This window comes from Caretta caretta, chromosome 8 (assembly GCF_965140235.1).
Source record: "Caretta caretta isolate rCarCar2 chromosome 8, rCarCar1.hap1, whole genome shotgun sequence".
NCBI lineage: Eukaryota > Metazoa > Chordata > Testudines > Cheloniidae > Caretta > Caretta caretta.
The window spans coordinates 41,014,459-41,086,547 of record NC_134213.1 but is presented as its reverse complement, the minus strand read 5'-3'; the positions used below and the strand labels follow the sequence as shown (position 1 = coordinate 41,086,547).

The window sequence follows — 72,089 nt, the reverse complement described above, 5'->3', positions numbered from 1 at the left end:
TGCAGAGGCTCAAGGCCATAGTATCCTGGTATAAATGGGGGGAGGAGAGCTGGCTGAAGAGCATTCTCAGTGAGGAGACTCCTTGGCTTTAAAAGCACTACCCCCAGTCTGCTGGAGCCTAGACATGGTGACCTTCAGGACATGCTTGAAGACCCACTTTCTCCCACAATTGGAGTTGCAGCTAGCAAGGGATGTTAAGGGTAACAAGAAGGATTTCTACAGGTATGTTAGCAACAAGAAGGTGGTCAGGGAAAGTGTGGGCCCCTTACTGAAAGAGGGAGGCAACCTAGTGACAGAGGATGTGGAAAAAGCTAATGTACTCAATGCTTTTTTTGCCTCCTTCTTCACGAACAAGGTCAGCTCCCACACTACTGCACTAGGAAGCACAGTATGGGGAGGAGGTGACCAGCCCTCTCTGGAGAAAGAAGTGGTTCAAGACTATTTAGAAAAGCTGGACAAGCACAAGTCCATGGGGCAGGATGCACTGCATCCGAGGATGCTAAAGGAGTTGGCGGATGTGATTGCAGAGCCACTGGCCATTATCTTTGAAAAATCATGGTGGTCAGGGAAGGTCCTGGATGACTGGAAAAAGGCTAATGTAGTGCCCATCTTTAAAAAAGGGAAGAAGGAGGATGCGGGGAATTACAGGCCAGTCAGCCTCACCTCATTCCCTGGAAAAATCATGGAGCCGGTCCTCAAGGAATCAATTTTGAAGCACTTTGAGGAGAGGAATCAGGAATAGTCAGCACGGATTCACCAAGGGCAAGTCATGCCTGACTAACCTAATTGCATTCTACGATGAGATAACTGGCTCTGTGGATGAGGGGAAAGCAGTGGACATTTTATTCCTTGACTTTAGCAAAGCTTTTGATATGGTCTCCCACAGTATACTTGCCAGCAAGTTAAAGAAGTATGGGCTGGATGAATGGACTATAAGGTGGACAGAAAGCTGGCTAGATCATCGGGCTCAACGGGTAGTGATCAATGGCTCCATGTCTAGTTGGCAGCCGGTATTAAGCGGAGTGCCCCAAGGGTCGGTCCTGGGGCCGGTTTTGTTCAATATCTTTATTAATGATCTGGAGGATGGCCTGGATTGCACCCTCAGCAAGTCTGCAGATGACCCTTGTCAGGGTTTCTTCCCACTCTGAACTCTAGGATACAGATGTGGGGACCCGCATGAAAGACCCCCTAAGCTTATTCTTACCAGCTTAGGTTAAAATCTTCCCCAAGGTACAAACTTTGCCTTGGCCTTGAACAGTATGCTGCCACCACCAAGCGTTTAAACAAAGAACAGGGAAAGAGACAACTTGCAGACGTCTTTCCCCAAAATATCCCCACAAACCCTACACCCCCTTTCCTGGGGAAAGCTTGATAATAATCCTCACCAATCTGTACAGGTGAACACAGACCCAAACCCTTGGATCTTAAGAACAATGAAAAATCAATCAGGTTCTTAAAAGGAGAATTTTAATGAAAGAAAAGGTAAAAGAATCACCTCTGGATGATCAGATGGAAAATACTTTACAGGGTATTCAGATTCAAAACACAAAGGATTCCCCTCTGGGCAAAACCTTAAAGTTACAGAAAACAGGAATAAACCTCCCTCTTAACACAGGGAAAATTCACATAAAAGAAAAGATAAACTAATCCGCCTTGCCTGGTTTACCTATTGCAATATTGGAGACTTGGATTAGGATGGGTTGGAGAAGATAGATTTCTGTCTGGCCTCTCTCAGTCCCAAGAGAGAACAAACACGTAAACAGAGAGCACAAACAAAAGCCTTCCCCCCCGCCCCCAAGATTTGAAAGTATCTTGTCCCCTTATTGGTCCTTTGGGTCATGTGCCCGCCAGGTTAGCTGAGCTTCTTAACCTTTTGCAGGTAACAGGATGTTGCCTCTGGCCAGGAGGGATTTTATAGCACTTTATACAGAAAGGTGGTTACCCTTCCCTTTATATTTATGATAACCCTAAACTGGATGGAGTGTTAGATACACTAAAGGGTAGGGGTAAGATACAGAAGGAACTAGACAAATTAGAGGATTACGCCAAAAAAAATCTGATGAGATTCAACAAGGACAAGTGCAGAGTCCTGCACTTAGAATGGAAGAATCCCATGCACTCATACAGACTTGGGATTGAGTGGCTAGGCAGCAGTTCTGCAGAAAAGGACATAGGGGTTACAGTGGATGAGAAGCTTGATATTAGTCAACAGTGTGCCCTTGTTGCCAAGAAGGCTAACAGCATTTTGGGCTGTATAAGTAGGAGCATTGCCAGCAGATCGAGGGACGTGATCATTCCCCTCTATTCAGCATTGGTGAGGCCTCATCTAGAGTACTGTGTCCAGTTTTGGGCCCCACACTACAAGAAGGATGTGGAAAAATTGGAAAGAGTCCAGCGGAGGGAAACAAAAATGATTAGGGGGCTGGAGCACATGATTTATGAGGAGAGGCTGAGGGAACTGGGATTATTTAGTCTGCAGAAGAGAAGAATGAGGGAGGGATTTGATAGCTACTTTCAGCTACCTGAAAGGGGGTTCCAAAGAGGATGGATCTAGACTGTTCTCAGTGGTAGCAGGGGACAGAACAAGGAGTAATGGTCTTGAGTTGCAGTGGGGGAGGTTTAGGTTGGATATTAGGAAAAACTTTTTCACTAGGAGGGTGGTGAAGCACTGGAATAGGTTACCAAGGGTGGTGGTGGAATCTCCTTCCTTAGAGGTTTTTAAGGTCAGGCTTGACAAAGCCCTGGCTGGGATGATTTAGTTGGGGATTGGTCCTGCTTTGAGTAGGAGGTTGGACCAGATGACCTCTTGAGGTCCCTTCCAACCGTGATATTCTATGGTTCCATGATTCCTGAAGAGAAGGCCAGGCTGGGGATGGAGGTTCATAAGGGGGTGGGAAGACAAGCCTGGATAGGGGGTGGGGAAACCAGGCTGGTGGTGGGAGTGGCTGAGCAGGGGTGGGGAGGCTAGGCTGGGAGGGGTGGCTTAAAGGGTAGTTGAGGGGGTGGGAAGAATAGGCTGGGGGGAGGCCAGGCTAGGGAGGTAGCTGCGGGGGAAGTGTGAGGAGCCCAGTCCAGAGGAGGCCAGGTGGGGAGTGGGAAGATATATGAGGCGGTGGAAAGGCCAGGCTGTGGGTGGGGAGGTGGGTGATGAGGGGTGGAGAGGCCAGGCTGAGGGTGAGGAGATGGTGAGAGGGTGGGGAGGCCAGGCTGGGAGGGGATGGCTTTGTGGGTGTTTGAGAGGGTGGGAAGAGTAGGCTGTGGGGGGGAGGCCAGGTTAGGGAGGTAGCTGTGGGGGAAGTGTGAGGAGGCCAGGCTGGCAGTGGGAGGTAGCTGAGTAGGGGTGGGGAGGCCAGGCTGGCAGTGGGGAGGTAGCTGAGTAGGGGTGGGGAGGCCAGGCTGTGGGTGGAGAGTTGGCTGAGAGGGTGGGGAGGCCAGGTTAGATGGCTGTTTAGGGGTTAGGAGGTCGCACCAGGAGGCATTCCTTCATAGAATCATAGAATATCAGGGTTGGATAGCTCTATGGGGTTGCTTAGAAACACAAATTATTTGTCAGACTGTGTAATACATTGGGGTACAGCGGGGCCATCACTGCATTTCAATCAATAAATAGGGCTTGATGCAGCATGAGCAATCGAAGTCACTTTGAGCTTTTAGATCAGCTTAGACTGTTTAAGCAGCTGCACTGCAAACCATTTGAGCAGTTTAAAATTAAGCGGGTCTTTAGAGCAATCTAAATAGTTTAAAATACTCTAAGGGCTTAAAGCAGTGATGTACCACCAATCATTTAACAAGGGGCTCCCACAAAAAGTGTACTCATACCCTGTGACAAAGCCTCTGTATCAGGGTATGCATGCTTACAAAGGGGGAGTGTGTCTGTCTGTTCGCTGTGGGGGTTATCCATCTATCCTTGTATGTTGTCTGTCTATGTGTATGTTTCTGCCTGGCTGTCTGGGTCTGTGTGTGTGTGTCTGTGGGGACTGGAGAAGTCCTTTTTTTACCTTGTAAACAAAAAATACTTCCTCAGAATCCAGAAAACAGGAAACAAACTGCTCCTGTGTCCTGGGCTTTGCTGGAAGCACTGGGACATTGGCCATGATAAATCCCAGAGAATACTGATGTCATAGTGGTTCATGTGGTGAACCACTATGACATAGGGGTTCAGCTTGGCTTAATGGTGAAATCCTAGCGGATCTTAAACATAAAAAAGAAGCTTACAAGAAGTGGAAGGTTGGACATATGACCAGGGAAGAGTATAAAAATATTGCTCGGGCATGTAGGAATGATATCAGGAGGGCCAAATCGCACCTGGAGCTGCAGCTAGCCAGAGATGTCAAGAGTAACAAGAAGGGTTTCTTCAGGTATGTTGGCAACAAGAAGAAAGCCAAGGAAAGTATGGGCCCCTTACTGAATGAGGGAGGCAACCTAGTGACAGAGGATGTGGAAAAAGCTAATGTACTCAATGCTTTTTTTGCCTCTGTCTTCACTAACAAGGTCAGCTCCCAGACTGCTGCGCTGGGCATCGCAAAATGGGGAAGAGATGGCCAGCCCTCTGTGGAGATAGAGGTGGTTAGGGACTATTTAGAAAAGCTGGACGTGCACAAGTCCATGGGGCCGGACGAGTTGCATCCGAGAGTGCTGAAGGAATTGGCGGCTGTGATTGCAGAGCCATTGGCCATTATCTTTGAAAACTCGTGGCGAACAGGGGAAGTCCCGGATGACTGGAAAAAGGCTAATGTAGTGCCAATCTTTAAAAAAGGGAAGAAGGAGGATCCTGGGAACTACAGGCCAGTCAGCCTCACCTCAGTCCCTGGAAAAATCATGGAGCAGGTCCTCAAAGAATCAATCCTGAAGCACTTGCATGAGAGGAAAGTGATCAGGAACACCAGCATGGATTCACCAAGGGAAGGTCATGCCTGACTAATCTAATCGCCTTTTATGATGAGATTACTGGTTCTGTGGATGAAGGGAAAGCAGTGGATGTATTGTTTCTTGACTTTAGCAAAGCTTTTGACACGGTCTCCCACAGTATTCTTGTCAGCAAGTTAAGGAAGTATGGGCTGGATGAATGCACTATAAGGTGGGTAGAAAGCTGGCTAGATTGTCGGGCTCAACGGGTAGTGATCAATGGCTCCATGTCTAGTTGGCAGCCGGTATCAAGTGGAGTGCCCCAAGGGTCGGTCCTGGGGCCGGTTTTGTTCAATATCTTCATAAATGATCTGGAGGATGGTGTGGATTGCACTCTCAGCAAATTTGCGGATGATACTCAACTGGGAGGAGTGGTAGATACGCTGGAGGGGAGGGATAGGATACAGAAGGACCTAGACAAATTGGAGGATTGGGCCAAAAGAAATCTGATGAGGTTCAATAAGGATAATTGCAGGGTCCTGCACTTAGGACGGAAGAACCCAATGCACAGCTACAGACTAGGGACCGAATGGCTAGGCAGCAGTTCTGCGGAAAAGGACCTAGGGGTGACAGTGGACGAGAAGCTGGATATGAGTCAGCAGTGTGCCCTTGTTGCCAAGAAGGCCAATGGCATTTTGGGATGTATAAGTAGGGGCATAGCGAGCAGATCGAGGGACGTGATCGTTCCCCTCTATTCGACATTGGTGAGGCCTCATCTGGAGTACTGTGTCCAGTTTTGGGCCCCACACTTCAAGAAGGATGTGGATAAATTGGAGAGAGTCCAGCGAAGGGCAACAAAAATGATTAGGGGTCTGGAACACATGACTTATGAGGAGAGGCTGAGGGAGCTGGGATTGTTTAGCCTGCAGAAGAGAAGAATGAGGGGGGATTTGATAGCTGCATTCAACTACCTGAAAGGGGGTTCTAAAGAGGATGGCTCTAGACTGTTCTCAATGGTAGCAGATGACAGAACGAGGAGTAATGGTCTCAAGTTGCAGTGGGGGAGGTTTAGATTGGATATTAGGAAAAACTTTTTCACTAAGAGGGTGGTGAAACACTGGAATGCGTTACCTAGGGAGGTGGTAGAATCTCCTTCCTTAGAGGTTTTTAAGGTCAGGCTTGACAAAGCCCTGGCTGGGATGATTTAACTGGGAATTGGTCCTGCTTCGAGCAGGGGGTTGGACTAGATGACCTTCTGGGGTCCCTTCCAACCCTGATATTCTATGATTCTATGATTCTATGTGGCCTCTGAGGGGGAATGGGCTGTTTCTCTCATTCCTACCATTGGTGCAATCTGAGCCAGTCCAAATGCAAAGCCTGGCCTTTGGGACCCATTGCTGTGAGCCCCAGACGGGGAAGAGGGGGCTCCCACAGGAGCAGGGGCATTGTTGCAGCTCTTCCTTCAGTTTGGTGGTAGAATTTGAGCAAGAGGTGCCTGGGAGCCCCTGCGGCTCCCCTCCAGCACAGCACAGGCTACAAGAAGCTTAAGACACCTTAACTGAGCCTCATACTGTGCTAGGGCCTTAAGGCAGTTTAAGTCCTAATGCTACTTTCAGGACTTAAAACCTTATACAGCTTTAAGGTGTCTGAAACACGTACATGCCTGCCTTTCACTTAGTATCTGTGCAGCCATGATGGCACTGTCTCCATAGGACCAGGGCTAGCATCTGGAAGGTTGCTGCTGGACAGGACATATAACCTGGTGTACCTTAAAACCCACTTGCTCTGACGTATTGTATTCAAAGCCCAGTGGTTAGTGAAAGCTCTGCCCTCAGGAACACTGGGTTCAATGTTTGGGCTACAGAGGAGTAAAGCTGCACTGAAGCGTGGCAGAGTCTCAAACCATGGTTTAAAGACTTCAAGGAGCAGAGAATCCTCCAGCAAGTGACCCGTGCCCCATGCTACAGAGGAAGGCAAATGACAGATGCATAAACAGGAATCTTGAGTAGGGGCAAGGAGGTTATATTATCTGTGTATTTGCACTGTATGCTTGCTATGGGAATCCTGTGTCCAGTTCTGGTGTCGACAGTTCCAGAATGATATTGATAAATCAGACAGGATTCAGAGAAGAGCCATGAGAATGTTTCAAGGATTGGAAAACCTGCCTTATAGTGATAGACTCAAGGACTCAATCTGTTTAGTTTAATGTAACCCTTCTGCCAGTCAGAGTTGGCAACAACAAGGTCTGGGTTCAGTATCTAGGGATTCCTTTTCAACAATGCAACACAAAACCAGCTTGAGCCCCCACCCAGTGACATGGGACAATTACATACCATCCTCTGGGTGCATCTAACAGGCAACACTTCCTCACTCATGAGCACAGAGTCTGAGTGTAGCAAAGAAACTTTTAATAAAAGGAGGGAAGTAGCCCAGCATTCATTTGGGGAAATGTTGCAAACAGGGTTCATAAAGAGTAAGTTGGGCAGTGTCCTTTTCCCATGGGTTCTTAAGTCCAGCAACCAAAAGTCCCTTTAACGTGCCGGTCCCTTCCCTGCGCCCCACTCGCAGTTGTTGTCCTTGGTCAGTGCAGGCCCAGACTTCAGAGGTGCATCTGCAGAGTTCACCTCCCACCCTAGGAGGCATCTTACTCACTCCACTATCTGGGTACTCAGTTACCACTCCTCTTTGCCAGCCACCCTGCTAGCCACTCTGCTCCTCTTCACCAGATGCCTACTCCACTCCACTGGCTGCCTTGACAGCCAATTGCTAATCTACTAGGATGTCTTCAGGTCCCACCATTTAACACAGTTCTCAATGATTTCAGCAGTTAGTGGGGGAGCCTCACTGCTGGTGCATACTGGGCAGTCTCTTGCATCAGAAACAGTCCCACTGCAGGGCTAAAACTTAGTTATTTCAGTGCTGCAGGATGTAATAAGACTCTCAATAGAGTCAACCTTAGCTCCCTTATTACTCAGGGGACAGGAAAAGTCAAATAGTCTCTTTAGCAATACAAATATTTGTCCCTATCCTCTCTTAACTCACTGGGCTTTGGAACCCATGACTCCTGCCTAGCGAGTGACATTTAGTTGAAGGGGAGTCCCTCAAACAGGGTACGCAAAGCACAGTTCTGCTGCCCTTGATTCACACAACAAGGATAACAACATTGTGTTACTCCTGCCCCAATAACAAGGAGACTGGGGATCCACTACAGCCAAAAGTTATTATTTGGGCATGGAATCCCATCATGCTGAGCACCTAGGCAAGGTGGGTGTGCCATGCAAATGAGACCAGCTCCTGAAGTCCTCTTCCACAGCTCATCACTAGATGTCAGGGGAGAGCTCATTCTGACTCTGCTTACATTAACAAAGAGAAGGTTCAGGGTTTTTGACCACAGTCTGTAAGTACCTACACGGGGAACAGAAATTTGATAATAGAGGGCTCCTTAAGCTAGTACACAAAGGTATAATGCGATCCAATGGCTGAAAGTTGAAGCAAGACAATTTCAGACTAGAAATAATATGCAATTTTTAACAGTGAGGGTAATTAACCACTGAAACAATTTATCAAGGACTGTGGTGGATTTTCCAACACTGGACACTTTTAAATCAAGACTGGATGTTTTACTAAAAGGTACACTGTAGTTCAAACAGGATTTAATTCAGGGAAGTCCTACGGCCTGTGTTATGCAGGAGGTCAGACTGGATGACCACAGTGGTCCCTTCTGGCCTTGGAATCTAGGAGTCTGTGAAAATAGAGGAAACTACACTTCCACCAAGTGGCTTGACTTCTTCTGGTTGTGTTCTGAGCTGTCTCCACCATCACATACAACAGAAACCAAATGCCTGATGCTGCTAACATTTCTTTGACACCTCATCACCCATGATTTAAGCCTTTCTTTGTGAATAAACTGGGAAAATATGGTCATTCTTTGGGCTCATCTTGGTTTATTTTCAATGGTTCCATTATTCTGATGGTAGTGACTACTTCATTTCTACTGTTGAACAGCTTTTAGGCACAAACTACTTTTTCCTAAGTATCCAGGGGAAACTTTCACAAAGTCTGGATTCTCTAATTGGAAAAAGGCTTGAGCCAACTTTGAGCTTCCTTATGTCACCACAAAACAGTTGATAGCAAAAGAATATGAAGAATGCCGGTGACATGCTACATTTTTAATCCTCTCAGAAGAGAGAAGAAAATAGGAAGATTCCAAAATAGGAAGATTGTATGTGATTCTAAGTTGCATATGTTATCTTAACACAATTAATCATTGAAAAAAATTACCAAGGGTTATGGTGGATTTTCCATCACCGGCAATTTTTAAATCAAGACTGGATGTTTTTCTAAAAGATCTGCTCTAGTTCAAACAGGAGTTATTTTGGAGAAACTTCAACAGGAAGTCAGACTAGATGAAGAGTGGTCCTTTCTGGCCTTGGAATCTATGAATCTTTCCAGACAAGGACTGTGAGACTACTGTAGCTGAAAATAAGCCCTGAAGTGGAGAGTTTGACTGCAATTTTATCCAGTTTTGTTTGCAAGCAGAATATCATAGAATCATAGAATATAAGGGTTGGAAGGGACCCCAGAAGGTCATCTAGTCCAACCCCCTGCTCAAAGCAGGACCAATTCCCAGTTAAATCATCCCAGCCAGGGCTTTGTCAAGCCTGACCTTAAAAACCTCTAAGGAAGGAGATTCTACCACCTCCCTAGGTAACGCATTCCAGTGTTTCACCACCCTCTTAGTGAAAAAGTTTTTCCTAATATCCAATCTAAACCTCCCCCACTGCAGCTTGAGACCATTACTCCTCGTTCTGTCATCTGATACCATTGAGAACAGTCTAGAGCCATCCTCTTTGGAACCCCCTTTCAGGTAGTTGAAAGCAGCTATCAAATCCCCCCTCATTCTTCTCTTCTGCAGGCTAAACAATCCCAGCTCCCTCAGCCTCTCCTCATAAGTCATGTGTTCCAGACCCCTAATCATTTTTGTTGCCCTTCGCTGGACTCTCTCCAATTTATCCACATCCTTCTTGAAGTGTGGGGCCCAAAACTGGACACAGTACTCCAGATGAGGCCTCACCAATGTCGAATAGAGGGGAACGATCACGTCCCTCGATCTGCTCGCTATGCCCCTACTTATACATCCCAAAATGCCATTGGCCTTCTTGGCAACAAGGGCACACTGCTGACTCATATCCAGCTTCTCGTCCACTGTCACCCCTAGGTCCTTTTCCGCAGAACTGCTGCCTAGCCATTCGGTCCCTAGTCTGTAGCTGTGCATTGGGTTCTTCCGTCCTAAGTGCAGGACCCTGCACTTATCCTTATTGAACCTCATCAGATTTCTTTTGGCCCAATCCTCCAATTTGTCTAGGTCCTTCTGTATCCTATCCCTCCCCTCCAGCGTATCTACCACTCCTCCCAGTTTAGTATCATCCGCAAATTTGCTGAGAGTGCAATCCACACCATCCTCCAGATCATTTATGAAGATATTGAACAAAACCGGCCCCAGGACCGACCCTTGGGGCACTCCACTTGATACCGGCTGCCAACTAGACATGGAGCCATTGATCACTACCCGTTGAGCCCGACAATCTAGCCAACTTTCTATCCACCTTATAGTCCATGATATTATATGATACTTGATACTTCAAAGTGGCTGAAAAGAGCTCAGACAAATTCACAAGTCCAGTCATTCAAAATGAGATAATGAAATCATAGCTTTTAGGGCTGAGGGATATTTCTGAGAAAATTTCTGGGAAGTGGCATACAATTATGATAGCTGAAACAACTGACTTCTCCAACAAAGAGCAAGTGGTCTTATGCCTGCAATACATGGATGATGACATGAATGTTCTTTGGTACTGAATTATATCAAAAAGTCCTAAGCATAGTAGACAATTTGTCCAAAACTCTGCAAGGGTCAGATGTTTCATCAACAGAAGGCTGGTCTCTGATGAAATTTGACACTTAATTCACTTCAGTCCATATGATCTGATTTAAAAGTACAACTTATTCCGGGAGCAAATGCACCCAAAAAGTTTAAAGTTGGAGCTAGTTGGAATGCTTAAGCTTCCAAGGAAGAAAAAAAATTCCCAAGAAAATACAAATAGAGACAGGTGAACCAAGCTACCCAAAGTCAGCAAATGAATTTTGTAAGTACCCCTGTTTTGAAGCAACAGATTTTACCATGTCCACTACTAAATCAAGATTTTAACAGAAAGGCTGCAACATTATTCAAAATCTTGAAACTCTCATAACAGCTCCACACGTAACAGAAAGGCAAGTTCAAGCCAGGCTTCAGGTGTACAGTTCCAATTTCAACCATGATCAACGAATTACTCAGCTTCTTATAGACTAACAAGTTTATCTGAGCATAAGCTTTCGTGAGCTACAGCTCACTTCATCGGATGCATTCAGTGGAAAATACAGTGGGTCTTGCTCAAATAAATTTGTTAGTCTCTAAGGTGCCACAAGTACTCCTTTTCTTTTTGCGAATACAGACTAACACGGCTGCCACTCTGAAACCTCTCAGCTTCTTATGTTACCTTCCCCCGTCTTGCCAGCTTACTGAAAGATCACTGAAGGCAGTTCAGAAATATATTTGCTGAGTTAAACTGAATGTCAGCTGTTTCTGAAGTGGTGAAGGAGATAAAAATGATTTTGGTGGTACCATAACCAATGCTATAAGTCAGTGGTTCTCAAACTTTTGTACCGGTGACCCCTTTCACATAGTAAGCCTCTGAGTGTGGCCCCCCCAATAAATTAAAAACATCTTTTTATATATTTAACACCATTATAAATACTGGAGGCAAAGCGGGGTCAGGGTTGGAGGCTGACAGCTCACAACCCGCCATGTAATAACCCCTGAGGGGTCCCGACAAGTGGTGAGCTGGAGTCGGTTTGCACCAACCGGCTGTTAAATTTTGAACCAGTTTTAGAACCGGTTGTTAAAAATTGTTATGGCTCCCTGAGCTCCCCGCTGGGGAGGCTCCCCAGGCTCCTCCACCGCCTTCCCCCGTCTTGCAGAGCCTCAGCGTGCCGCGCTGTCAGCGCTCTGGACTGCTCCTGGGCAGCTCGGCAGCTCCTGCCACTTTGAGCGGCATGGTAAGGGAGTGGGGCTGTGAGCTCCAGCAGGTCGCGCAGCATCCATATACACTGCCCTGAGCAGCATGGTAAGGGGGCTGGGCTGGGGCTGGGAGGAGGGGTTGGATAAGGGGCAGAGAGCAGTTGGAGGGGACGGAGGTTCTCGGGGGGCGGTCAGGGAACGCGGAACGGGGCAGGGTTGGGTAGGCATGGGAGTTCCAGGGGGTCTGTTGGGCAGGGCTGGTGCAACCACTAGGCGGCCGCCTAGGTCGCTAAGTGGTTAGGGGCACCAAAAAGCGGTGCCCCCCCCAATTTTTTTTAAACAGCTGAGCACAAGGCTGCCGCTGCTCCCCACCTCCTGGCTCCATAGGGGCTGCCCATGGCGCGGCCAGTCTCTCGGCCCGGGGGAGCAGCCAGTGGCGGAGCGGGGAAGGGGAGGGTCTAGCACTAGCAGTTGCGCCTTCTTCCCCACGCCGTGGGCTGAGCCGAGCTCCCAGCTGCCCCTGGGGCTCTCAGCGGCGGAAGCTGAAAGCCCCAGGGGTGGTGGGGAGCCCGCTTTGGTTGGGGGGCTAGCTGCCTGCTCCGCTGCTGAGAGCCCTAGGGAGCCCAGCTTGGGCGCGGGGGGACTGGCTGCCTGCGCCACTGTTGAGAGTTCCGGGGGCGGTGGGGAGCCCGGCTAGGCCAGCGGCGTGGGGAAGAAGGCGCAGCTGCGCTCTGCTCTTTGGGCACAGAAGCTGGGTGTCTACTCCGCCTGCAAGGTACCTAGCCGGGCCATGGAGAGCTGCACGGGCCTGCGGAGCACCAGGGGGTGGGCAGGTCCAGTCCCTGGCCTGGGGAATGGTGTATGTGGGAGCAACCCGGGAACCCCTCCCCCAGCCAGTGCCACCCACTCCAACACCCACCGACCAGCTACCTTCTCCCCTGTGCACCCACCACCCCAACAACCCACTCTGTCCTGCCACTTTTGCCTCTGAGCAACCTCTACCCGGCAACCCACCCCCAGCCAGCCACTGTTACCTTCACCCCTGCATCAACCTTGGGACCCCCCACCTGCCATCTCCCTCCTGCCCACTCCTCCCTTGTGCAAATCCCTCCCTGCCACCTTCACCCCCCTGCAACAACCCTAGGCACATACACACCCCCGCCTGCCAGCCCCTTGCAACAACCCCCTCCTGCCCACTTCTCCCTTGTGCCACTCCCTCCCTGCCACTGTACCCCCTGCAACAAGCCCCCTTTGCTTCTGTGCAATCTCTTTCCTGCCACTACATTCCCACCCCCTCCACCTCGTGGCACATCCCTTAAATCAGAACTTTTTATAGGGAACTGGTTGTTAAGATTTTGGCAGCTCATCACTGGTCCAGACCCGCAGTTTGAGAACCCCTGCTGTAAGTGAACATAGTTTCAATGCTCTATGTTGTATTAAAACGTGTCTTTGATCCACAATGGGGTAATCACAAATCAGCTGCTATATGATTTTACTTGTACACAAGGACAAAACTGATGACTTGCAGCTTATAGATGTTGCAGAAGAATTCATTTCAACTAACCCAGAATGAAGTTCATTGTTTGGAACCTTTTCAGATGAGTAAATTGTTCTTTTTACTCAGGTTTTAAAAGTAACGCTTCAATGAGTAGCTTTGTATTAGTGAAATGAGTGAGTGAAATGAGCTTCTGTTCCAAATTCAGTGTTTTCTTTATATATTAATGCAATCACTAAATGGTGTGTGAAAGCACCCCCAAGGCCCCAGATGTCTGTGCCCATGCTAATAAAAATGTGATGAATGACTATCAGCATCCCATAAAGCCCTGCAAAACTGACACAGCTGAGAGCAATGTCAGAGGAGCAAGCATTGTTCATGACCCTTTAACCGTTGCAGAGATGCCATCGACCTACTGGGAGCAGCTGGCCTGCTCCGTGCTTTGGAAAAACAGACATCACTGCATCAGTTATTCTCCAAGGATGTGTTCAAACTTTTTTGCAAACATAAGGGCTAGAAACATGCAGCCCAATTTACAAATATGCCCTCTAATTTGGGGGGGGCCTCCAATACTGGGTGCCCAGCCTCAGACCCCCAAAATGGGGCCTGACTTCCAGAAGTGCACTCACAACTCCCTTTTACTCCAATCTGCTGCATATCCAAAGCCACTTGTGGAAATGTGGCCATCGTGGTTTTGAAATGGAGGTTGAGCTGGTGGCACACAATCCTGTGGTGGTGTTAGGCAGGGAGTTACCTTGTAACCTGGGATTGGTTGTTCAAGGAATTACAATCAGTGTGGGTTAGAAGTTCTTAGAATAAAGTAGATTGGTCAGCTGTTTAGTGCTATCATTTTCTTCCTACAAACAACATAAACACGCAACACCCGCAGACAGGATCTCAGACCTTCACACACACAGAAATTCATGTCTACATAGCAACCCTGCTTAAGCACCTGCATGACAGTACAGTCTTGGCTTACCCTGTCACTTTTTTTCATGGAAGCCCCTGCCTGGTCCAGTGCACATGATGGACAGTGCTCAGCATGTCCGTGTATCCTCATCAATCTAACTGTGCCCTATGCCTCAGCCCCTGTGCACCATCCCAACCCTGCACACTGCTGCCTTGGTCCCTGAAGTGAAAGGGGCAGGGATGCACTTCACTCAAATCTCCTTCACTGCACAACTCTGCCCCATTCCCCGGCCATGCTGCCCACAGAGGGCGACACACTCTTGTGCAGAGTTAGCACAAAGCCGAAGCCCTACTCATGTCCCTGTGAATCCTACTTTGTGCTATCTCTGTCGACAGTGATAGGTGTCACCCAGAATAAGGCAGGAAACCTGAGAAAAAGCAGGATGTGGTCACATGCTTAAAACCTGCAGTCCTTATTCGCCAGTGATGTGTGACTGCTTCATGCTACTCCCACAGCACAACACAGCCCAGACCCAGTGGATTCGGCCAAGGAAGATTCCCTGTGTGCAGGGGGTCCCTGGGCACAGCAGGGCCACTGGAGCAGTTCCTGTGACAATTAGGTCTAGCCACAGAGAAGGGGGTGTGGAGGTGGTGACGCAGCTGCCATAAATGGCACTAGGGGCCTTTGGTGAGCACAGAATTCAGGCTTCTCTGATTCACACAGGGGTCTGACTGGTACCCAGGGGCCCCAGAACCCAGGATTGCAAAGGTGGTTTAAAGCTGCTATTGCATATACCCTTCGGGCCCTGCACAAGAGACTGGAGCCCACCATACTGCATATACACCTGGGGACTTCCACTGCAGATGCACGAGTCCTGCGTAATGCTGTAGCTCTCTGCTAATGACAATACACTACCAGAGTGGCTGCAGTTACACGGGATTACTCACAGACACACACACTCCTCCGCACAGAACAGAAGGCCGCATGCCACAGTCCATCCCTGTTCAGCAAGGTATATTCCAGGGACTTAAGCACCTGCCTAAAGTTAAGCATGTGCTTACCTGCTTTGCTGAATACTAGGCATATTAAATTACTTTTCTAAATAAGGGCCCAAAAAGATGAGGTTTTCATACTATTACAGTAACTCCTCAATTAAAGTTGTCCCGGTTAACGTTGTTTCGTTGTTACGTTGCTGATCAATTAGGGAACATGCTCGTTTAAAGTTGTGCAGTGCTCCCTTATAACATTGTTTAGCAGCCGCCTGCTTTGTCCACTGCTTGCAGGAAGAGCAGCCTGTTGCAGCTAGCTGGGGGAGGGGGGCTTGGAACCAGGGTGGACCGGCAGCCCGCCCATCAGCTCCCCGCTCCCCTAAGTTCCCTGTGCAGCAGCCGCCCAGCAGGCTACCAACTGCCAGCAGTTCAGCTGTCCCTCCCCCCACTGCCCTGTGCTGCTCCTGCCCTCTGCCTTGGAGCTGCTCCCGGGAGCCTCCTGCTTGCTGGCGGAAGGGGGGAGGAGAGGGGGTCTAATGTCAGGGTGTCCTCCTCCCCCTTGCTCCTGCACCCCGCTTACCCCATCCCCACAGAGTAGGGGGGACACAGGACAGGGCTCAGGTCAGAGGGAGCTTCCTGGCCGCACTCTCAACTTCCTGATTTATTTTAAAAGGCAATGTACTTAAAAGTGGCGTCAGCGTACTTAAAGGGGCAATGCACATCTCTCTCTCACACACACAGGATGTGTGTCTCTGTCTGCCATGCTCTCTCCCCTCCCTCCATTTGTGCTGCCCTGTAGAGTGTGAGGCTATATTAACAACAATGTGTTAACCCTTGCGGGCTCAGCTGAGTGCTAGTTCATGATTTATCACTAAGGCATTCCCTGAGAAATTTCCCTGGAACCTAACCCCCCTATTTACATTAATTCTTATTGGGAAATTGGATTCGCTTAACATCGTTTTGCTTAAAGTCGCATTTTTCAGGAACATAACTACAACATTAAGCAAGGAGTTTACTGTACCCCAATGTACACTGTGGGAGATTTAGGTTGGATATTAGGAAAAACTTTTTCACTAGGAGGGTGGTGAAACACTGGAATGCGTTACCTAGGGAGGTGGTGGAATCCCCTTCCTTAGAAGTTTTTAAGGTCAGGCTTGACAAAGCCCTGGTTGGGATGATTTAGTTGGGGATTGGTCCTGCTCCAGGTAGGGGGTTGGACTAGATGATCTCCTGAATTCTCTTCCAACCCTGATATTCCATGATTCTATGATTCTACCTGCCACACACACATCCAGTTACAGCCGTAGAGGCACACACACACACACACACACACACACACATGCTTTCTTGCCTATGCTTGTACAGATATGCACTTACACCTACACAAACACACACACTGCAGTGTACACTCATTCCCCCTCAGCACCCATTCATTCCTGCCTTTGCATACACAGCCACAGATGTACTTGCTAGGGTTGCCAACTCTGACAAACTATTCTGGGAGATTTTTTTCCCCAACATGATATAATGTCATTTTTTTAAAATATCCTATTAAAATCTCCTGGATTGCTTTCAATAGTCACTGGGAATTGGATGCCAATTCCGGGAGACTCCAGTCCAATCCTGGATTGTTGGCAACCCTAGTACTACTTGTTCCCCCTATACACACACGTACATTGTGCCTGTAGCTACAGGGAGGTATACGAATTGGCTCTGACGTCACTCACTCTGTATGTATTGCCTGCTGCTGCGGGGCTCATCTTGTCCCCTTTCCCACATTGCCATATGTCTCTCTGTATGTTGGTCACTGGGGCTCGTTGTGTGACCTGAGGAATTGGGGGCTGTTGTAGTGCTAAGTGCTGGGTTGGGGTTTCTAGGAAAGCTCCCTCCTGTCTGAAGCAGAGTTCAGTTGCCATGGTAATGCTTCCATGTGAGGGCCTTATAAGGCACAGTGGCTGCCAATGCCTCTCTTTAGAGGCTAGGACATTCTGTGCCTTGTAGCACAGGGAATTGAGGGCTGCTTTTGTCCCATCTGTGATGATAGGGTTGCCAACCCTCCAGGATTGGCCTGGAGTCTGCCTGAATCAGCATTGAACTCCCGGTGACTATTGAAAGCAATCCAGGAGATTTTAATAGGATATTTTAAGAAAATAACATTATGTCATATTGGAAAAAAAAAGTCCCCCAGAATAGCTTCAGTCAGAGTTGGCAACCCTAGTGACAGAAAATGCCACAAATCCCTGGCAGAGGGAGAGGCCTTGCTTGAGTTGCATCAGATGGATGCAATTCCCCTTGGTTATACAGGCTTTTGAATGGGCCCTGTCCTCCTGCTCAGGCCCTGAAAGATGCCTCTCTTCTATGCACAGACTGTCTCTGGAGAATTGTCTCCTGCGTACACTATGGAGATCCTGCCCTAACTTACCTCCAGGCAGCCCCAGCCATCCTACTGCTCAGCTCGCTCCTGAAAGTACCTGACTCTGCCCAGACACACTGGAAACTGTGGGTTTCACTTTTAGAGTTGTCAAGGTTCCTCCCCACTCTGAACTCTAGGGTACAGATGTGGGGACCTGCATGAAAACCTCCTAAGCTTACCTTCACCGGCTTAGGTTAAAACTTCCCCAAGGTACAAATTAATTTTATCCTTTGTCCCTGGATCTCCACTGCCACCACCAAACTCTAACTGGGTTTACTGGGAAACGTAGTTTGGACACGTCTTTCCCCCAAAAATCCTCCCAACCCTTGCACCCCACTTCCTGGGGAAGGTTTGGTAAAAATCCTCACCAATTTGCATAGGTGACCACAGACCCAAACCCTTGGATCTGAGAACAATGAAAAAGCATTCAGTTTTCTTACAAGAAGACTTTTAATAGAAGTAAAGAAATCACCTCTGTAAAATCAGGATGGTAGATACCTTACAGGGTAATTAGATTCAAAACATAGAGAATCCCTCTAGGCAGAACCTTAAGTTACAAAAAAGATACACAGACAGGAATAGTCATTCTATTCAGCACAGTTCTTTTCTCAGCCATTTAAAGAAATCATAATCTAACACATACCTAGCTAGATTACTTACTAAAGTTCTAAGACTCCATTCCTGGTCTATCCCCGGCAAAAGCAGCATACAGACAGACACAGACCCTTTGTTTCTCTCCCTCCTCCCAGCTTTTGAAAGTATCTTGTTTCCTCATGGGTAATTTTGGTCAGGTGCCAGCGAGGTTACCTTTAGCTTCTTAACCCTTTACAGGTGAGAGGATTTTTCCTCTGCCCAGGAGGGATTTTAAAGGGATTTACTCTTCTCTTTACATTTATGACAAGAGTGATGGGAAGAGGGAAGGAAGAATTGCAGTCAAAAATCATGGGGGTATGTAAGAGGATAGGGACATAGGGTGTGTAGCATGCCATTGAAAAGTGTACAGAGAATGACATGGTAAATACAACAGGTATAGGCAAGGAATACAGATAAGGTGCTGGAGGCAGAACCTTTTCACCTGCATGGAACAAAGTAGGGTTTAGTGGCAGATACACCAGGCTTTGCAAGACAATGAATGTGACCAAACACAAAGTACTTTCCTTTCTACACATATTTCTGCACATTTTGCCATTGCTAGAACAGCCCTTTGTTCCCAAAGCCTATGATTTTGCATCCGGACATTGGAGCTATCCCATTGGGTCAATGGTTGCAGTTAGTGAAATTCTGAATGGAGGTGAGAGATGGTCATTTTCTGTTCCTAGCAAAGCTACTGGGATATTAATTTACTACCTTGTACTTTAAAAGATTCCCAAATGATGTGTCCCAAGGTAATCCCACAGCATAGGTGTCAATGAACCCACCATGTGACTGCAATCCATCACGAGCAAAGATCAGAGTTATGATGATACCTTTAAAAAAGTTTTTGTGGAGTAAATAAGCCCCATCTAGTAACTTCCATGTATTTAAGTGATTGGTACAAAAAACCTCTCCAAATTTCAATCAAACTGCCAATATTAAAGTGAACTTTCCCCTGGGCTATAAGTAGATCATAGAATATCAGGGTTGGAAGGGACCTTAGGAGGTCATCTAGATCAACCCCCTGCTCAAAGCAGGACCAATCCCCAACTAAATCATCCCAGCCAAGGCTTTGTCAAGCCTGACCTTAAAAATCTCTAAGGAAGGAGATTCCACCACCACCCTAGGTAACCTATTCCAGTGCTTCACCACCCTCCGAGTGAAAAAGTTTTTCTTTTTATCCAACCTAAACCTCTCCCGCTGCAACTTGAGACCATTACTCCTTGTTCTATCATCTGCTACCACTGAGAACAGCCAAGATCCGTCCTCTTTTGAACCTCCTTTCAGGTATTTGAAAGCAGCTATCAAATCCCCCCTCATTCTTCTATTCTGCAGACTAAATAATCCCAGTTCCCTCAGCCTCTCCTCATAAGTCATAAGCTCCAGCCCCCTAATCATTTTGTTGCCCTCCGCTGGACTCTTTCCAATTTTTCCACATCCTTCTTGTAGTGTGGGGCCCAAAACTGGACACAGTACTCCAGAAGAGGCCTCACCAAAGCCAAATAGAGAGGAATGATCACGTCCCTCGATCTGCTGGCAATGCTTCTACTTATACAGCCCAAACTGCCTTTAGCCTTCTTGGCAACAAGGGCACACTGTTGACTCATATCCAGCTTCTTGTCAACTGCAACCCCTAGGTCCTTTTCTGTAGAACTGCTGCCTAGCCACTTGGTCCCTAGTCTGTAGGAGTGCATGGGATTTTCCGTCCTAAGTGCAGGACTCTGCACTTGTCCTTGTTGAACCTCATCAGATTTCTTTTGGCCCAATCCTCTGATTTGTCTAGTTCCTTCTGTATCTTATCCCTACCCTCCAGTGTATCTACCACTCCTCCCAGTTTAGTGTCATCTGCAAACTTGCTGCGGATGCAATCCATGCCATCCTCTAGATCATTAATGAAGATATTGAACAAAACCGGCCCCAGGACCGACCCTTGGGGTACTCCGCTTGATACCAGCTGTTAACTAGACATGGAGCTATTGATCACTACCCGTTGAGCCCGATGATCTAGCCAGCTTTCTACCCACCTTATAATCTGAACATATTTTGCAAAAAATTGGTAAACGTTTGTTGAATGAAGCCCACAAAATCTCCCTGTATTTAGGGTTACCAGACATCTGGGTTTTCCTGGACATTGCCTCTTTTTTGACGAGCTGTCCTCTGTCTCTGTGAATTTTTCAAATAACAGGCACTGTCCAGGATTTTTGCAGAACAGCCATTGCAGCTCAGAAAGAGCCCCGATTGGTCTGCTTCCTGGTTGATACTTCCCCTGCATCCACAGCTGATTAGTCCATTCCCTTGCAGTCACAGCTGCCAGATTCCTCCCACCCAGGCCCTGGCTCCCAGCCCTGGGGAGGGGGTCCCGCAAGGAGGCATTGACTGATGGCTGTCGCTGCATCCTGGGCCTAGGTCAGCCATCCTGCCACCATGACAGGGAGCGACACTGACCACCACCCCCAGTGAGTACCCCTGCCACAGGTACCCCCTCCAGCTACCCCAACTGTACCTCCTCCAGCTCCGCCTCCCCCCTCTCTCTCCTCCCCTCCAGCTTCCCTCCCTCTGACAGTGTTCTCTTTTTGGGAACTTGAAATATGGTAACCCTATCTGTATTGTCCCTCTTTTAATTGCTTCCAGCAAATAATCATACACGCAAATTGTTGTTCACCAAAATGTACACAGAAAATGTGAATTAAGTGATCCAGCACACAACATGACTCGCGAATTCCAAACAGTGAATATTCACAGCAGTTGTCATGGCAAATAGTTTGCTGGGAATTCATAGACTGAAATATCTTCCCATAAACCATAAATTGAATAATTTCATTAACAAATCTCTAACAAAATTAACACTTTGCAAATATTTCACAAACAGAATAAAGACTACATTCATTCAATGAATTGCTTGCTGTGAATAATTTGCCTGGCGCTAATTGGAATGTTAGATTTCCATTGCTCAGTATATCTTTTGAAGCCTGTTCCTTTTGCAAAATTGCCTACTTTTTAGAAATCCTAGCTGCCGATCATTTTGTGTGATACTTTTTCTCTGTTCCAGTGAACTTGTTAGTAATGGATTACTGAACCTGAAAAAATGGAGCCAAGGAAATACCTACATAGCTGAATAGCATATTTTAATTTGTCATAGGTCTTACAGGTTACACAGTTTATTCACAAGATGAACAAACTTTGCTAAATTCCGAATACTCTAGTCTTCATGTTGGGAGATGCATGGAGCCCTGGTGAAAAAATGCAGGGGGCAGTGGCAGAAGGGAATTAAGGGTGAAATATAGAGAAAGGAGCTGAAGAGTTTTGTCAATTTCAATCACAATGTTATAGTGGGTAAAATTCATCCCCTATGTAACTCCCTGACCTCAGCAGAATTACTGCAGGAGTGAATTTAGGTATCTGGGTTTATTGTTCGAATTTGTAAAGATTAGTCTGAATGGGCTTCCATAGAAGGGAGGAAATGCAGTCAAAAGCAATGTCTGACATACAGGATGGCTCCTGAGAGATCCAGTGGTATCAGAGTAATTGTTAAACCAAACAAGAACAGGCCGAAGCACAAGAGGGTATGACTGGGAGGGCAAGTTCTCCTGCTGTGATTATTTCCAAGAAATGTGCACATTTTATTTCTAGAATAAAACCTCCCAGATAAATCCTGTTGACCTTACTCCAGCAAAGCTCCCATCGATTCCAAAGTGCAGTGGTTCTCAGATGCTTAACAACCTTCACAAAACATTTTAGCAGATGGCACAGGCTACTGTACATCAATTTAATCCATAAAAGAAAGGTAGTGCCCAGCCTTATGGTTTGGAATGTAGAAAAAAGAAAATGCTATTCCACCTCAGTGAATGCCTTCTCAGCAGTCAAAGAAAGAATGACAGCTGGGGAGCCACTTAGCCTGGCCGAGTGGGTGGCTTTTAAAAGTTGCCTGACATTGTTACACCCAGGTCTCATTTTTAATAAAGCCTGCCTGGTCTCAGGGGGTAAGTGTAAGTCAGGAGCATTTGGCGTAATACACTTTTATTGTTTGCCAGGGGAATTGACCTCCATAAGGATCTATCTATCTATCTATCTATCTATCCCCATAAACCCCGTCCAGCTAGCTAGCTAGCTATCCATCAGTTTTCTCTAACTGGATCATTTGGATTAAGCCAAAACACTTTTAGAAAAAAAAATCTCACAGGTCATTTTAAAATGGTTTATTTTCATTCTGATTTGGGAGGAAAACAAATGTCAAAATATTGGAATTTCCCACCGAATGAAAGTTCTCAGTTTTGGCCAGTTCTAGTGAAAACCTTTCAGGGATCCAGTTCACACTGACTCATCTAGGCTAGAATTCCCCCAGAGAAACCCGCAGAGCCCCCCACAGTAGACTGGAAAGCCACTGTCCTGCAATGGTGGCCTTAAGCCTCCTGGCTAGGCAAGAAACATCACACTACTGAGTGTTATAGAAATGGCAGGGAACAAAGAGAAAACCTGCAGAGAATTCAGGAGCGGGAGCCCAAACTAACACTCCTTTAGGGTCTGTACTGCAGTGCTTAAGTGCACCGTGGCCTTGTGTCTTCATCTAGTTCACACATTTCCCTCCTGTCTTTCCATCCTCCTGGGAGACTACATCACAGAATCATGAGAATATCAGGGTTGGAAGAGACCTCAGGAGGTCATCTAGAACAACCCCCTACTCAAAGCAGGACCAGTCCCCAACTAAATCATCCCAGCCAGGGCTTTGTCAAGCCTGACCTTAAAAACCTCTAAGGAAGGAGATTCCACCACTTCCCTAGATAACCCATTCCGGTGCTTCACCACCATCCGAGTGAAAAAGTTTTTCCTAATATCCAACCTAAACCTCCACTGCAACTTGAGACCATTACTCCTTGTTCTGTCATCTGCTACCACTGACAACAGTCTAGATCCATCCTCTTTGGAACCCCCTTTCAGGTAGCTGAAAGCAGCTATCAAATCTCCCCTTATTCTTCTCTTCTGCAGACTACATAATCCCAGTTCCCTCAGCCTCTCCTCATAAATCATGTGCTCCAGCCCCCTAATAATTTTTGTTGCCCTCCACTGGACTCTTTCCAATTTTTCCACATCCTTTCTTGTAGTGTGGGGCCCAAAACTGGACACAGTACTCCAGATGAGGCCTCACCAATGCCGAATAGAGGGGAATGATCATGTCCCTCAATCTGCTGGCAATGCTCCTATTTATACAGCCCAAAATGTTGTTAGCCTTCTTGGCAACAAGGGCACACTGTTGACTCATATCCAACCAGAGGTGAGAGGGGATATGGGGCTAGTGGTGGGCCCCCTAGTAACTCCACACAGAGAAAAGCACTCTCTTTCACTAGTGGGAAGCTGACTTCCCACTAGGCCAGCAGAAAAACTCTGCCAGTGTATCTCTGCCATTGGGATTAGAATAAGGGGTTATCACACCTGCTAAAGTCTCTCTGAAGTTCAAAGGCCTGAGGGGTGCAATAGGTTTGACTATCTCCAAGGGTAATTATGCAAAAGAACTTTAAAAGAAAGGCCCTTTGCAATTTTAAGGAACTGCAGGGAGGGGCTTCTCGTTCCCTGCCTGGGAGGGAAATAAGTTGGAGTACAGCCCCAGGCCAGTTCTGCTGCCTAGTTGGAGCAGGGTAGTAAGGGAGATATCTGTACTAGCCATGGCCTTGACCCCTGGGAAGGCCACTGACAGAGCAGAAGCAGCTTCTGTTGCTTTTGGAGGAGTGCCCCTGGGACAATAGCTGCTCTGTCCTATGCCCTCCCCTGACCATGAGCTGATTTTACAGAGGGCTCTTGGGCTCAGGTAGAACCTGGGCAAGTGAAGGGCTGACTCGCATGGGGGAATGGCTGATGAAGTTCCACCTTGTGCCAAATACAGACTGCGGGTCATTGGTCTTAGTGGCTCTGTGCCTGCCCTGAGAACCTCACACCTGAAAAGGGGCTGGTCCTGCCCTCTGCCAGGGAAGCCGGAGGGCTGGGTTGGTCCAGACCTGGCAACAGGGTGGGTTACAGTGATTTGTGCATCTATGAAGATGAGAGGTAGAGATGAGCTGTAGATGGATGAAAGCACTCTGGAGCTCCACCACTTTGGAACTGCCAGGCTGCGTGGGATTTGGCACTGAGAGGACATACCTAAATGAAGAGCTCAGTGTGCAGAAGTCTACATAGGCCAGTAACATGTGCAGGGGGAGCCAGGTGCTCTGTGCACAGGGAGCCAGGCACTGAGCCCTCCATGGGCAGGGCTGTGCCATGTGCAGATGGAGCTGGACATTGGACCCTCTGTGACATTGCACTCCAAATGTTTTATGGAAATGTGTTTATAAGAGTGAATATGATGTAACTGGAATATGCTTCATGCAAAAGGTCTCTTGTAAGGTATCATTACAAAGCTTATGATGTACTGAGTCTGTTCAACCTATTTGTTTGCATGTATTATTTCTATGTCTGGAGTTAGGAGAATAAGATATAAACTTGTATTACTGTTAAGTGGAAACCATTAACGGTGCTTCAGAATCAATGAACTGTGAATGGGTTTGTTTACCTGCAAGCCTTCCTATGTACATGCCTTCCAGCTACTAGGTAATGAAGAAGGAGGTCTTATAGTGACATGTGATCGTGTCACCTGAACTGGAATCCAACTTAAACCTGGTGCTTTTCCATTTAGAAGGAGGGCTGGGGATCCAGAGAGACAAAAGATTCCTGCCTTGTGCCAAAGCTATAAAAGGGGGTGGAACAGAACAAAGGGGGCTGCCAGTCATGAGAAATCCCCTAGTTACCACCTGAGCTGGAACTAACAAGGACTGTTACCAGGGGAAAGGATTGGGCCCAGACCAGGAAGAAGTGTAGTCTGTGAAAGAAGCTTATTGGAGATTTACCTGTATTCAGTTTCTTAATGTATTAGGCTTAGACTTGCGTGTTTTGTTTTACTTTGCTCCGTAACTTACTTTGTTCTATCTGTTATTACTTGAAACCACTTAAATCTTACTTTTTATACTTAATAAAATCACTTTTGTTTATAAGTAAACCCAGAGTAAGTGATTAATATCTGGGGGAGCTAACAGCTGTGCATATCTCTATTAGTGTTATAGAGGGCAGACAATTTATGAGCTATAAGCTTTATACAGAGTAAAACAGATTTATTGAGGGTTTGGATCCCATTGGAAACTGGGTGTCTGGGTGCTGGAGACAGGAGCACTTGCTGAGCTGTTTTCAGTTAAGTCTGCAGCTTTGGGGGTATGGTTCATACCCTGGCTCTGTGTTGCAGCAGGCTAGCGTGTCTGGCTCAACAAGGCAGGGTTCTAGAGTCCCAAGCCATCAGAGAAAACGGGTTCAGAGGTGGTTTCAGCACATCATGTGACAGTCCCAAGGGGGACTCTGTGACCGAACCCATCACAGCCCTACCTGGGCAGGGTTATGCCATATGCAGAGGGCATTGGGCATTGGGTCCTCCCAAGGCAGGGCACTGCCATGTGCAGACAGAGATGGGCATGAAGCCCTCTCTGGGCAGGGCCATGCCATGTGCAGAGAGAGCTGGACAGTGGGTCCTCGCTGGGCAGGGCTGAGCCGTGTGCAGAGAAAGCTGAGCAATGGACCCTCACTGGGAAGGCTGTGCCCTGTGCAGACGGAGCCAGGCATTGGGCCTTCACTGGGCAGAGCCATGCCATGTGCAGAGGGAGCCGGGTATTGGGCTCTTGCTGGGCAGGGCAGGGCCGTGTCTGCAGGGGGAACCAGAGACTGGGCCCTCGCTGGGCAGGGTCATTCCATGTGAAGAGGCAGCCGGACACTGGGTCCTGGCTGGGCAGGGCTGTGCCATGTGCAGATGGAGCCAGGCATTTGGCCCTCGTTGAGCAGGGCCATGCCATGTTCAGAGGGAGCTGGTCATTGGACCCACACTGGGTAGGGTTGTACCATGTGCAGACGGAGCTGGGCATTGGGCCCTCCCTAGGCATAGCCGTGTGTAACGATGGTGCCTTTGGTAGGACACTTCTGAGAGTATCAGTTCAGGACAAATTGCTTAGAGCAGTTCAGTTACAGCCTGTCATAAACATACAGCTAAGGGTAGCATAAAATCCCTCCTTTACCTGTAAAGGGTTAAGAAGCTCAAATAACCTGGTTGGCACCTGACCAAAAGGACCAATAAGGGAAGAAGATACTTTCAGATCTGTGGGGGAAGGTGCTGTCTTTGTGCTCTCTCCAGGACAGAGAGGGACCAGGGCAGGAAAAATACATCTCCTAAATGAAGGGTTCATGTAGCATTCATGCACCTGGAAACAGTCAGGGCACACCCTGACTGTTGTGTAGGAGCAATGCACACATTGCTCTGTTCTGTCCAAGGACATGGACCATGAAAACATGGACCATCTGGGAAGTCAAAATAAGGACATCAGCCGTGGGAAGCTTCCTCGGCCGAAGCTCAAGGCCTGAGAATAAAGATTGTAGTAGATAGAGGCTAGTAAATAGGAATATTAATCAAAGTCATATTATTTCCTTTGTTGATGCCTTTTGCGGTCGGTTGGGGTATGTGATGCGCAGGGGGGAGAGAAATAAAAGAGGTGGAAAAGCTGACAGGAAAGATCCCATCAGCAGACCAGCCTGCTTGCTTGCCTAAAGCCGTGTCCTGTCTTGTATTGAACCGCCACACCTAAAGCCATATCTGAAATAAGCATCTAAGATTACAAATTGTAAGTAATAGCAAGGAAATGTGTTAGGTTATCTTTTGTTTTAGGTTGTGAATTTTCCCTATGCTAAGAAGGAGGTTTATTCCTGTTTTTTGTAACTTTAAAGTTTTGCCTAGAGGAGAATCCTCAGTATTTTAAATCTTATTACCCTGTAAAATTACCTTCCATCCTAATTTTACAGAGGTGCTTCTTTTACTTTTTTCTTTATAATAAAATCCTGTTTTTAAGAATCTGATTGGGTTTTTAGTATCCTAATAACCCAAGGGTCTGGTCTGTGCTCACCTTGGTTACTCTCAAGCCTCCCCAGGAAAGGGGGTGAAGAGGCTTGGGGGAAACAGGAACTCCAAGTGGTCCTTTTCCTAAATCTTTGTCTAACTCACTTGGTGGTGGCAGCAATACCATCCAAGGACAAGGAAGAATTTGTGCCTTGGAGAAGTTTTTAACCTAAGCTGGTAGAAATAAACTTAGGGGTCTTTCATGTGGGTCCCCATATCGGTACCCTAGAGTTCAGAGTGGGGAGAGAACCCTGACACAGCCCAAGGCTGGGGTTTCTCCACTTCTAAGGCACACCAAACCAGTCAGACAGAGAGGACTTTGGTTTTACCCCACTGGCTAACCATAAGTCACCCAAGAAATTCCTGTAGACACTCCAGTTTCCCAGTATCACCATCAGTGCCACTCGTTATGGGGATGACTGGTTACGAAAACCAATGCCCCAGTAAAAGAAGAAAGATTCTCCTGATCCCAAAGGACCAAGCCCCAGACCCAGGTCAATATACAAATCAGATTTCACCCACAAATCACTCTGTTGCCAATCCTTTAGAATCTAAAATCTAAAGGTTTATTCACAAAAGGAAAAAGATATATATGAGAGCTAGAATTGGTTAAATGGAATCAATTACATACAGTAATGGCAAAGTTCTTGGTTCAGGATTATAGCAGTGATGGAATAATCTGCACGTTCAAATCAAGTCTCTGGAATGCATCCACAGCTGGGATGAGTCATTCAGTCCTTTGTTCAGAGCTTCAGTTTGTAGCAAGGTTCCTCCAGAGGTCGGAAGCAGGATTGAAGACAAGATGGAGGAGCTGCAGCAGCCATTTATAGTCTCTTGCCATGTGGCCTCCTTTCTTTGTTCCAAAGACAAGCTATCCAGCACATGGCATGAAAAAACCTTAGAGTTCTGTCCTTAGGCATGTCCCTGCATGCCTTGCTGAGTTACAAGGTGTATCTGCCTTCTCTCAATAGGTCAGTTGCATAGCTGATGGTCCTTAATGGGCCATCAAGCAGGCTAGGCAGTGCTGATGCCAAATTGTCCGGGGTTTTCACCCAGAAGCATAGCACAAGTTTGAAAGGCTAATGTAGTGCCAATCTTTAAAAAAGGGAAGAAGGAGGATCCTGGGAACTACAGGCCAGTCAGCCTCACCTCAGTCCCCGGAAAAATCATGGAGCAGGTCCTCAAAGAATCAATCCTGAAGCACTTACATGAGAGGAAAGTGATCAGGAACAGTCAGCATGGATTCACCAAGGGAAGGTCATGCCTGACTAATCTAATCGCCTTCTATGATGAGATTACTGGTTCTGTGGATGAAGGGAAAGCAGTGGATGTATTGTTTCTTGACTTTAGCAAAGCTTTTGACATGGTCTCCCACAGTATTCTTGTCAGCAAGTTAAAGAAGTATGGGCTGGGTGAATGCACTATAAGGTGGGCAGAAAGTTGGCTAGATTGTTGGGCTCAACGGGTAGTGATCAATGGCTCCATGTCTAGTTGGCAGTCGGTGTCAAGTGGAGTGCCCCAGGGGTCAGTCCTGGGGCCGGTTTTGTTCAATATCTTCATAAATGATCTGGAGGATGGTGTGGATTGCACTCTCAGCAAATTTGCGGATGATACTAAACTGGGAGGAGTGGTAGATACGCTGGAGGGCAGGGATAGGATACAGAGGGCCCTAGACAAATTGGAGGATTGGGCCAAAAGAAATCTGATGAAGTTCAATAAGGATAAGTGCAGGGTCCTGCACTTAGGACGGAAGAACCCAATACACAGCTACAGAATAGGGACCGAATGGCTAGGCCGCAGTTCTGCAGAAAAGGACCTAGGGGTGACAGTGGACAAGAAGCTGGATATGAGTCAGCAGTGTGCCCTTGTTGCCAAGAAGGCCAATGGCATTTTGGGATGTATAAATAGGGGCATAGTGAGCAGATCGAGGGACGTGATCGTCCCCCTCTATTCGACATTGGTGAGGCCTCATCTGGAGTACTGTGTCCAGTTTTGGGCCCCACACTACAAGAAGGATGTGGATAAATTGGAGAGAGTCCAGCGAAGGGCACCAAAAATGATTAGGGGTCTGGAACACATGAGTTATGAGGAGAGGCTGAGGGAACTGGGATTGTTTAGTCTGCAGAAGAGAAGAATGAGGGGGGATTTGATAGCTGCTTTCAACTACCTGAGAGGTGGTTCCAGAGAGGATGGTTCTAGACTATTCTCAGTGGTAGAAGAAGACAGGACAAGGAATGATGGTCTCAAGTTGCAGTGGGGGAGGTTCAGGTTGGATATTAAGAAAAACTTTTTCACTAGGAGGGTGGTGAAACACTGGAATGTGTCACCTAGGGAGGTGGTAGAATCTCCTTCTTTAGAAGTTTTTAAGGTCAGGCTTGACAAAGCCCTAGCTGGGATGATTTAATTGGGGATTGGTCCTGCTTTGAGCAGGGGGTTGGACTAGATGACCTCCTGAGGTCCCTTCCAACCCTGATATTCTATGATTCTATGATTCTGTGATTCTATGAAATACAGACAGTATAGGTTTCAGAGTAGCAGATGTATTAGTCTGTATCCGCAAAAAGAACAGAAGTACTTGTGGCACCTTAGAGACTAACAAATTTATCAGAGCATAAGCTTTCATGGGCTACAGCCCACTTCATCGGATGCATAGAATGGAACATATAGTAATAAGATATACAGATATACATACAGAGAAAGTGGAAGTTATCGTACAAACTGTAAGAGGCTAATTAATTAAGATGAGCTATTATCAGCAGGAGAAAAAAACTTTTGTAGTGATAATCAAGATGGCCCATTTAGACAGTTGACAAGAATGTGTGAGGATACTTAACATGGGGAAATAATTCAATATGTGTAATGACCCAGCTACTCCTCTATTCAAACCCAAGTTAACGGTATCTAGTTTGCATATTAATTCAAGCTCAGCAGTTTCTCATTGGAGTCTGTTTTTGAAGCTTTTCTGTTGCAAAATTGCCATCCTTCAGTCTTTTACTGAGTGGCCAGAGAGCTTGAAGGACTTCAGTAACTCAGCCAGAGGTTATGGGTCTATTACAGGAGTGGGTGGGTGAGGTTCTGTGGTGTGCGATGTGCAGGAGGTCAGATTAGATTATCATAACGGTCCTTTCTGACCGCAAAGTCTATGAGTCTATGCATCTATGACCCCAAAGTAAATTCATGAGGAGACGGCGGCAAAACTGGGGAATGATGCCCCTTCACATGCCACAGTGAAAAACACTGGGCTGCTGCATTTATGCAAGGAAGAATTAGCACTGAGGATGAGCCAAGGTCAGGTTGCCACAGAGATGCCATCACAGAAAAAAAAAGTTGATATAGTCCACAAGACGGTGATGGATGACAGAAGATCAACAGAGAGACAAGTTGGGGGAGGTAATATTGTTTATTGGACCATCTTCTTTTGTTGAGAGAGATAAGCTTTCGAGCTTACACAGAGCTCTTCTTTAGGTCTGGGAAATGTACTCAGAGTGTCACAGCTAAATACAATATTCATAGTGTCACAGCTAAATGGAAGAGATTGTGAACATAAGTAGTTAATCCTCATTTCCAGGGACCATACAAGTTGAAGTGGCCTGTTACCACCCTTCCGGACACAGAGGGAGGAAACATGGAGGTGTGTGGGGGAGAAAAGCAGCGATGGGAGGGTTGTTAGTGAGTTATAGATTGTTGTAATAAGCCATAAATCCAGTGTTCAGGCTAGCAGAGTAATGAATTTAAGCTCCCAGGCTTGTCTTTTCAAAGTGTTTTTCAGGTTTCCTTTCAGGGTGAGGGCTGATAGGCCAGTGTAGCCTTTTATTTTATTTAAAGTGAATTTTGTAATGTGATATAAAAGTCACCTCTGCTACTTGTTTTGGAGTTAGAGTCTCTAGGAACACATGAAGACCAAGAGTAGTGACCACACATACATTCACAAGTACACGGTCTAGTCTATTTTACAAGTTTTATTAAAGTTACAATTAAGTTATAATTACCCAAGCATATAGAAATTCTATACAGATCTATGCACAAGTTACAAATATAGTTATACTCACAACCTTAACAATAGTGTTAGTGTCTGATGGGTCTCTCATGGCTTGATCATCAGTAGAGGGATGGTTCCTGGTGGACTCCCTCAAAGGGAGCTCAATTTTCCCATTCTGGGCATCCTCCTTTTATAATGTGATTCTGTCTATACCTATATTCCCTGCATGTCCATAAAAGTGTCAACCCTCTTTTCTCTTATTGGTCTGTGTTCCCTGGACCCCAATTTTCTATAGGCTGTGTAAGTTCCTTTTGTAAGTTCCTTGTGTCCATGGTTAAGACACATGTCTGAGACAGATATGCCTTTACAGTATTTTTATGATCTAATATTAATCTTCTGGGTAATTTTATGCAATATTACCACTTGGTACAGTAAATCCTCACTTAACATTGTCCCGGTTAACGTTGTTTCGTTGCTGATCGATTAGAAAACATGCTAATTTAAAGGTGAGCAATGCTCCCTTATAACATTGTTTGGCAGCCGCCTGCTTTGTCATGGTTTAAAGACTTCAAGTTACAGAGAGTCCACCATTTACACTAGTTTAAACTTGTGTGTGACCTGTGTCCTATGCTGCAGAGGAAGACAACCCCCCCAGGGTCTCTGCCAATCTGACCCAGGGGGAAATTATTTCCCAACCCACATATGGTGATCAGTTAGACCCTGAGCATGTGGGCGAGACCCACCAGCCAGACACCTTGTAAAGAATTCTCTGTGATAACTCAGAGTTCTCCCCCTCTAGTGTCTCATCACTTGCCATTGGAGGTAATTGCCACTAGCACTTGCAGATCAGCTGCATGCCATTTGTAGGCAGTCTCATCATACCATCCCCTCCAGAAATTTATCAAGCTCAGTCTTGAAGCTGGTTAGTTTTTTTTGCCTCCATTGCTCCCCTTGGAAGGCTGTTCCAGAATTTTACTCCTCTGACGGTTAGAAACCTTTAAATATTTTCAAGCCTAAACGTGTTGATGGCCAGTTTATATCCCTGAGTTCTTGTGTTCACATTGGCACTTAACTTAAATAACTCATCTCCCTGCCTGGTATTTCTCCTTCTGATGTATTTATAGAGAGCAATCATATCTTCCCTCAGCCTTCGTTTGATTAGGCTAAACAAGCCAAACTCTTTGAGTCTCTTCTCATAAGGTAGGTTTTCCATGCCTCAGATCATCCTAGTAGCCCTTCTCTGTACCTGTCCTAGTCTGAATTCATCTTTCTTAAACATGGGAGACCAGAACTTCACACAGTATTCCAGATGAGACCTCACCAGTGCCTTGTATAATGGTACTAACATTTCCTTATCTCTATTGGAAATACCTCACATGATGCATCCTGGGACTCCATTAGCCTTTTTCATAGCCACATTATATTGATGACTCCTGCAATCAACCAATACACCAAGGTCTTTCTCTTCCTCTGTCACTTCCAACTGATACCTCCCCAGTTTATAGCAAAAATTCTTGTTCATCCCTCAGTGCATGACCTTGTACTTTGCACTATTAAATTTCATCCTATTTCTATTACTCCAGTTCACAAGGTCATCTAGATCATCTTGTATGATATTCCAGTCCTCCTCCATATTGGCAATTCCTCCCAACTTTGTGTCATCCACAAATTTTATCAGCACACTCCCACTTTTTGTGCCAAGGTCAAAAATAAAAATGTTAAATAAGATTGGTCCTGAGACCAATCCCTGAGGAACTCCACTATTAATCTCCCTCCAGCCTGACAGTCACCTTTCAGTATGACCCATAGTAGTCTCCCCTTTAATCATTTTGTTATCCACCTTTCAATTCTCATATTAATCCCCATCTTCTCCAATTTAATTGATAATTTCCTATGTTGAACTGTATGAAATTCAGGTAGAGTAGATCTACTGCATTTCCTTTGTCTAGAAAGTCAGTAATCTTCTCAAAGAAGGAAATCAGGTTGGTCTGGCACAATCTACCTTTTGTATTTTATCCCAATTACCATTCACCTCTATGTCCTTAGCTACTTTCTCTTTCAAAATTTGTTCCAAGACCTTGCATACAACTGAGGTCAAACTAGCAGGCCTGTAGTTTTCCAGACCACTTTTTTTCCCTTTCTTAAAAATAGGAACTATATTAGCAATTCTCCAGTCATAGGGTATGACCCCAAGTTTACAGATGTATTTAAAAAAACTTGCTATTGGGGTTGTAATTTCATGTGTCAGTTCCTATAATATTCTTGGATGGAGATTATCTGGGCCCCCCAATTAAAATGGAAGTTTGACTTCCACCTCAGATGTGGTAATTTCTACCTCTATGTCCTTGTTCCCATTAGCCATGCTGCTACTACCTCTGAGCTCTTTATTAGCCTTATTAAAAACTGAGGAAAAGTGTTTGTTTAGGTGTTGGGCTATGCCTAGATAATCTTTCATCTCCACCCCATCCCTCAGTGCTTAGTGGCCCCAGTTCTTTCCTTGTTTTCTTCTTATTTATATGGCTATAGAACCTTCTACTATTGGCTTTAATTCCCTTTATAAGGTCCAACTCTGCTTGGCTTTTGGCGGTTCTCACTTTATTCCTACACTTTCTGACCTCCAAGATGTAGCTTTCTTTGCTGATTCAGCCCATCTTCCATTCCTTGTAGACTTTCTGCTTTCTCTTAATCACCTTTTTGAAATGCTTGCTCATCCAGCTTGGCCTACAATCCTTCACTGCAATTTTCCCCCTTGCTTGGGATGCAGGTTTCAGATACCTTCTGCAACTTTGACTTACTGTAATTCCAAGTGTGACATTCTATACCTAGGGGGAACGCCCTGTAACCCCCATATTCCTCATTTATATATAATTGCGATCTTGCTGTTAGGATATAGATATTCAGACCTGTCTGTAAAAGCCTATACTCTAATTTAGGTGTATACTTATCACTTGGCTAGTTATAGAAGTATAAAAGAAAGAATCAAAATCACTGTCTGCCGGTGTAAGGTCCTTCTCTTACTGTGACAGCCTAAGGCCCTGTTCTTAGGCTAAGGCCTCTGGCTAAGCAACAGAGGCAGCCATAAGCTGGGAAGCGACTGGTCACATCCTCACATTCCAAACTAGTCACATTGAAATAAGGTGCTATTGGGCTGTTAGGAATACAATCCCGTCCTGATAATGCCTATCGCCTCCAGAGAAAGGGAACTGCCTAGAAGATGTAAAAGGAAACTTAGTTTGATAGCATCCTGTCTGGCAAGAACTCACTTATCAATAGCTGGGATGTGAAATCCTCATTTCTTTATTGTTCTATCACTGTAGTCCCCATTTCCCTACTGTTTGTCTATATAATCTCTGTCTGGTTCTGTGATTGTTTCTGTCTGCTGTATAATTAATTTTGCTGGGTGTAAACTAATTAAGGTGGTGGGATATAATTGGTTAAATAATCATGTTACAATATGTTAGGATTGGTTAGTTAAATTTCAGTAAAACGATAGGTTAAGGTATAGCTAAGCAGAACTCAAGTTTTACTATACGGTCTGCAGTCAATCAGGAAGTGTGTGCGCGTGGGGGAATGGGAACAGGGAATGGAGGTGGGGAAATTGGAATCATGTTTTTCTAAGGGCAGGAATGGGAACAGGGGACACAGGTGTAAGGCTCTGTGGTGTCAGAGCTGGGAAGGGGGACACTAAGGAAGGAAACTGGAATCATGCTTGCTGGAAGTTCACCCCAATAAACATTGAATTGTTTGCACCTTTGGACTTCGGGTATTGTTGCTCTCTGTTCATGCGAGAAGGACCAGAGAAGTAAGTGGGTGAAGGAATAAGCCCCCTAACACTTGCATATAAAGCATGCCATGTAAGGTATCAGGGGAAAAGTTATGATCAGGTGAAAGTCACTGTTCTATCTAAATATGTATATCATTAGTGCATATGAAGTTATGAGATTGTGTTGTATGGTTGTCAGTAAAACACGTTGTAAGTTGGGGAATCAGCCAGAGATGAGCTCCCCAGAGACAACAGCAAGGAAAGTAACCAATGCCCCAGTGGGTGTCAAACAACAATCAATAGCTATAATCCAGCAAGGAAGTTACAATTCAAGACTCACCCGCATAAGACCACACCAGGGGAATTGGGCTCAGCCTTGCCTGGGGACTCAGCAATGCCCAACAGACATGCCTGGACTTGTATTCTCCAAGCACATGGTACTAAAGGTATAAAATAGAACACAGGGGCTCCATGCTTGGCCTTTCTCCTTCCCCCACCTACGCTGCAAGCAACAAGGACATTGAGAAGACTGAAGACTCCAACAGAGGAGACTGACCCAGGTTTCAGGGGTGAGACCTGTGTACTGCAGTATCCAGTGCGGTGAGAAAAACTGATTAATCTGGTAAGAATGTTTCCCAGTCTAATAGGGTTGAGAGTTTAGACTGTGTGCTTATATTTATTTTATTTTGGTAACTAACTCTGGCTTTTTGCCTATTATTTATAACCACTTAAAATCTATCTTTTGTAGTCAATAAATCTGTTTTACTGTTTACATTTACCAGTGAGTTTGCTTGAAGTGTTTGGTAAATCTACTCAGGTTTACAAAGGCTGGCGTATATCCACTTTCCACTGATGAACTGGTGCACCAATTAATAAATTTGCATTGCTGAGAAAGGGTCCTGAGCAGTGCAAGACAGGTATATTCATGAGGTACAAGTCTGGGAGCTGGAGGGATTTGGCTGGTGCCTTGCTCTGTGTGATTTGTGAGTGCTTCTGGGAGCATTCATGCAATCTAGCTGTGTGTGGGGTTCCACATACGATTGTACTGAGTGATGACAGCACCTGGAGAGGTTTGCCCCTTGTCACCAGTAAGGCATTGTGAGAGACAATCCAGATTAGTGAAGCACAGCAGTCACACAGTCCCAGGCTTCACCCCAGGGATCCCGTTACACCAAGCCTCCTCCATATTCAGATCCTTGAGATCTTCGGTCCAGTCCACTTCCCTAACTAATTCCCTTAATTTTCTAAAAGTTGCCCTTCTGAAATGAAGGCCCTTAGTGGCAGACCTATTTCTGTTTATCCTTCCATTTTGTTTAAACTGAATTAGCTCATCATCATTCGAAACAAAGTTATTCTCTACAGCCAGTTATTCTATGAGGTCCTCCCTACTCACCATACCAAATCTAAAATGGTATTATCTTTTGTTGGTTCAGCAATTATTTGGTGAAGAAATCTGCCAGCTGTCACATCCAGGAAAATCTGGGCCCTACTATTATTAGTGGCACTTGTCCTCCAATTTATATCTGGGAATTAAAGAGTCCCATAATCACACAATTCCCACTAGTATTTATTTCATTAGAAATATTAAAGAAATATCTATCTATATCCAAACTGGATCCTGGGTGTCTGTAGCATACCCCAAGCACTAACCCAGGGGAACCTCTAGTAGCTCTCTTCCCCAAAGTTATTTTGGCCCCTACAGACTCTGTTTTATCCATTCCATCACTTCTAATTTCTTTACAGTCTATCTCATCATAAATATACAGTGCTACTCCACCACATTTCCTTTATTTCTGTCTTTCCTGAACAGCACATACTCTTCAACTTCTGAACTCCAGTCATGACTGCTATTCCACCATATTTCTGTTATCCCTACAATATCTGGCTTCACTTCCTGCACCAGTAGTTTCAGTTCCTCCATTTTGTTACCCAAGCTCCATGCATTGGTGTACAAACATCTTAGTTGTTGCTGCTTGGCTTTGCCCACAGTCCTTATCCAACTGAGTACAGTCATTCGACTGTCAGTATTGCCTACTTGACTGTTAGCTTCATTGGTATCAGCACTATCTTTCCTCTTAATGTCCATTCTCCTACCCACTGCTGTTCCTTACTCCATTGCGGTATCCTTTCTTACTTGATTTTCCTCCCTCTGAATGTTAAAATCAGGCGTGGACATTACATGAATATCTCCCAGTGGTTTCCCCCGAGTTCCTAGTTTAAAGCTCTTTTAATCAGTTGTGTGAGCCTCCAACCCAGAAGTCTATTTCCCTCCCTACTCAGATAGAGTCCATCCCATGCAAACAGTCCTCTGTCCATGAATTCCTCCCAGTGGTCAAACATTCCAAAGAACCTCCTTATAGCACAACTGAGTCATCTGTTGATCATCATAATATTACCTTGCTTTCATTTTTCTCCTCTAGGGACAAGTAGAATCCCACTGAAGATCATCTGAACCTCCATTTCCTTAAGCTTCTTCCTCAGCTTGGCATAGTCTCCTTTGATACATTCCAGCAAGAATACTGTATCATTTGCTCCCACATGAAGGACAATCAGTGGATTCTTTCCTGCTCCCATTAGAATCCTCTTCAGCCTCAGGTCCAGATCCCATATCATAGTTCCCCTTTTGTTCTCGTATCTCGTATCCACATCTTGTATCCCCTGTTCGCATATCTCGTATCCACATCCCGTACCACAACACACCCTTTTGTTCTCTAGATCAGCTCTGATGGCAGGCCTGTCTCTTCTTCTTAGTAGGGAATTCCCAATCACATAGACCTGCCTTTTCCTGGTGATGGTGTGATTCTCTGGCCTTCCTTCTGTTCTTTCTGGCTGCAAGTCCTCTTGTCTTTTTTTCTCCCTTGTAATCTTCTGCAAATCATCCTGTATCCTCATGGGGTTTTGAAGTTTGGGTATACATTGACTCTTCCCTTCTTCTTATAGGACTAGGTTCTCTTCTCTTCTTTTTCCCCTGCCACCTTCATAGCTTCCCAGACCAGAAAGGCTCACTGTGGTCATCTAGTCTGACTTACTGTACAACACAGGCCAGAGAACTTCCCCAAAATAATTTGCAGGGCAGATCTTTTAGAAAAACATCCACTCTTGATTGAAAAATTGTCAGTCTTTGATAAGTTGTTCCAGTGGTTCTTAACTCTCATCATTAAAAATTTACACTTTATTTCCAGTGTGAATTTGTCTAGCTTCAACTTTCAGCCATTTGGATTGTTAACCTTTCTCTGCTAGACTGAAGAGCCCATTATTAAATATTTGTTCCCCATGTAGGTGCTTATAGACTGTGATCCAGTGGCTCTGAACGTTTTCTTTGTTAAGCTAAATAAATCGAGCTTTTTGCACATATCACTAGCAGGCAGGTTTTCTAATCTTTTAATCATTCTCATGGCTCTTCTCTGACCCCTCTCCAATTTATTAACATCCTTGAATTGTGGATATCAGAACTGGATGCAGTATTCCAGCAGCAGCCACCAAATACAGAGATTAAATAACCTCTCTACTCCTACTCCAAGTTCACTTCTTTATGCATCCCAGGATTGCATTAGTTTTTTTTTACCACAACATCACACTGGGAGCTCACATTCAGCTGATTATCTATCCCCTTCCTCCAAATCTTTTTCAGTGTCACTGCTTCCCAGGGTAAAGCCTTTCTTCTGGAGGTACTTGTTCACCTCTGATTTCATTCTTCAAGTCTTCGGTGACTGATTCACTTCGACGCCTCCTTGTACAAATTCTGCACAGATTAAAAAATGGCTGCTAACAAAGAAACCCATCAAAATATCAGTCCTTTGATTTGTAAAATCTGTGTCCTAGCTTATCATTAAATAGGTCGTGCTAGACTCTTTCTGAATGACTTTGTATATAGAAGAGCTGCCCATAATCTGTGATCCAGTCTGTGCTGCTGGGCTATTGCCAACCCCTGTTTGAGCAGGAGAGGTATGGGAGTGTACAATGCCAACTGAGCCCTGCCCTGCATCCACCTAATGAGATGCTTCACGTGTCTCCAGTCTATACCCAATTTTGAAGCTAGAGGAAGCAGCATTTTGTCAAGCATTTATGACTGAGCTCCTGCCCTGTCACTCTCTGTCTGGCCTCTTGGAGTTTTCTGCATCTTGCTGCCTTCCCCAGTTGTCCCACAAACTCAAAGCAAGCCAGCCCTGGAAATGGCCTGTGGAATATTGATCAGAGTTGAGGCTGCAGGGAGAAGGGATTTTCATTCATTATCTGGGAGACAGCAGGACCAGGAAACTGAAGTTAAAACTGATCAAAAATAGAAATATTTTCTCTTGTTCTGTTTTCCTTTTTATTTTCTTGATATCGATTTCTCAGTTAACATTTACTGACAGTGAAACCTGGAGGTTTCTGCTGAATGGGAGACGTGTAAAACCAGAACAAAGGCTCTATAGTGAGAACTGTTTTTATCACGGTAGCGGGGAACAAATATGCCAATTCCATTTAATCCTCTTGTGTGCGGCTAATGGAGAAAGAGGCTTTCTGTGGAGAAAGGGGTGGTTAGGAACTATTTAGAAAAGCTGGACGTGCACAAGTCCATGGGGACGGACGAGTTGCATCCGAGAGTGCTAAAGGAACTGGCGGCTGTGATTGCAGAGCCATTGGCCATTATCTTTGAAAACTCATGGCGAACGGGGGATGTCCCGGATGACTGGAAAAAGGCTAATGTAGTGCCCATCTTTAAAAAAGGGAAGAAGGAGGATCCTGGGAACTACAGGCCAGTCAGCCTCACTTCAGTCCCCGGAAAAATCATGGAGCAGGTCCTCAAAGAATCAATCCTGAAGCACTTACATGAGAGGAAAGTGATCAGGAACAGTCAGCATGGATTCACCAAGGGAAGGTCATGCCTGACTAATCTAATCGCCTTCTATGATGAGATTACTGGTTCTGTGGATGAAGGGAAAGCAGTGGATGTATTGTTTCTTGACTTTAGCAAAGCTTTTGACACGGTCTCCCACAGTATTCTTGTCAGCAAGTTAAAGAAGTATGGGCTGGATGAATGCACTATAAGGTGGGTAGAAAGTTGGCTAGATTGTCGGGCTCAACGGGTCGTGATCAATGGCTCCATGTCTAGTTGGCAGGCGGTGTCAAGTGGAGTGCCCCAGGGGTCGGTCCTGGGGCCGGTTTTGTTCAATATCTTCATAAATGATCTGGAGGATGGTGTGGATTGCACTCTCAGCAAATTTGCGGATGATACTAAACTGGGAGGAGTGGTAGATACGCTGGAGGGCAGGGATAGGGTACAGAGGGCCCTAGACAAATTGGAGGATTGGGCCAAAAGAAATCTGATGAGGTTCAATAAGGATAAGTGCAGGGTCCTGCACTTAGGACGGAAGAACCCAATGCACAGCTACAGACTAGGGACCGAATGGCTAGGCAGCAGTTCTGCGGAAAAGGACCTAGGAGTGACAGTGGATGAGAAGCTGGATATGAGTCAGCAGTGTGCCCTTGTTGCCAAGAAGGCCAATGGCATTTTGGGATGTATAAGTAGGGGCATAGCGAGCAGATCGAGGGACGTGATCGTCTCCCTCTATTCGACATTGGTGAGGCCTCATCTGGAGTACTGTGTCCAGTTTTGGGCCCCACACTACAAGAAGGATGTGGATAAATTGGAGAGAGTCCAGCGAAGGGCACCAAAAATGATTAGGGGTCTGGACCACATGAGTTATGAGGAGAGGCTGCGGGAACTGGGATTGTTTAGTCTGCGGAAGAGAAGAATGAGGGGGGATTTGATAGCTGCTTTCAACTACCTGAGAGGTGGTTCCAGAGAGGATGGTTCTAGACTATTCTCAGTGGTGGAAGAGGACAGGACAAGGAGTAATGGTCTCAAGTTTCAGTGGGGGAGGTTTAGGTTGGATATTAAGAAAAACTTTTTCACTAGGAGGGTGGTGAAACACTGGAATGCGTTGCCTAGGGAGGTGGTGGAATCTCCTTCCTTAGAAGTTTTTAAGGTCAGACTTGACAAAGCCCTGGCTGGGATGATTTAATTGGGGATGGGTCCTGCTTTTGAGCAGGGGGTTGGACTGGATGACCTCCTGAGGTCCCTTCCAACCCTGATATTCTATGATTCTATGATTCTAATGCCAGCCTTAGCATATTTCTCCCTACACGTAAGGAGTAATTGCACCTAGCAATGGTACACGGTGCTGGGGAGGAAGCCATCTCATCCTCTGCCTGGGCGGAGTCATGTTTGTCCTGGGGGATACACATCCAGGTTCCCTGCACGAGTCGCAGCTTTAACTCAACTGCTCAGCTTACCCCAATAAGGCAAAAAATATGGCAATGAAGGTCGCTCTCTGTCATTTGCCACAGCTAGAACATTGTTCTCTTTGCTCCCAGGAAGGCTAAGGTCAGATCCAGCAGGCATCAGCGCCCATGCTGGAGTCCCCGTTCCATACATCTACCATTGGGCCTTTGGACAGCACTTTATTATCTGAAAACCCATTGGACATACCCTGCTAGATGATCCCTGAGGCCAGACCCTGTGCAGTGCCCAGAACCTTGGCTCTTAGGAACACAGTAATTGCCTGGCTGGGTCAGACCAGGGTCCATCTGCTCCAGGCTCCTGTCTATGACAGTGGCAGCACCAGTTGGGTCAGGGAAGGTGCAGGGACCCTATGGTATCAGTGAGGGGATAAGCTGCCCCATGGGAAGTCTCCTCCCAAACCTACCAGTGTAAGGTTGACTCGTGCCTAGAAGTGGGAGTGTTTATAGCACTGCCCAAATGGTTTTGTTTTAGTATTTACTATGGGTCCTTTGGGCAGTCCTGTTCTCCATAGACACATTTAATCCCTGCCCAGATCCTGCTAAATTCTTCACCTTGCTACTATCTTATGACAATGAGTCCCACAGGCTAATTGGGCATTATGTGAAAGAGCCATTGCCCTGTGACCATAATGGGTACTGAGCACACTCAGCACCTTGCCAGCCCTCACTACATGCAGAATCAGACCCCAACTAGGTGATGAGTAGCAGGACGCTTCCATTCCCATTGCCTGAAACTCCTCTCCAGCGTCAGGAATTCCCACTCCGCCTGAATAATAGGGCTCAGGGAGGCCAGAATAGCATTCTCCTACCTCCAAACCACACACCCTGCTGGGATCTTGGATTTGAGGGTCATTTTATTCTCTTAGATCAGCTAATGGTCCCTACTGCAGTCTGAGACTGCCCTGCTCCCAGTAGCATTTCTCAGCATGACTTGGAGCAGCTATACTATTTGCTTGAGTGTGTTGCCAGTGACAGACTCCAAGCACACAGCATGGCTGGGAAGCAGCTTTGCTGCCAGTATGTCCAAGATGTAGACAGTTATCATTGCTGTTTACTGTTTGTTCCATTTAACACACCCAATGTGCAGGTTCTGGACAGCATGCCTAGTCTCTGCCCCAATGGGGTCATGGCGAAGGACTGCTCTTGCTGAAAGATGGCGACCTACATGTCCAGCCCTTCTGTCCATCAGCCTGCAGGAGGCTCCTTGGGAATGCTGGGGGTTCCTTCACCCTCCTCTCTGAGTGCCTGTCCCGGTCCTGATGCTTTCTTCTCCCCAGCAGCCAGGTTTGCTCTGAAAGGTAATTTTCTTTAAAGCTCAAAGGTTTCGGGCTGTGGGGCTGTTTCATTGCTGTGCAGACTTCCAGGCTCTAGGACCCTGCATGGTGGGATGGTCCTAGAGCCCAGGCTCCAGCCTGAGCCCTGACCGGGCCAGCCCCGGGTTCTTTTTGCTGTGTAGACATACCCAGTGGTGAGCTGGAGCTGGTTCGCACCGGTTCGCGTGAATCGGTTGTTAAATTTTGAAGCCGGTTTAAAACTAGTTGTTAAAGGGGTAAGTAAACTCCGGCCCATGGGCCACATCTGGCCTGCGGGACCGTCCTGTCCGGCCCGCCTGAGCTCTCAGCTGGGAAGGCTTCCCTGAGAATCCCTTTTTAATTTTTACTCACCCAGCAGCGCTCTGGGTCTTCGGTGGCTCTTCGGCAGCAGGTCCTTCAGTGCCGCCAAAGACCCAGAGCAAGTGAAGGAACCGGTTCTCCAGCTTTTGGCAGCTCATCACTTGACATACCCCTTTGTAACTCAGTGCTGGGCAGGCCGCACTCCCAGTAGCTCCTGCACTGCACCCTGCCTTTCAATGAGCCTTGCTGGGCAGCTCCATGATACTCAGACATAGGCTGTGGGTGCATCCACTGAATGTTGATGAAAACTGTTAGTAGGGTCTTCCTCTGTGGCCCTTTGTGCTACATACATCAGTTCCCTCACCCAGGGAAGGCGACTACTCTGTCTCACAAGCAGAAAACCAAGCTCCCAGCCGTGGCCACAGTTGCCAGCTGTGCTAGACAGCTGCTCCTCCCCCACTCCCGGATGAGCAGGCCCGGGGACCTGGGGCATCTTAGCAGGAAGAAATGTACCACGCCCCGGTCCTAGGCTTACTGGGTGGGGTGGCTCCATCAGACAAGGAATATGTGCCCCTCCTCTCCCAGCGCTGCCCTACTGAGCTGTCTATGCCAGGATCATTTTCAAGATCATATCAATATTTCTTTACTACAAAACAAATAGTGTAAACATGCCGTTCCCACCATACAATCAATACCTGCTTAATTAAATACTGGAGATTACTGACACATGGGGGCAGTTCTGCTGATTTTGGCACCTTGGGATTTTTATGCTTCTATTTCTACTTTGGTTTTCCATTAACTTATTTTTCCTTTGTAATAAGGGGTTGTCAGGGTAATTTATACGGCGGTGCAGGAGGCGCAGGCAGTCCGGAGAGCCATTCACAGCTTGCCAGGGATAAACAAAATTACACATTTTTAAATGTCACACTCCAGGAGAAGAAATGAAAAAGGTAACCTACATGAATCTGCGGTGGGTGCCTGCAGCTCAGCCTCCCAACCTGGAGAGGGCTGTGTCCAATAGAAATGAATAGCCAGTGGCAGGAGGCGACACTGCCCTGTGCATAGGCACTGACAGCACCTGATCTATTCTGCCAGCAAGGGCAAGTGACAACATTAGGTAGATCATGTGATTCAGGACCCCACTGCCTCAGGCCCCCTCAGTGCTGCACCTGGCCTCCCTAAGGAGCAGTAAGAATGTGCATGTTCTCCACAGGCCTGGCAGGGCCCTTCACCCCCTCACCCACTGCGCCCCAGCCTCCTTGAGCCCCTTCTCATTGCACAGTCAGCTAGATGGCTCCAATGGATTTAAATGGAGAATCTTTTTCCAATTCCAAGGGCACTCATTGAAGAAAAACAGGCATCGAGACCCTTTGTTTGTAGGTCAGGCAGCTTCACCTGAACCTCTCTGATCACTTGGCCACAGGCACTCAAACCTGTTCATACCCACTCATTCAGACACAGCGTCCCTCCCTGCCATTCAAACACAGACACACCCTGAGACATTCACACCCATAAACACCCAACGATCACCCCATGGACACATACCTGCACACTAGCTGCACACAAGCGCACGTGCACACAAACACAGGGACACAAACACAGAACCCTAGGATGACGGCCTTTTCAGAAGTAATTTAGGCTATGTCTACACTACAGCCTATGTCAGCAGAGCTTGTGTCACTCAGGGGTGTGAATAAACTGCCCCCTGATAGACATAAAGTTACACTGACAGAAGCGCCAGTGTGGACAGTGCTATGTTGGCGGGAGAGCTAGTGTAGAGCAGCTACACTAGAGCACTTGCAATGGTGCAGTTGTGCTGCTGTGAACTCTCTAGTGTAGCTGTGCCATAGGGATTTTAGATATTTTGGGCTTGGGTGCCTGGCCTGAGACACGGTCCAGGCACCTGATGTTCAGAAGGTAGGTGCTCAGCAATCAGGCTGTCTTGAGGTGTCTCAAACTGGGTGAAAATCACTCATCTGGCCTTAGCCCACGGTTCCCTCTTTAGAAAAGCTGGCGGTGGGACTAGGTCGGGCTCAGACTGCCCAGGACAGTGCCTCTGATGAGTGAGGACAGGGGCACCAGAAAAGGGGTGAGTGGTACACTCAGCTTTTCACTCTGATTCCAGAGCGACAGCCTGAGGAAACAGTGTGACCCTATCATGAATGAGTTACTACAGACAATTCTTTCCCAGGTGTCTGGCTGCTGAGTCTTGCTCACATGCTCAGGGTCTAACTGATCGCCATATTTGGGGTGAGGAAGGAATTTTTCCCCGGGTCAGATTGGCAGAGACCCTGGGGTTTTTCGCCTCCCTCTGCAGCATGGGTCATGGATCACGTGCAGGTTTAAACGAATGTAAATGATGGATTCTCTGTAACTTGAAGTCTTTAAATCATGATTTGAGGACTTCAGTAATGCAGCCACAGGTCAGGGGTCTATCATAGGAGTGGGTGGATGGGTGAGGTTCTGTGGCCTGCAATGTGCAGGAGGTCAGACTAGATGATCATGATGGTCCCTTCTGACCTTAAGACTTTGTCTCAAATTTAATTGTCTCAAACACCCTATCTGCATAGATCCCCAGCTAGTATGATTGCTGGGTGGCCACTGGCTCACCGTCCCTTATGGGGTGTGAGGGGCAATGATTCTCGCAGGCACAGATTGGCTGGTGTATGTCTACATGGGCACGAACTCCAGTGAGAAAGACCTCACCTTACTCCATTTGATCAGCACATGCAAGATCCAAGCTTAATTTAATGCTGTTTTCATTTTGTCTTACCCATCTGTGGAAGGCTTTTGCACCTTATTTTATGATAAATTATCACCAGTAACAGTTGTACATAGGGGTCAAAGGGATGGAAATGACAAATAGAAAGAACCAGTACTTACAACACTTCTTGAGAAAGTAGCTGAGGTGCTATGAGGCGTGGACATGCTGTGGTGGAGGCTTCCGGCAGAAAGTCGAGTAGGCCCCGAGCAAAAGCAGGAGCGGGGAGGACACTGACCCTTCCACAGAGCTACTTGAACAGCCAATGCAAACCATCCCGATGTGTCGAAAGAATAGTAAATATGGCAGGCGACCAGCTTGGCTTAACGGTGAAATCCTAGCGGATCTTAAGCATAAAAAAGAAGCTTACAAGAAGTGGAAGGTTGGACATATGACCAGGGAAGAGTATAAAAATATTGCTCGGGCATGTAGGAATGAAATTAGGAGGGCCAAATCGCACCTGGAGCTGCAGCTAGCGAGAGATGTTAAGAGTAACAAGAAGGGTTTCTTCAGGTATGTTGGCAACAAGAAGAAAGCCAAGGAATGTGTGGGCCCCTTCCTGAATGAGGGAGGCAAACTAGTGACAGAGGATGTGGAAAAAGCTAATGTACTCAATGCTTTTTTTGCCTCTGTCTTCACGAACAAGGTCAGCTCCCAGACTGCTGTGCTGGGCATCACAACATGGGGAATAGATGGCCAGCCCTCTGTGGAGAAAGCGGTGGTTAGGGACTACTTAGAAAAGCTGGACATCCACAAGTCCATGGGGCTGGACAAGTTGCATCCGAGAGTGCTAAAGGAACTGGCGGCTGTGATTGCAGAGCCATTGGCCATTATCTTTGAAAACTCGTGGCGAACCGGGGAAGTCCCGGATGACTGGAAAAAGGCTAATGTAGTGCCCATCTTTAAAAAAGGGAAGAAGGAGGATCCTGGGAACTACAGGCCAGTCAGCCTCACTTTAGTCCCCGGAAAAATCATGGAGCAGGTCCTCAAAGAATCAATCCTGAAGCACTTACATGAGAGGAAAGTGATCAGGAACAGTCAGCATGGATTCACCAAGGGAAGGTCATGCCTGACTAATCTAATCGCCTTCTATGATGAGATTACTGGTTCTGTGGATGAAGGGAAAGCAGTGGATGTATTGCATCTTGACTTTAGCAAAGCTTTTGACACGGTCTCCCACAGTATTCTTGTCAGCAAGTTAAAGAAGTATGGGCTGGATGAATGCACTATAAGGTGGGTAGAAAGTTGGCCAGATTGTCGGGCTCAACGGGTAGTGATCAATGGCTCCATGTCTAGTTGGCAGGCGGTGTCAAGTGGAGTGCCCCAGGGGTCGGTCCTGGGGCCGGTTTTGTTCAATATCTTCATAAATGATCTGGAGGATGGTGTGGATTGCACTCTCAGCAAATTTGCGGATGATACTAAACTGGGAGGAGTGGTAGATACGCTGGAGGGCAGGGATAGGATACAGAGGGCCCTAGACAAATTGGAGGATTGGGCCAAAAGAAATCTGATGAGGTTCAATAAGGATAAGTGCAGGGTCCTGCACTTAGGACAGAAGAACCCAATGCACAGCTACAGAATAGGGACCAAATGGCTAGGCAGCAGTTATGTGGAAAAGGACCTAGGGGTGACAGTGGAAGAGAAGCTGGATATGAGTCAGCAGTGTGCCCTTGTTGCCAAGAAGGCCAATGGCATTTTGGGGTGTATAAGTAGGGGCATAGCGAGCAGATCGAGGGACGTGATCGTCTCCCTCTATTTGACATTGGTGAGGCCTCATCTGGAGTACTGTGTCCAGTTTTGGGCCCCACACTACAAGAAGGATGTGGATAAATTGGAGGGAGTCCAGCAGAGGGCTACAAAAATGATTAGGGGTCTGGACCACATGAGTTATGAGGAGAGGCTGAGGGAACTGGGATTGTTTAGTCTGCGGAAGAGAAGAATGAGGGGGGATTTGATAGCTGCTTTCAACTACCTGAGAGGTAGTTCCAGAGAGGATGGTTCTAGACTATTCTCAGTGGTGGAAGAGGACAGGACACGGAGTAATGGTCTCAAGTTGCAGTGGGGGAGGTTTAGGTTGGATATTAGGAAAAACTTTTTCACTAGAAGGGTGGTGAAACACTGAATGCGTTGCCTAGGGAGGTGGTGGAATCTCCTTCCTTAGAAGTTTTTAAGGTCAGGCTTGACAAAGCCCTGGCTGGGATGATTTAATTGGGGATGGGTCCTGCTTTTGAGCAGGGGGTTGGACTAGATGACCTCCTGAGGTCCCTTCTAACCCTGATATTCTATGATTCTATGATTCTATGCTGCATTCACCAGTTCTTTCCTACATAAAAGCACTACATCCCCGGGTTTCTGTTACTCGCTCTAGGGGGATATTCTGACACTCCCTGGGGGTTCAAGAAGCCAGTAGTACTATTCAGGTGCTTAAAATTAGGCACATACAGTATTGCCAGTGCCACAGAGGCTAAAATCAAGCCCCCAAAGTCATGAGATTTTTAAAAGTAATACATTTTGGGTTCTTTTCTTTGCCCTCTGGTTTTGAATCTTTTTATCACACTTTGGTCACATTTTCCATTTTTTTTTACTTTTTTGTTTTTAAATGAAAGCTGAGGTTCTAACATGACTCCAGGAGCTGAGGCTTTAAGAAAAACACACCAAATATTCTGATACTCATAATGAAATCACAAGCACTGGCAACACTGAAATATTAGTATCTGAGAGAATTGGCACCTGGATGACTAACTAGCCAATTGGCAAGGCCTTCTGCACAGTTCAATGCCATTTCTGTTTGTCCATCAGTTTGTCTATAACATGATAACTTTTGAACCGTGCAGTCAATCGATTCCAAAATTTCAGGGAATGTTCTAGGCATTGTTGGGCAGCACCCTGTGGACTTGGATGAAATAGGAAACCACAGCAAGTTGAGACAGCTGAGCCACAGGACATGGCATAACCAGAGCTAATAGCCTTCCTGCTACCTGAAAGCAATGATGCTGATGTCTCAGGGGAGAACCACAGACCCACATGACAGCACAGGACACCCCAGAGACTAAGAATACAGGTAGTTAATTTAGTTAGTAGGATGGTTATAAATATTTGAAATTCTGTTTGATCTTAAGGTTGACTGTTAATTGTTATTGTTGCTCTTTTTGGCTGGGGAAGGAAGATGTGGGTAATGTACCTTTAGGGGGCTTGGGTGTGAGCCAGTTGGAACCAGTTATTGTCATGTTATGCAGCGCTGGTAAGTTAGAGATCAGATACTGAAAAAAAAAAGAGCTCAGTCAGTCTCCCTGGTTCCCAGTTATCTCTGAACACCATGTCACCTACTCCTTTTTCTGTAGCAGCCAGTGACTATGAGACATAATTTAAAATCACACCATGAGATGCCTCTGTAGCACTCTGTACCTCGAAGTAGCACCTTGGAACTTCCATATTCGCCCCTGTCATATAATTATGATATATTTCATAAAAAGCATGCCATGTAAAATATTATATGAAAGGTCATGATCTGCTGAAACCCATTGTTCTGTCCAAATATGCATATAGTTAGTGTGTATGAAGTTATGAAATTTTGCTGTATGGTTGTTACTGAAATATGTTCTAAGTTTGAGAGTCTCCCACTGCTGCTTCTCCAGTAACAACAAAGGAGGTGATCCACACCAGGGCAGGTGTTAAATGACCATTGGTCAGTAGGGGAGTTGTGAACAAGGAATTTACAATGCTGTAAGAGATTTGCACAAGCATCACACAATGGGGGATTGCTCAACTCTGTGACTCAGCAAAGCCCACCAGAACATGTCTGGGTGTATTCCAGGCACATGGACTGAGGATAAAAACAGGAGATAGTGGCATCATGCTTTGACCTTTCCCCTCCCGCACCTATGCTGGAAGCAACAAGAATGTTTGGAAAAGACTTGAACTGAGGATACTTGTCCCAGGCTTAAAAGAGAAGCCTGTGTATTAAGAACTATAACCTACCTGCAACATCCAGTGAGGTGAAAAAACAGCTTGATTCAAATATTGCTTAGTGTAATAAGGTTTAAGATTTAGTCTGTGTTTACCTTTTTTATTTTCTTTGGTAATTGTCTCTGACCTTTTATGCCTACTACTTATAATAATTAAAATCTATGGGTAGGTCTACACTACCCACTAGATCGGCGGGTAGCAATCAATATATCGGCGGTCGATTTATTGCGTCTAGTCTAGACACGATAAATCGATCCCCGACAGCTCTCCCGTCGACTCTGGAATTCCAGCACCCTGAGAGGTGCAAGCGGAGTTGACGGGGGAGTGGCAGCAGTTGACTCACCGCCGTGAAGACGCCGCAGTAAGTCGATCTAGCTATGCTATCTTTCTGTAGTTAATAAATCTGTTTTATATTTTACCTAAAACAGTGTGTTTTGATTGAGGTGCTTGGGAAATCTCAACTCAGGTTACAAAGGCTAGTGTGTGTCCTCTCCACACCGAGGGGTGGGGGCGGACTAGATAATAAACTTACACTGGTCAGGCTAGGGGCTTGTGAGATTTGCTGGTGACTTTCTCTGTGAGATTTGTGAGAGGCTTAGGAAGAATTCATGCAATTTAGCTGGGTGTGGGGCTCCACATGCTGTTGTGCTGAGTATAACAGTGCCTGTGGAGGGGTTTGTTGCTTGTCATTAGCAAAGCATTGTGAGAGACAGCCCAGGCTGGAGAATTAAGGGGGCACAGCGGTACCCCAGTTCCAGGTTGTAGCCTGGGGATCCCGTCATAGCCTTCTTGGATTGGTCAGATTTAGAATAAATCATTTTCAAGAGGCTGATATGAAAAATTAAGAGTGGGGTATGCAGAAGCACTCAATGGTGGCTTAATTGCTCCCATGGCAGGCAGTGGTAAAATCTCCACTGAGTTCAATGGGAGCAAGTTAGACCAAAGCTGTAAGCTTTAGAAAATGCTCCCTGCACACATATCTTATTGCACTAGACTATAGCAGGAAGCTGGAATAGTTTTCTGTTGCTGGAATGAGATTGCTCAGGGAGATGGCCTTAACTCGGTGAGGTTAATGCTTACTTTTTACAGTTGACATCTGCAGAGTGATGATGATATGCTGGGATCAGAGATGATGGAGGAAGACTTCCATAGAATCATAGAATCATAGAATATCAGGGTTGGAAGGGACCCCAGAAGGTCATCTAGTCCAACCCCCTGCTCAAAGCAGGACCAATTCCCAGTTAAATCATCCCAGCCAGGGCTTTGTCAAGCCTGACCTTAAAAACCTCTAAGGACGGAGATTCTACCACCTCCCTAGGTAACGCATTCCAGTGTTTCACCACCCTCATAGTGAAAAAGTTTTTCCTAATATCCAATCTAAACCTCCCCCACTGCAACTTGAGACCATTACTCCTCATTCTGTCATCTGCTACCATTGAGAACAGTCTAGAGCCATCCTCTTTGGAACCCCCTTTCAGGTAGTTGAAAGCAGCTATCAAATCCCCCCTCATTCTTCTCTTCTGCAGGCTAAACAATCTCAGCTCCCTCAGCCTCTCCTCATAACTCATGTGTTCCAGACCCCTAATCATTTTTGTTGCCCTTCGCTGGACTCTCTCCAATTTATCCACATCCTTCTTGAAGTGTGGGGCCCAAAACTGGACACAGTACTCCAGATGAGGCCTCACCAATGTCGAATAGAGGGGAACGATCACGTCCCTCGATCTGCTCGCTATGCCCCTACTTATACATCCCAAAATGCCATTGGCCTTCTTGGCAACAAGGGCACACTGCTGACTCATATCCAGCTTCTCGTCCACTGTCACCCCTAGGTCCTTTTCCGCAGAACTGCTGCCTAGCCATTCGGTCCCTAGTCTGTAGCTGTGCTTTCCGTTCTTCCGTCGTAAGTGCAGGACCCTGCACTTATCCTTATTGAACCTCATCAGATTTCTTTTGGCCCAATCCTCCAATTTGTCTAGGGCCCTCTGTATCCTATCCCTGCCCTCCAGCGTATCTACCACTCCTCCCAGTTTAGTATCATCCGCAAATTTGTTGAGAGTGCAATCCACACCATCCTCCAGATCATTTATGAAGATATTGAACAAAACCGGCCCCAGGACCGACCCTTGGGGTACTCCACTTGATACCGGCTGCCAACTAGATATGGAGCCATTGATCACTACCCGTTGAGCCCGACAATCTAGCCAGCTTTCTACCCACCTTGTAGTGCATTCATCCAGCCCATACTTCCTTAACTTGCTGACAAGAATATTGTGGGAGACCGTGTCAAAAGCTTTGCTAAAGTCAAGAAACAATACATCCACTGCTTTCCCTTCATCCACAGAACCAGTAATCTCATCATAGAAGGCGATTAGATTAGTCAGGCATGACCTTCCCTTGGTGAATCCATGCTGGCTGTTCCTGATCACTTTCCTCTCATGTAAGTGCTTCAGGATTGATTCTTTGAGGACCTGCTCCATGATTTTTCCAGGGACTGAAGTGAGGCTGACTGGCCTGTAGTTCCCAGGATCCTCCTTCTTCCCTTTTTTAAAGATTGGCACTACATTAGCCTTTTTCCAGTCATCCGGGACTTCCCCGGTTCGCCACGAGTTTTCAAAGATAATGGCCAATGGCTTTGCAATCACAGCCGCCAATTCCTTCAGCACTCTCGGATGCAACTCGTCCGGCCCCATGGACTTGTGCACGTCCAGCTTTTCTAAATAGTCCCTAACCACCTCTATCTCCTCAGAGGGCTGGCCATCTCTTCCCCATTTTGTGATGCCCAGCGTAGCAGTCTGGGAGCTGACCTTGTTCGTGAAAACAGAGGCAAAAAAAGCATTGAGTACATTAGCTTTTTCCACATCCTCTGTCACTAGTTTGCCTCCCTCATTCAGTAAGGGGCCCACACATTCCTTGGCTTTCTTCTTGTTGCCAACATACCTGAAGAAACCCTTCTTGTTACTCTTGACATCTCTGGCTAGCTGCAGCTCCAGGTGCGATTTGGCCCTCCTGATATCATTCCTACATGCCCGAGCAATATTTTTATACTCTTCCCTGGTCATATGTCCAACCTTCCACTTCTTGTAAGCTTCTTTTTTATGTTTAAGATCCGCTAAGATTTCACCATTAAGCCAAGCTGGTCGCCTGCCATATTTACTATTCTTTCGACTCATCGGGATGGTTTGTCCCTGTAACCTCAACAGGGATTCCTTGAAATACAGCCAGCTCTCCTGGACTCCTTTCCCCTTCAAGTTAGTCCCCCAGGGGATCCTGGCCATCCGTTCCCTGAGGGAGTCGAAGTCTGCTTTCCTAAAGTCCAGGGTCCGTATCCTGCTGCTTACCTTTCTTCCCTGCGTCAGGATCCTGAACTCAACCAACTCATGGTCACTGCCTCCCAGATTCCCATCCACTTTTGCTTCCCCCACTAATTCTACCCGGTTTGTGAGCAGCAGGTCAAGAAAAGCGCCCCCCCTAGTTGGCTCCTCTAGCACTTGCGCCAGGAAATTGTCCCCTATGCTTTCCAAAAACTTCCTGGATTGTCTATGCACCGCTGTATTGCTCTCCCAGCAGATATCAGGAAAATTAAAGTCACCCATGAGAATCAGGGCATGCGATCTAGTAGCTTCCGTGAGCTGCCGGAAGAAAGCCTCATCTACCTCATCCCCCTGGTCCGGTGGTCTATAGCAGACTCCCACCACTACATCACTCTTGTTGCACACACTTCTAAACTTAATCCAGAGACACTCAGGTTTTTCTGCAGTTTCGTACCGGAGCTCTGAGCAGTCATACTGCTCCCTTACATACAGTGCTACTCCCCCACCTTTTCTGCCCTGCCTGTCCTTCCTGAACAGTTTATAACCATCCATGACAGTACTCCAGTCATGTGAGTTATCCCACCAAGTCTCTGATATTCCGATCACGTCATAGTTCCTTGATATCACCAGGACCTCTAGTTCTCCCTGCTTGTTTCCAAGGCTTTGTGCATTCGTATATAAGCACTTGAGATAACCTGTTGATCGCCCCTCATTCCCAGTATGAGGCAGGAGCCCTCCCCTCACAGACATTCCTGCCTGTGCTTCCTCCCGGTATCCCGCTTTCCCACTTACCTCAGGGCTTTGGTCTCCTTCCCCCGGTGAACCTAGTTTAAAGCACTCCTCACTAGGTTAGCCAGCCTGCTCGCGAAGATGCTCTTCCCTCTCTTCGTTAAGTGGAGCCCGTCTCTGCCTAGCACTCCTCCTTCTTGGAACACCATCCCATGGTCGAAGAATCCAAAGCCTTCTCTCCGACACCACCTGCGTAGCCATTCGTTGACTTCCACGATTCGACGCTCCCTACCTAGGCCTTTTCCTTCCACGGGGAGGATGGACGAGAACACCACTTGCGCCTCAAACTCCTTTATCCTTCTTCCTAGAGCCACATAGTCCGCAGTGATCCGCTCAAGGTCATTCTTGGCAGTATCATTGGTGCCCACGTGGAGAAGCAGGAAGGGGTAGCGATCCAAGGGCTTGATGAGTCTCGGCAGTCTCTCCATCACATCGCGAATCTTAGCCCCTGGCAAGCAGCAAACTTCTTGGTTTTCCCGGTCAGGGCGGCAGATAGATGACTCAGTCCCCCGGAGGAGAGAGTCCCCAACCACCACCACCCGCCTTCTCCTCTTCGGAGTGGTGGTCGTGGAACCCCCAACCTCAGGACATCGCATCTCATGCCTTCCAACCAGCGGAGTCTCCTTCTGCTTTCTCGCCCCAGACCTATCATCTGGTCCACTCTCCGCAACGGTACCTGTGGAGAGAACATGAAAGCGGTTAGTTACCTGTGTCTGTGTTACTGGAACCCGGACATTCCGCTTACCTCTTCTGGAGGTCACATGTTGCCAAGCTTCTTCACTGGCCTCTTGGCTCCTCTGTGCAACCTGCTCTATATCTATATCCATATATCCACATAGGCCAAAGAAATTCTGCCAGCAGTTGGCATGTGAATTTTGAAGTGACTAACTAATTGGAAGACACTGAAGAACACTAAAGACAAAGCTGTGGTGCCCTGGCAAGTTTCACCTGAGGCTTGAAGCACAGGAAGGAGTTCATGAGTATTTGAACTCCAGACTCCCTTGGATTCTATGAAAACCCAGAGACATAGTAAAAGATTGTTTTGCAAGCAACAATATCCATTGCATCCTACTGGGTTCTACGCAGATTTTATCCTAAGAATAAAATACTTCTTTTGAAAAATGCAAGACAGCTGTGAAATCTTGGACATCTACTGCCATATGATTTGTTTGACAGGTGGAATAATAGTAAGTAAAGAAGGTTAAAATATGAGACGTGGCTTTATCACAGTCTATAAATACCTACACAGGGAGAATATATTTAATCATAGAGGGTGTTTAAATCCATGAAGAAGGTTATAAAAAGATTCTGTGGCTGGAAGATGACGCTAGAAAAATTCAACTGTGAATCAGGTGCAGATTTTTAACAGGGAGACTAATCATAGAATCATAGAATATCAGGAAGTCATCCAGTCCAACCCCCTGCTCAAAGCAGGATCAATCCCCTACTAAATCATCCCAGCCAGGGCTTTGTCAAGCCTGACCTTGAAAACTTCTAAGGAAGGAGATTCCACCACCTTCCTAGGTAACCCATTCCAGTGCCTCACCACCCTCCTAGTGAAAAAGTTTTTCCTAACATCCAACCTAAACCTCCCCCACTGCAACTTGAGACCATTACTCCTTGTTCTGTCATCTGCTACCACTGAGAACAGTCTAGATCCATCCCCTTTGGAACCCCCCTTCAGGTAGCTGAAAGCAGCTATCAAATCCCCCCTCATTCTTCTCTTCTGCAGACTAAACAATCCCAGTTCCCTCAGCCTCTCCTCATAAGTCATGTGCTCCAGCCCCCTAATCATTTTTGTAGCCCTCTGCTGGACTCTTTCCAATTTTTCCACATCTTGGAGTGTGGGGCCCAAAACTGGACACACTACTCCAGATAAGGCCTCACCAATGTCGAATAGAGGGGAACGATGACGTCCCTCGATCTGCTGGCAATGCACCTACCTATACAGCCCCAAATGCCGTTAGCCTTCTTGGCAACAAGGGCACAATGTTGACTCATATCCAGCTTCTCGTCCACTGTCACCCCTAGGTCCTTTTCTGCAGAACTGCTGCCGAGACATTCGGTCCCTAGTCTGTAGCAGTGCACTTCTTGCATTCTTCCTGGATTCTTCCATCCCACGTGCAGGACTCTGCACTTGTCCTTCTTGAACCTCATCAGATTTCTTTTGGCTCATTCCTCTAATTTGTCTAGGTCCCTCTGTATCCTATCCCTACCCTCCAGCATATCTACCACTCCTCCCAGTTTAGTGTCATCTGCAAACTTGCTGAGGGTGCAATCCACACCATCCTCCAGATCATTAATGAAGATATTGAACAAAACCGGCCCCAGGACCGACCCTTGGGGCACTCTGCTTGATACCGGCTGCCAACTAGACATGGAGCCATTCATCACTACCTGTTGAGCCTGATGATCTAGCCAGCTTTCTATCTACCTTATAGTCCTTTCATCCAGCCCATACTTCTTTAACATGCTGGCAAGAATACTGTGGGAGACTGTTATCAAAAGCTTTGCTAAAGTCAAGGAATAACACATCCACTGCTTTTTCCTCATCCACTGAGTCAGTTATCTCATCATAGAAGGCAATTAGGTTAGTCAGGCATGACTTGCACTTGGTGAATCCATGCTGCCTCCTTCCTGATCACTTTCCTCTCCTCTAAGTGCTTCAGAATTGATTCCTTGAGGACCTGCTCCGTGATTTTTCCAGGGACTGAGGTGAGGCTGACGGGCCTGTAGTTCCCCAGATCCTCCTTCCCTTTTTTAAAGATGGGCACTACATTAGCCTTTTTCCAGTCTTCCGGGACCTCCCCAGATCGCCATGAGTTTTCAAAGATAATGGCTAATGGCTCTGCAATCACATCCGCCAACTCCTTTAGCACTCTCGGATGCAACTCGTCCGGCCCCATGGACTTGTGCTCGTCCAGCTTTTCTAAATAGTCCCGAACCACTTCTTTCTCTACAGAGGGCTGGTCACCTCCTCTCCATGCTGTACTGCCCAGTGCAGCAGTCTGGGAGCTGGTGTTGTTTGTGAAGACAGAGGCAAAAAAAGCATTGAGTCCATTAGCTTTTTCCACATCCTCTGTCACTAGCTTGCTTCCCTCATTCAGTAAGAGGCCCACACTTTCCTTGGCTTTCTTTTTGTTGCTAACATACCTGAAGAAACCCTTCTTGTTACTCTTAACTTGCGAACTGCAACTCCAAGTGTGATTTGGCCTTCCTGATTTCACTCCTGCATTCCTGAGCAATATTTTTATACTCCTCCCTGGTCATTTGTCAAATCTTCCACTTCTTCTATGCTTCCTTTTTGAGTTTAAGCTCACCGAAGATTTCACTGTTAAGGCAATCTGATCGCCTGCCATATTTGCTATTCTTTTTGCACTTAGGGATGATTTGTTCCTGCAACCTCAATAAGGATTCTTTAAAATACAGCCAGATCTCCTGGACTCCTTTCCCCATCATGTTATTCTGCCAGGGAATCCTGCCCATCAGTTTCCTGAGGGAGTCAAAGACTGCTTTTCTGAAGTCCAGGGTCTGTATTCTGCTGCTCTCCTTTCTTCCTTGTGTCAGAATCCTGAACTCGACCATCTCATGTCATTGCCTCCCAGGTTCCCATCCACTTTTGCTTTCCCTACTAATTCTTCATGGTTTGTGAGCAGCAGGTCAAAAAGAGCTCGCCCCTAGTTGGTTCCTCCAGTACTTGCACCAGGAAATTGTCCCCTACACTTTCCAAAAACTTCATAGATTGTCTGTGCACTGCTGTATTGCTCTCCCAGCAGATAACAAAGGGTGATTGAAGTCTCCCATGAGAACCAGGGCCCATGATCTAGTAACTTCTGTTAGTTGCCAGAAGAAAGCCTCGTCCACCTCATCCCCCTGGTCCGGTGGTCTATAGCAGACTCCCACCATGACATCACCCTTGTTGCTCGCACTTCTAAACTTAATCCAGAGACTCTCAGGTTTTTCTGCAGTTTCATACTTGAGCTCTGAGCAGTCATACTGCTCTCTTACATACAATACAAATCCCCCACCTTTTCTGCCCTGCCTGTCCTTCCTGAACAGTTTATATCCATCCATGACAGTACTCCACTCATGTGAGATATCCCACCAAGTCTATGTTATTCCAATCACGTCATAATTCCTTGACAGTGCCAGGCCTTCCATTTTTCCCTGCTTGTTTCCCAGGCTTCTTGCATTTGTGTATAGGCACTTAAGATAACTCGCAGATCATCCCCCTCTTGCACTTTCTTGCTTGTCCTTCCTCCTGGTGTCTCACTTCCCCACTTACCTCAGGGCTTTGGTCTCCTTCCCCCGGTGAACCTTGTTTAAAGCCCTCCTCACTAGATTAGCCAGCCTGCTTGCGAAGATGCTCTTCCCTCTCTTCATTAGGTGGAGCCCGTCTCTGCCTAGCACTCCTCCTTCTTGGAACACCATCCCATGGTCAAAGAATCCAATGACTAATGAACCTTGGGACCAACTTACATAGCAATGAGGTGGATTCTCCATCCCTTGGAGTCTGAAAAGAGAGACTGGACGTCTCTTTCAGGAAGATGTGCACTAACTCAACCAGAAGTTCTGGGCTAGATGCAGGTGTCCCTGGGTAACATTCTCTGCCCTGTGCTGCACAGGTCGAACTGAATGACCAGAATGGCCCCTTGTGGCCTTATGTCACAGTTTTTGACGTTCTCCATATCAAGAGAGAAGCATATTGGGGTAAAGAGAGACAAATTCAGCCAGACACTGGCATGTGCTCTCTCATGCCAGTGACCAGTCATATAGTGTAGCATCATATGCACTGGAAAGATTCCAAAGTAATCCCTATGTTGCATCCAAACCTCTGGGGTTTGTTAATTGAATCAAGGGTAAAGAATTTTCTGTTCATACCTCTTCAGCTGGAAGCACAGGTGTGGACAGAATCCATGACTGACTTGCACAGGGTTTACAACACAGCATGGCATATACCAACACTGAAATTCAGGCTTTAAGAGAACCAACAGCCTGGCCAGGTTGGCATGGAAAAGCCAACCTGGTGGACCTGACTACTAGAGATTAACATAGTGATAATGTGAAGGAGAACAGATGCTGGAGGCATAAATCTGATTAGCTGATCTGACCAAATGCCTTCTTGGAGAAAAATATCTTTCTGAAGCAAATACTGTTGAACTGAGGCACAGTACAAGGTTATGGTTAACTGTAATGGTGAAGAATTGGTGCTACTGACACTGGATTTATAGGAGTTAAAATCTCTGTTTGAAGTCATTGTATTCATAAAACATTGCACATAAGGTTTTGTTGTGAGGCCCTAGAGAAGCAGAGCACTAACAGTGGAGCAAATGTTGAGGTTGAGAGATACTCAATTCAGCTGGCAAAGACCAACACATTTTGCATTGATTCATGTGTAAATCACAGACATGGACACACGTGTTATGGATTGTAATGGTCATTGCTTTTGGGGAGCATTGCCTAGTGGTCAGGGCTTAGGCCCTTTGACCTGCAGAGGGGATTTGGTTGGGGAATCTGGGCCCTCACACTGCACCAGGCTGCAGCCCAGGGCCATGTGAGGTGACAAAGGGATCTGACACCCAGGAGCACCTTAAGTCTCCCCTCCCTGGGCCAATTCCCACCATTCTGCATGGAGGGGCTCTGCTCACCCACCTTCATGGGTGTTGTTAGGATATAGATATTCAGGCCTGTCTGTAAAGGCCTATACTCTAAGAATTTAGGTGTATTCTTATCATTTGGCTAATTATAGAGGTATAAAAGAGAGAATCAAAATCACTGTCTGCTGGTGTAAGGGCCTTCTCTTACTTTCACAGTCTGAGGCCCTGTTCTTAGGCTAAGGCCTTTGGCTAAGCAGCAGAGGCAGCCATAAGCTGGGAAGCGAACAGTCACATCCTCACATTCCAAACTAGTCACATTGAAATAAGGTGCTATTGGGCTGTTAGGCACTATCAGGACAGGATTGTATTCCTATCACCTCCAGAGAAAGGGAAGTGCCTAGAAAATGTAAAAGGAAACTTAGTTTGATAGCATCCTGTCTGGCAAGAACTCACTTATCAATAGCTGGGATGTGAAATCCTCACTTCTGTATTGTCTTGTCATTATAGTTCCCACTTTGCTATTGTTTGTCTGTATAATCTCTGTCTGGTTCTGTGATTGTTCCTGTCTGCTGTATAATTAATTTTGCTGGGTGTAAACTAATTAAGGTGGTGGGATATAATTGGTTACATAATCATGTTACAATATGTTAGGATTGGTTAGTTAAATTTCAGGAAAATGATTGGTTAAGGTATAGCTAAGCAGAACTCAAGTTTTACTATATAATCTGTAGTCAATGAGGAAGTGGGTGGGTGTGGGTGGGAGGGAGTGGGAGGGTGAGGGTGAGGGAAATGGGAGCAGGGAATGGGGGTAAGAAACTTGGAATCATGTTTTGCTAAAGGGGGAAATGGGAACAGGGAATGGGAGTAAGGAAGTTGGAATCATGTTTGGCTAAGGGTAGGAATGGGAACAGGGACACAGGTGTAAGGCTCTGTGGTGTCAGAGCTGGGAAGGAGGATACTAAGGAAGGAAACTGGAATCATGCTTGCTGGAAGTTCACCCCAATAAACATCGAATTGTTTGCACTTTTGGACTTCGGGTATTGTTGCTCTCTGTTCATGCGAGAAGGACCAGGGAAGTAAGTGGGTGAAGGAATAAGCCCCCTAACAGGTGTGATGTGGTAGCTTTCTCCCTCTTGGGGTGGTGGCTGCCTCCTCCCATCCCTTGGCCCTGTGGCCAAGTTAGTTCCCAGTCTTGCTCCAATTCAGGGCCAGTCCATAAACCAAACAGGGAATCAATACAAACAAACTGGGTTAGCATGTGCGAAGAGGAAATGCCTCCCTCTCAGGGTCCATCAGAAGCAGGTCCTCCCTTCCCTCAGGGAGGGACTGTGACCAAATGCACCCTTTTATTCACAACTTGCACATTACCGTAATAATCTCTGTACAGAATATGCCTTGTGAAGTATTATTTGAAAATAATAACTCACCGGTCAATAATATCATGGTGAAATGTATGTAGCAACACTATATGTAGCGTTATGAACAAACTGAAATTGTGACTGAAATGTGATTACCAGACAAGTCTGGGATGTGGATAAACCTGTTTCTCAAAGGCAAAAGACAAGCTGACACCTCTAGCCAGCTGTCATCCGAGTTGATGGGCAAATCACCTGTCAAGTGCTCATTCTTTGGCAAGGAAGGGGGCAGGAACAAATAGGTCTGCATTTTAGAAAACAACAGCATAAAACCTCTTTCACCATGAGACTTCATAACTCCAATCTCACAGCAGGAATGAACTTTACCGGGGGGGAACCCACAGGAAAATGCACTTCGCAGGGTGACTGGACTATAAAGTGAGGGGCAAAAACACGCCAGGTATCTCTCTGCATCAATCTCTCTTCCTTTTTCAGTTAAGTAGACAAAGGAAGCAGCCATATGATTTTGGGAGAGATCCTGACCTGAAATTTGGTCAGCAATCAAAGAACCTTAGTAGGGGAAGAGTATTTGACACTGCCAAGAATGACCTTGAGTGGATCACTGCAGACTACTGCTCTGGGAAGAAGGATAAAGGAGTTTAAGGTTCAAGTCGTGTTCTCATCCATCCTCCCTGTTGAAGGTAAAGGCCCAGGTAGGGACCATTGAATTGTGGAGGTGAATGCATGGTTACTCAGGTGGTGTCGGAGAGAGGGGTTTGGATTTTTTGACCATAGGATGTTGTTCCAGGAAGAAGGATTACTAGGAAGAGATGGGATCCACCTAATGAAGAGAGGAAAGAACATCTTCGCAGGCAGGCTTGCTAACCTAGCGAGGAGGGCTTTAAACTAGGTTCACCGGGGGATGGTGACCTAATCCCAGAGGTAAGTGGGGGAGTGGGATACTGGGAGGAAACACAAGGAGGAGGGTACAAGACAGGAAGCCTTTTGATTCATACTGAGAAAGTAGGGTAATCAGCTAGTTTTCTTAGGTGCATGTACATGAAAGCAAGAATCCTGGAAAACAATTAGGAAGAATTGGAAGTCCTGGCACAGACAAGGAACTATGATGTGATTGGAATAACAGAAACTTGGTGGGGCTGTTCACATGACTGGAGCACTGTCATGGATGGGTATAAACTGTTCAGGAAGGACAGGTATGGGAGGAAAGGTGGAGGAGTTGCATTGTATGTAAGAGAGCGGTATGATTGCGTAGAGCTCCAGTTTGAAACTGGAGAAAACCCGAAGACTCTCAACAGGGTTAAGTTTAGATGCGAGAGCAACAAGGGTGATGTCGTGGTGAGTGTATGGTATAGATCACTGGATCAGAAGGATGAGGTAGATGAGATTTTCTTTGGACAACTAACTGAAGTCTCCAGATCATGGGCTCTGGTTCTAATGGGGGACTTCAATCACCCTGACATCTGCTGAGAGAGCAATACAGCAGTGCACAGACAATCCAGGAAGTTTTTGGAGAGTGTTGGGGACAACTTCCTGGTACAAGTGCTGGAGGAACTGACTAGGGACCATGCTCCTTTTGACCTGCTGCTTAAAAACAGAAAAGAATTGGTAGGGGAAGTACAAATGGGTGACAACCGAGGAAGCAGTGACCATGAGATGGTTCAGAGTAACAGCCATGTTAGTCTGTATTCGCAAAAAGAAAAGGAGTACTTGTAGCACCTTAGAGACTAACCAATTTATTTGAGCATGAGCTTTCGTGAGCTACAGCTCACTTCATCGGATGCATACCGTGGAAACTGCAGCAGACTTTATATACACACAGAGATCATAAAACAATACCTCCTCCCACCCCACTGTCCTGCTGGTAATAGCTTATCTAAAGTGATCATCAAGTTGGGCCATTTCCAGCACTTCCAGGATTTGTGCAGGAAATGGCCCACCTTGGTTATCATGCACATTTTCCTTTTTAAGATTGGCACTGTATTTGTCCCTTTCTAGTCCTCTGGAATCTCTCCCATCTTCCATGACTTTTCTAATGTAATCACTAATGGCTCAGATATCTTCTCAGTCAGCTCCGTGAGTATTCTAGGGTGTGTTTCATCAGGCCCTGGTGACTTGAAGACATCTTACTTATCTGAGTAATTTTTAACTTGTTCTTTCCCTATCTTAGCCTCTGATCCTATCTAATTTTCACTGTCGTTCACTAGGTTAGATATCCAATTACTACTGACCTTTTTGGTGAAAACTGAAACAAAAAAGGCATTTAGCACTTCTGCCTTTTCCACATTTGCTGTTATTGTTTTTTCCTCCTCATTGAGTAATTGGCCTACCCTGTCCTTGGTCTAGCTCTTGCTTCTGATAATAATAATATTTGTAGAATGTTTTCTTGTTACCCTTTATGTCTCTAGCTAGTTGAATCTCATTTTGTGCCTTGGTCTTTCTAATTTTGTCCCTACATACTTGTGTTATTTGTTTATAGCCATCCTTTGTAATTTGACCTAAGTTCCACTTCTTCTTTTCTGAGTTTCAGATGATTGAAGATCTCCTGGTTAAGCCGGGGGGGGGGGTCTCTTGCCATACTTCCTATCTTTCCTACTCAGTGGGATAGTTTGCTCTTGTGCCCTTAATAATGTCTCTGAAAAACTGCCAACTCTCTTGAACTGTTTTTCCCCTTAGACTTTCTACCCATGGGATCTTACCTACCAAATTCCTGAGTTTACAGTCCAAGAACTTGTTGGATAATCTGTGTCCTGCTGCATTATATTCCCAACAGATGTCTTCTAGTTGAATTCCCCCATTACCACCAAGTCCTGTGCTTTGGAGGATTTTGTTAGTTGTTTATAAAAAGCCTCATTCACCTCTTGTTCCTGGTTAGGTGTTCTATTGAAGACCCTTACCAGGACATCGCCCTTGTTTTTTACCCCTTTTATCCTTACCCCGAGACTTTCATCAAGTCTATTTCCTATTCCCATCTTAACCTCAGTCCAAGTGTATAGATTTGTAATATATAAGGAACAGCTCCTACTTTTTTCCCCTGCCTGTCCTTCCTGAGCAAGGTGTACCCTTCTCATAGACTCATGGACTCATAGATATTAAGGTCAGAAGGGACCTCAGATCATCTAGTCTGACCTCCTGCACAACGCAGGCCACTGAATCTCACCCACCCATTCCTGCGATAAACCTTTCACCTATGTCTGAGCTACTGAAGTCCTCAAATCATGGTTTAAAGACTTCAAGGTGCAGAGAATCCTCCAGGAAATGACCCGTGCCCTACAGAGGAAGGCGAAAAACCCCCAGGGCCTCTTCCAATCTGCCCTGGAGGAAAATTCCTTCACGACCCCAAATATGGTGATCAGCTGAACCCTGAGCATGTGGGCAAGATTCACCAGCCAGATATCCAGGAAAGAATTTTCTGTCGTAACTCAGATCCTGCTCCATCTAACATCCCATCACAGGCCATTGGGCCTATTTACCATGAATAGTTAAAGATCAGTTAATTGCCAAAATCATGTTATCCCATCATACCATCTCCTCCATAAACTTATCGAGTTTAATCTTGAAGCCAGATGGGTCTTTTGCCCCCACTGCTTCTCTTGGAAGGCTGTTCCAGAACTTCACTCCTTTGATGGTTAGAAACCTTCATCCAATTTCAAGTCTAAACTTCCTGATGGCCAGTTTATATCCATTTGTTCTTGTGTCCACATTGGTATTGAGCTTAAATAATTCCTCTCCCTCTCTGGTATTTATCCCTCTGATATATTTATAGGGAACAATCATATCTCCCCTCAGTCTTCTTTTGGCTAGGCTAAACAAGCCAAGCTCCTTGAGTCTCCTTCTATACCAATACCAGTCATGCGTATTATCCTACCAAGTCTCTGTGATGCTCTGTGATGTTACTGGGAATATGTGTTAAGGGATTTCACTATGAACCAAGTCTAGTATGTTAAGTTATAGTACTAGGAAGCATTTTATATTTATTTCTCTTGTAACCATTTCTAACTTTAATGCCTTAAACTTGTACTCATTAAAATCTCTCTCTTTGTAGTTAAATAAACTTGTTTTATTCTTTCATCAAAACTAATCCAATGTTGTGGTTAAATGAGGCTGTGTAGAAAACTGTTGGATATTGTTCCCTTACCAGGGCAACAGACCTAAAATACCTGAACTGTCCAGGAGAGGGCTGAACAGTGCAGAAAACACCTTTTGAGGGAAAATTCGGGACTGGGAGTGTGTTGGGGTGACCCTGCAGCTAGTAACCAAGGCAGCTGGGGTCAGCGTTGCTGGCATGCTGCAGCTTTCCACAGACATCCAGGGTGTGGTCTGCATGCTGGTTGGCTGTTTGTGAGGGGATCAGGTTGGGAGCTACAGCAGAAAAGTATGGTGAGACACCCCAGGTTGCAAGGCAGATGATGACACATCCCCTCACTGGTCTGGGTTTCACCTCAGAATATCATAGGCACCTTTAGGTAGTTCTTGAATGGAAAGATCCCACCTTACTTCAGCCCTTTCCTCAGGAGCTGTACAGTAAAGGTACTTTATTGTCCCTGGCCTGCCCATGGGTGAGCTGCTCTGCTCCCTTTTAACTCCTCCCCCAATCTGTGCATCTCTTGAAGATGTGGTGGGGCAGGGCTAGCTGAGCCCAGAGGCAGCTACCTTAACCCCTTGTTGTCCAATGTGCGGTTTGTATATCCCATCACACACCCTCCCCCTTAAGATGGAACCTGAGGAGCCAGGGTCATCAGATTGTTCCCCCCATCCCTGGAGAAAAAATCATAATTTTGATGAGCTTTTCTGACTCTATACTGAATTTGGAAGCATAGGTGCTGACTTTTATTTTTTCCGGTGGGTGCTCCACCCCCACTCCGCCACCAGGCCCCACCCCACTCTACCCCCTCCCTCAAGGGCCCACCCTCGCTCAGCCTCTTCCTGTCCCTGCTCCGCCCCCTTCCTCGAGGCCCCACCCTCATTCCACCTATTCCTGATATTGCTCCACCCTCTCCCCCGAGGCCCCGTGCCAGCTGTCGAACAGCTGAATGGTGGCCCAGATGAACAGCTGTGGCTGGTGGGTGTTGATCATCCCCACTGTTTTTTTCCAGGGGTGCTTGAGCCCTGGAGCACCCACAGAGTCAGTGCCTATGCCTGATTCTTTCCTTACTTGTAGCAGTGTAAATGAGGAGCTACCCCAATGAAATCAGTGGAGTTAGACTGGTATAAAATTAATGAACAGGTGGTTCCGTAGGCGCCAACTTCCCCTCTGCTTCATGGGTGCTTGACCCTCCCCCCGCCCCTGACCCCACCCCTGCACCACCCTCGCCCTGCCCCAATTCCACCCTATTCCCCCAAGTTCCTGCCGCTGCCCCACCTCTTTACTGCCTCCTCCCCTGAGCACGCTGCATCCCCACTCCTCCCCCTCCCTCCCAGAAAGTCCTAAGCACCGCCAAACACTGTTAGGTGGTGGGCAGAAAGCGCTGGGAAGGGGAGGAGTGGGCACACAGCACGCTCGGGGGAGGAGGAAGCGAGGAGGGGGAGGGGGTGAGGGTCAGGGAGAGCTCAGCTGCTGGTGGATGTGGAGCACCCGCTAATTTTTTCCTGTGGGTGTTCCAGCACCGCAGCACCCATGGAGTCGGTGCCTGTGGGTGGTTCGCTAGCCTGGGAAGCAGTCTAATGAGTGGTGCTGTAGTTCACCAGCAGATATAAACCCAATCTGACAAGCCAGAAAAGGCACATCAGATTAGCAGTGCCAGCAGGAATCTGAAACACATCTCTTGGGTTGAAGAGGGTACTAAGCAGAGGTGAGCCTAGGTGCCATAGCTGTACCAGCAAAGGCACTGTAGTGTAAACAAGACCTGCATTAACCACATTTTTGGACAGTGGATGTGGATTTTAGAGTACTTTGAAAATTAAAAGAAGATCATAATGCAGGGGGAGGACATATATTGGGAACCTCTTGATCAAATGACATAAATTTCCACCATAAAGTCTATGCGAGTTCCTGAATAGCTTTTTAATTATTGCTTCCCCAAAAGGAAGTGGGTGGTAGAAATTATCCACGATTGATCCTGAGAGAGTAAAATCAGGATCAGAGCCATAGTTTGAGCCCCAACTATGTGTAAAAAAAAAAAGGTATAAGAAGTGTAAAATGTGGATGTTACATGATTGTTTTAATGGGACTGTATCTCACTTGACCTAAAAAATCTTGACTACTAAACTAACTCTGTGGCTATTTTAAAGACAAGATTTTTTTGAGGGCTTCTTTCCCCCAATCAGCTTTCTCTTGTCCTAACCTATTCTGTTGTGCTCCCAGCACTCTGTTCTATATGTCTATGCAATGGTGGAAATGGACAAATTTTCACACCCAGATCCAGTCTTTCAGCCCCACAAAGTCAGCAGTTACCTTGGTTTTGGAGAATTGGGAATGTAAAGAATAATTTCATTTTTAAAGGTGATCTGTAAAGGGCAATAACTGGGACTGTCTTTGTTAGATTTTCTTCTGATGTGTAAAGAAGGCATGAAGATTTGAGGGCCAAGGTGTTTTTGTTTATTTGTATATATGTTTGTTATTGTTTGTTTTTGGGAGGTAAGATACATTTATGTTGCCTCCTTTTATATTAAAAATCCATGTCAGCAGTGCTGTCTGGGGTCCACCTTCAGTGGTCACCAGTTTAATAATACTGCGTAGGGCCCCATAAATCCTAAGGGTGGCCCTGGGGGAAGGGATTTTAAATCACACCTTGAAAAACTCTGTTTTGGCTGATTTTGTTAAAACCTATTTAACTTCAGTGCCAAATGAGTATTTTGGATAAAGGATGCAAGGGATGGCTGAGAGACAAATTCCCCCCCAGATTTTTACTATCCTAAGGGGCCAGGACAGTCCCCCATTCCTTCCTTAAATGGCACCCCTAAGGACAAACACTTCTCCACCTAGGCAGAGCAGATCAGCTTGGCACTGGAAGAAATGGGTGAGAGCAGTGGCAGTGAGACTGCATGCCCCCTGTGACATTGCACTCCATATGTTTTATGGAAATATGTTTATAAGAGTGAATATGATGTAACTGGAATATGCTTCATGCAAAAGGTCTCTTGTAAGGTATCATTACAAAGCTTATGATCTACCGAGTCTGTTCATCCTATTTGTTTGCATGTGTTATTTCTATGTCTGGAGTTAGGAGAATAAGATATAAACTTGTGTTACTGATGTAAACATGTTAAGTGGAAGCCATTAAGGGTGCTTCAGAATCAATGAACTGTGAATGGGTTTGTTAACCAGCAAGCTTTCCTATGTACCTGTCTTCCAGCTACTAGGTAATAAAGAAGAAGGTCTTACAGTGACATATGATCATGTCACCTGAATTAGAATCCATCTTAAACCTGGTGCTTTTCCATTTAGAAGGAGGGCTGGGAATCCAGAGAGACAAAAGATTCTTGCCTTGTGCCAAAGCTATAAAAGGGGGTGGAACAGAACAAAGGGGGCTGCCAGTCATGAGAAATCCCCTAGTTACCACCTGAGCTGGAACTAAGAAGGACTGTACCAGGGGAAAGGATTGGGCCCAGACTAAGAAGGAGTCTAGTCTGTGAAAGAAGCTTATTGGAACATCTCTGAGGGTGAGATTTACCTGTATTCAGTTTCTTAATGTATTAGGCTTAGACTTGCGTGTTTCATTTTATTTTGCTTGGTAACTTACTTTGTTTAGTCTGTTATTACTTAACCACTTAAATCCTACTTTTTATACTTAATAAAATCCCTTTTGTTTATTAATTAACCCAGAGTAAGTGATTAATACCTGGGGGCACAAACACCTGTGCATATCTCTCTATCAGTGTTATAGAGGGCAGACAATTTATGAGTTTATCCTGTATAAGCTTTATACATAGTAAAATGAATTTATTTGGGGTTTGGATCCCATTGGAAGCTGGGTGTCTGGATGCTGGAGACAGGAGTACTTGCTGAGCTATTTTCAGTTAAGTCTGCAGCTTTGGGTCCAGACCCTGGCTCTGTGTTGCAGCAGGCTAGCATATCTTGCTCAACAAGACAGGGTTCTGGAGTCTCAAGCTATCAGAGAAAATGGGCTCAGAGGTAGTTTCAGCACATCAGGTGACAGTCCCAAGGGGCTCTCTGTGACTGAATCCGTCACAGTGGCATAGATGGCAGGATCTGTGCACAGCTGATTGCTTTGAGACACTGGTTGTGATTTTAAGTGAGTTTTAAGTGTGGTGGCCGGAGAACAGACATAGTGGTTACTGGTTTGTTATTTTCTGTTTGTTTATTTCGGGTGAGTGAAATAAGCACAAGAAAGCAGGAAAATGACTACCAGCGAAGCAGCTGTAAAACTAGAGCTGGCCAGACTGGAAGCGGAAGAAAAGGCAAAGGACGGTGAGTTTCAAATGAGGCTCAAAGAAGCAGCTGCAGCCAGGGAGGAGGCTGCACACAGAAGGGCTATGGAGGCAGAGGCAGTCAGGGAGGAAGCTGCTCACAAAAGAGCTATGGAATTAAAAGACAAAGAGCTTGAAGCCCAGAAAGCTGCCCAGGAGGAGAAGGAAAGAGAGAGGCAACTAGCCCTGGAGTTAAAAGTCAGAGAAATACAGGCCCAAATTGAAACTCAGAAGCATGAACTGGCTGTAATGGAGTGGAAGAGACAGAACCCTTCAGCAGCTGGCTCCACTTCCCCAAAAATCCATAAATGGGAGCGGTTATGCCCGCAGTATGATGAATCCAATGATATTGCCAAATATTTCATCACCTTTGAGAGATTGTGCACTCTCCATGCGATCCCTGAAGATCAAAAGATGACCACTTTGGTTGCAAAATTGACTGGGAGAGCTCTGGACATATTCAATAGGATGTCTATTGATGATGCTTCAAACTATGGTAAATTTAAGGAACTGGTTTTGAAACAGTTTCAGATTACACCTGAAACCTACAGGGTAAAATTCAGGAGTCTTAAGAGGAGATCTGGATTAAGTAATGTGGCCTATGTAAATGAAATGAGGGATTTGTTAGACAAGGTGGGTGAGGGGAAAAGGCATTACAAGTTTGGAAGAAATGTGTGATTTAGTTACTCAGGAACAGTTCCTGAATATGTGCAGGGATGATGTAAAACAGTATTTGTGGGACAAAAAGGTGGGTGCAGTGGGTGAATTAGCTGGGTTTGCAGACTCTTATGAGCAGTCATAAGCTGCAATTAAACATAAACTACTGGCCGAGGGGGACAGGGTTGGGGGAAAGCAGAATCACTGTTTTACCCTGGGGAAAAGGAGGCTGGGCGTTCACTTCCCCATTCCCCTGTTACTCGTCCCACATCTCCTGTACAAGCAGAGGAGCCCAGAAGGTGCTCTCATTGTAAGTTCACTGAGCACCTGAGGAATAAATCTCCTGGGCTGAGTGGGAACCGGCACCAGGTAACACATGAAGCTGCTGCTTCTCAGAGCACAGGGATATCCCAGGCTACTCCCTCTTTCCACACAGGATTTGTTAATGTTCCTTCTACACAACCAAGCAGGGAGCATATGCATGCTGTTCAGCTTAATGGGAAAGCACTCCAAGGTATAAGACATACTGGTGCAGAGATTTCTGTGGTCAGGAAGGACCTGATCTATGAGAAGGATTTGTTACCAGGAAAAATGGCAGAATTGGAATTGGTGGGAGGTTACAAAGTCCTTGCATCACTAGCTAAGGTACACATGGAAACTGGTGATTTGCAGGCTGAACTGACTGTCACAGCAGTGGCACACAATTTTTCACTGTTTCTACTGGGGAATAATTTTTTTGATGTGGCAGAATCTGCCCCAGGGTTTGTTAACAGCAAGAAGGAATCTTGTTCTGAAAGCCCCAGAGGAGAGGGTAAAATCACATGTGCTGTTGGGGAAATAGGAGAGTGTCTCTTTAATTTCTGGGTAGCAGTGGAAAATGGGCCATGTAGCCCTGGGGCTCAGGGCAGGTCCCTGCAGAAAGGGCTGGATAGAGCCAGCTCCTGTCCTGTGATCATCTCCCTGGGGGAGGGGGATGGTCTACCTTGCAACAGGGAGGCCTTCCCAGCCGCTGACTGCCAGGAAGTTGTAGTTCAGCAGGGGACAGGTCCTGCCCTGGGGTGCACAGAGACATGTATCCCAGAGATGGAAGTTGGGGTCCTGGTGACTGCTGTGGTGGGAACAGACCCCAAAGACTTTGTAGCTGAAAGCAAACCCAACCTGAGTGGAAGATGGGGGCAGGGGATTGTGCTGGCCAGTGAAGGTTCTGTTATAACTGGTAACTGTGAGCCCACAGCTGGATCAGGGTCACCTTCCCTTTTGGGGGACACAGGAGTGTCTACCTCAAAGGGGAGCCCAGAGAGGGAAGTCCAGACAGAAGGTGAGGGGGGACAGGAGGGTCTGTCCACCTTTTGTAGGAAGGCATTTCCCCAGGAGGAGGGTGAAGGATCTGCATCTGAAATGCCAGAGCCTTCACCTGTAGGTCAGGTTTTAAGGGAAAACTGGGGGTCAAATCTCCTGGAGGGGAGAGACCTCCCAGTTGACCTTTTCGGAACAGAGAGTGGGGTCACCGAGGCGATATTACCAATCCAAAGCACTCCATTGTTGTTGTTCCTTCCTCACTCTGAACTCTAGGGTACAGATGTGGGGACCTGCATGAAAGACCCCCTAAGCTTCTTCTTACCAACTTAGGTTAAAAACTTCCCAAGGTACAAACTTTGCCTTGTCCTTGAACCATATGCTGCCACAACCAAGCATGTTAAACAAAGAACAGGGAAAGAGCCCACTTGGACACGTCTTCCCCCAAAATATCCGCCCAAGCCCTACACCCCCTTTCCTGGGGAAGGCTTGATAAAAATCCTCACCGATTTGTACAGGTGAACACAGACCCAAACCCTTGGATCTTAAGAACAATGAAAAATCAATCAGGTTCTTAAAAGAAGAATTTTAATTAAAGAAAAGGTAAAAGAATCACCTCTGTAAAATCAGGATGGTAAATACCTTACAGGGTAATCAGATTCAAAACATAGAGAATCCCTCTAAGCAAAACCTTAAGTTACAAAAAGACCCAAAAGCAGGAATATACATTCCATTCAGCACAGCTTATTTTACCAGCCATTAAACAAAAGGAAATCTAACGCATTTCTAGGTAGATTACTTACTAACTAACAGAAGGTCTGAGACTGCATTCCTGAACTGTTCCTGGCAAAATCATCACCCAGACAGACAGACCCTTCCCCCCCCACCCCGATTTGAAAGTATCTTGTCTCCTCATTGGTCATTTTGGTCAGGTGCCAGCGAGGTGAGGGGAAAAGGCATTACAAGTTTGGAAGAAATGTGTGATTTAGTTACTCAGGAACAGTTCCTGAATATGTGCAGGGATGATGTAA

The 72,089-nt window shown here is 46.3% G+C and overlaps 1 long non-coding RNA gene across 1 annotated transcript; it reads left to right on the top strand.

Annotated features, from left to right (window-relative positions):
- Positions 1-11,760: 11,760 nt before the first annotated feature.
- Positions 11,761-68,385, top strand: LOC142073089 (uncharacterized). The gene is made up of 5 exons (XR_012669778.1): positions 11,761-12,011; positions 42,413-42,623; positions 61,213-61,430; positions 61,526-61,659; positions 68,031-68,385. It is a non-coding gene; the product is annotated as an uncharacterized LOC142073089 (long non-coding RNA).
- Positions 68,386-72,089: the final 3,704 nt, after the last annotated feature.